This window comes from Nelumbo nucifera, chromosome 1 (assembly GCF_055504915.1).
Source record: "Nelumbo nucifera cultivar China Antique chromosome 1, China Antique-T2T, whole genome shotgun sequence".
NCBI classification, from domain to species: domain Eukaryota; kingdom Viridiplantae; phylum Streptophyta; class Magnoliopsida; order Proteales; family Nelumbonaceae; genus Nelumbo; species Nelumbo nucifera.
This window is the reverse complement of record NC_142649.1, coordinates 102,065,485-102,137,573: the sequence shown is the minus strand read 5'-3', so window position 1 is coordinate 102,137,573 and position 72,089 is coordinate 102,065,485. Positions and strand designations below refer to the sequence as shown.

Here is a 72,089-nt window from a genome sequence, read left to right as displayed (position 1 = left end):
AATATGTTCACATACACTAGTATCCATTAAATGGGTAGTGAAACCATACCTTTTAAGGTAATGTCCTTAATAAAAAATGTGATTATGACCTTGGGAAGGCTTAATTAAGTGTTGATCATGTCCTAAACAAAGAAATAGGCTCATAAATTAAGGTCTCATCAAAGAATGTTCATAAAAGATCATATAGAAGAAAACTATTTAAAAAAAGTTTTAGAAATAAATTTATCAAAAATAAAGTTTTAGAAATAATTAATAACTAGTTAATGACTAGACTAAGAAAAGCAATAACTAGTTAATAACTAGAAGAAGATTCAATGGTGCAGCCATTGGATGTTGATGTTGATGTTTAGTTACTATTTTGAACTTATAGTTTGATGTAGTTGGGTTGTATATGTGCTTAGCATGTATTCAAATGTTAAGCCTTTGTTGTGATATAAAAAAGAAAAAAAAAAGGCATATCTATACTTCAAATGTTGAGCATCTTCTTTTCACCACTAGGTTAGGATTTGTCATTGGGGCTTGCAACTAGCTAGAAAGAGAGAGAATGGTAAGGCTTCAGGTAAAGAATTTAATTAGAGAATACTGGAACCAAATGATCATCAATCTATAACTTAGAATAAAATTGAGAGGAAGTTGGATAGTGTGCAACTTATGTGTAATGTTGGTGGTGATATTGATGATTTGAGTGAGAATATGGATGGTTTAAAACATTTTAATTATATATAATAATGGTAAATAAAAAGTGTATCTTCACATAAGTTGTTTGTTTGTTATTAATTCTTTTGGGTTTCATGATGTGAATGATCTTGCTCGTGAACCTAATTACCGTCACAGTCATAAGTCACTTTCCAGGAAAAGAGAGAGAAAGAGAGAGAGAGAGAGAGGGAGAGAGAGAGAATTCACCAAATAAACAAGAAGCAGGAAGTTCAGAACAAGATGGATCTAGCGATCCCAGTGCCTCCTCTTCTGTAGTGAGTCAAATGGATATTCAAAGAAATATGGGAAGCATTCTGCAAAGGAGTAGTCACAGAAAAGAAAGAATAGAAAAAAGTCTACAAGAATGGTTATTATCTGCAACATTAATTACATCACTTCCAGAAAAACGAGAAGGACAAAGGATGATACATCTAATGAGTCATCTTCAACTGAAGATGAATTCATTGATGGAGATTCCCTTAAACAGAAAGTAGAGGATGCAGTTGGGTCTTTGGAGAAAAATATCACAAATCAAATTCACATCATCATAAAAAGAGAGGTGAGGACAAGCATTCCACCATTACAAATGGATCAAACAGTGTGGTTAGTCATGATCTTGAGGGTGATGATGATGCATTATGTTTCACAGGGATCACAAGTTGACAACAGAGGGTGACTCTTTTGGCACTGAGAAACATAAGAAGAATGTATTTGTTGATGATTCTTTTATGGTACAGGCTCAATCAATAGTTGATGATAAATATGATTCTCAATGGAGAACAAATTTAAGCATGGATGTTGACTTTAGTGTAGCTACTCACCATGAAAGTAGCACTCCAGATCCCCCAGGGGATCAGCTTAGAATGTCAGGAACCTATGAGCCAGATGATCTCTACATGGTGCTTGATCGAGGTTCAGGAGTGGGATCTGTTGAGGCTTCTTGGACTCCTAAAATAGATTATGGAAGTGATATTTCATTTTCTAAAAATGAAAAGAGACACTCTGGTATTGAAATAAATGGTTATAACAAGGATGACCCTGTTAGACAGTTTTGTATGCCCTTAGCTTCAATCAGAATGATGTACATTATGAGTTTATTGTAAATGAATAAAAGTACATATTTGATTCATGTTCCCTTGGTATGTTTCTGTGTAATACCCTTAAACTGGACACTTAATGAGACTCGTGTTAGTTTAGAATGTTCACAGCTAGTGGGTCGGTCTGGGGAGACCTATCATGATAAGGCTGACACTGTTGTGCCACCAAGTCGGTTAGGGTGGCCTGTCTCAGCTGCCAAGGTGAGACCCTAGGCGCATACAGTGTAGGATTAATTGAATCTTTGAACTGGACCAGATTTCCAGTATTGCCCTGGACCTTGGAGATTGATGGGCAAAACTGGAAAGTTACATCCGACCCCTAGACTCGATTATGATACTGCACTAGGTGTCGGATTGGGCTGTCTTTGATGTACCAATCAGTGAGATCCTTAGCGGGGGTCAAAACCTAGGTATTTTGGGACAGTCTGAGAATTCATCTAAGTGGGTGATCATAGTGACAGGATCAGCCCCTTTGTCGGACAAAGGTAATGATCGGGGATGCACTCTCACTGATGGAAACCAAGACTGCCGGCAGCCGATTTCAATCGCTGAAATTTGCTTTGCAAAGTATATTTTATATGAGATATAAAAGTATACATATTATGGTTTCTAAAAGGTTTGCAAAAAGGTTTAATTCCCGGGATCCATATAAGTAGAGAGTGCAACACTGTTCCTTGCAGCTGAGGGAGAGGTCCTCTCTTGTCGGGCAGTGTATAATCATTATGGGCTGAGAGGTTAAGTGTAAGACCATTGAAGATAATACCTGATGGGCTAATCTTGCATCTACCCACAGTCCCTGGGTGTTACAAGGTGGTTTGGCCTAGGGACCACTTAGGGTAAGTGTTGGGCCCATAGAGCCCATTTGATGGGTTTCAGGGGGTGCACTGTCCATAACGGTGTATTCGGCCAGGCCTTGTAACAAAGGCTGGGCCGAACCCATGTGGCTGATGTGTAGATCAATGCTTGGGTCCCACGCCATACAAGGAAGCTCAACTGGGCAGCAGTTAGGAAGGTTAAGTGAGCACATAAGCTTAATGGGCCTAAAGCCCATTTCGAACTAGGCTATTTAATTAGTTAAATATGGGGCGAATTCTGAGATGGATTAGCAGATAGGATAGGGTCTTGACCCTATCCACTCAGAGAGTCCAAATAAGATGAATTAGCAGATATTTTGATCCAAATAAGATTTGGATCAGCAACTCCTAATTGGATTAGGAGCTGATCCTTTGGGGTTAAAACAAATAAGGAGGGGGCAGCAGCTTTAAGAAAAGAGATATACTCGCATTCTCTTGAGTGCTGAAAAACACAGAAGAAAGAATTAAGCAACCCTGCAGAATTCTTTCTTGCCGCCTCCTTGTTCCTGCCGCCCTATTTGCCAGTTTGATCTCCAGTTGTGGGAGAAGTCAAGATTTGATCTTGACACCAATTCTTTGAGAAAGAATAGATAGGAAGTTGTGCTCACGTGCCATCTTGCTGTTTCTTGCAAAGGACATAATTCTTGGAGAAGAATACTGTTGATTCTGCTCCATCCTGCACTGTGCCATCTTCAGTGGGAGCAGTCTTTGGATCCATCCTTGGGCGTGAACACCTTCGTTGGGAGATATTACTTCTCCGTATCAGGTATAATCTTCTCCTACTACTTTTGGTTCAGATCTGGTTCAGTTTATGGTTCAAGATTGATCCTTGAAAATATGATTTTCTAAATAGGGAATGTGATTCCTAGTTGAAAGGGAGAGAAAAATTTTTGAAATTCTCCCCTTTATTCCGCAAGATTTGGGCGTCCATACGATGGATCTCTCATCCCTTCAGACCCCTATAATGAAAGCACCAATAATGGAAGTCCTAAAACAAAAGGCCTAGTGAAAGAAGTGAAGTCTAAAAACTTGTGTGGATCTCTTACAAAGACCAGACCTGAAAGTATATCAAGAACCAAGAAATCGTCCATTATAAGCAAAGCTGCAATTCAAAAGAGTAAACAAGAGAAGGTATTAAATGGTTACTTCTTTTTAGGAGAACATGGAAATAATTACTAACTAAATTCATCTTTTTTTGTTCCTCCTCACTTACTTTTTTTACCTTGCTTCAATCTCAAAAATCAATTTATCTTAAATACAGGAGGAAGAAAACAGGAAGAGAATGGAGGAATTGCTACTTCAACGTCAAAAGAGAATTGTTGAAAGAAGTGCAACTAATGGTTTTCCTTCAAAAACATCTGAAAATTTCTAGAATTGGGTTAGAGGTAATGATTCATAGAGACAAATCAAGCTTGGTGAATCAGGTTGTCAGAACCATATATAGTATGGCTCATCAAATTAAGGGGAATGGAGAAATAACAACCACACTAAGAAAGATTGTCATGGCCCAACCTGATGAACTCCTAGTTACAATTGTAATTGATCTATTTGATGCCAAAAGTTGAAGTTCTTGTCATAGGTTATTGACTTGCAAAAGTGTGCAGTATATCATTATCTCTACTCTAGTATGTCATTTCCAACTATTTGCAGTTGGAGAGGAAGGTGATCAAGCTTCAATCCAAGTGATATTCATACTTTCAAAGCAAGGGTACAATGCATAACTATCAGTTTGATCCACCAAGTATGTTTTAGCAAAATATGTAAATGATTTTAAAGATAATTTTCATTATCCTATACCCCAAACTACTCATGTTCCTTTGAGAGATTTGATTCTTATTATCAAGGGAGGAAAATATTTCAAGTTAGAAGGTAGACAATAGACCTCATTTGGCTTGTTTGAGAGAGAAGGTACTTTGTCGATTTCAACATTTTTCAAAACCTAATTCAATTCTTGATATCCTTTCAATGAATACCTAATATTCATACAATCTCAATGGGTAGAATGGTTTAGGAAACTTTTTCAAGAATCATCCAAGTCTATGACATAAATGACCCAATCTTAGAACTGCATTTTCCAGAATGTCCCTAGACAGATACCCAAACCAAATTAAAAATCATTTACAACTATAGTAAAATACTTCAAATTATTCAAGTATGAGGTAGATAAGTCTGGCCATGGTTCTATAGTTAAAAAAAAAATGCATATTTAAGCCATATTGAAGAAAATTTAGAAGTAGAATGTCAACCTATGCAAGAAGTGAATCATTTTGCAGCTTTGCCTTTAATAAAGGAGATTCATCTCACTGAAGTTGCTTCCAAACAATCTGGCTAAAAATGCCAATCATAGAACTACAGCATTTAGAATGATTTACCACTGAGTAGTTTAAAAATAAAAAGAGAAAGTAGTTGGAGAGCAAAGTTCTAGTACATTATTAGTTTCATATAATAGAAATTTGTGATCATAAATAATGTGAAATGAAGAGTCTTGAGAGAACATAAGAGATTGTGCATGACAATATCTATTATAAATTGAACGGTTATGAATTCCCTTTTCATTTTGATAGTCAAAACATGAACTGCCTTTGCCATGGAGGGCAGAATACTATTCTTTACCTTTCTTCTCTTAATGAAATTATTAATTAACAGAAGAAAGGGGTACAATTCCTTCTCAGCCACTCACATTTAATTCCTTGAATGTGAATTCAACCAAACCTATTTGAAGTGAAGCCTTATTAGGAAACAGATTGATTGTTTACATGTAGATTCCTACTCCCTAAAAAAACACAGAAGCTACTTCCTAAAAAGAACCTATTTCAAGGTGCAGAGATCCAGAAGTTAGTGTGAACCAAGACCAGTTTGATTCTGTAGAAGCTTCATTACTAGAGATTAAAGATCATGGAGAACAGCAAAAGAGGATAAGAAAGCCAGAGATCAGAAATGAAAACATGACAACAATAGGCCAACATTAATGATTTTACAGGGACCGATTCTGTAAAAGCTTCATCACCAGTTCAATAAACCACTAAAGCATCGATTATCCCATAGCAACACAAATATCAAAATAGTGAATCCAAGCGCTACTACAATGTAGAGAGACTATGACGATGAAGGGATTTACCATAATCAATGTGGATGATGGATGGAAACGAGAAGGATCTTTAAAAGACAGTGAAAAACTACCGAAAACCCGAGTGAAAATGTGGTGAATATCACCGTTGTGATGGTTGGAGAACAGGGGTGACAAATCTTTAGAAAACGGACGCCAACGAAAAAAAAGGAGGGGAGGATTTAAATAGACAGAGGAGGAGGAGGTGGAGAATGTACCAGTCTCGATGCTTCTCAGTTCAATTGTTGGGGCAGAGAGTTCGAACTCTTAGTTAATTTTTTGTCAAAATGTCGGGAAACTGAGAAGCCCAAATTAACAAGCTTGGCTCGGAGCTTCTCAGATCTTAGACCATTTTGGTCTTTTTAAGGTCTTTTTTGGCATCTTCTTTTAGTCTAATAGGCTTTCAATAGCCAAACAAAAAAAGACCATTTTTGGTCTATTAGGCTTCTAAAAGCCCAAAAGATCTTTTAAGAAGACTTGCCAAACAAGGCCTTGTATGACAATGTTCCCACCTGTTCATATTCTTTTAGAAATTATTGTTCCAGAACAAAAAATTTATTTCTTTCTCTTTAGGAGTAACAGATACATTTAGCAAATTATTATTCGAGAACAAATTTTTGTTTTATAGGAACAAAAATAGCATTTCAATAATGAAACTATTTCTTAACATCAGTTTTGCAAATCCACACACATTAAGCCTAAAATTAACCATAAAAAACACGTGTCATTGTCATAGCGATGTCTTCATATTGTCACCACCTAATCCTTTATCACTTGAGGATTAAAACAAAACATACAAGCAATAAAACAAAAGCCCAACATACCATGATGCAATAGCACCCACAAGCAGTAATGGCTTCAAATTGATCCCTATTTCATGCAATTGGTTCTTTTTGCACTTCAACATTTGGCATAACATATAACCATTGATGGAATTAGAAAAGAAACCACACCCATTCATAACCAAAGTGCCATTCTACTAGTCAATGTTACACTACCCATGATCAAAATTATATCCTAGGCGATCCTATTGAATCAGGTATTTGATTTGCAATTTCTCAATTTTGTGGTGGAAGCAAAAATGATTTTTGGTGAATTTGGTCGGAAAAAAAGGTGAGTTTAAAATAAAGCACACAATACAAAACCAAGTACAGTGATGAAACAACATGCATGTTGGCGCATTCTTGGCCAAAAATGTCGCCGGTGCTTTCAACTATTCGCTCATTTTCTGGTTGGAGCCAAGGGAGTCCCTCCTTCCTCTGAGATTTGCAACGACAAGTTGGAGGAGTTCACTATTGAATGGAAATGTTTGGTAGGGCTTCTTTCTATCTCTTAGGGTGAAATACCCAAAATACCTATTCTCTCACATGGGAGTCGTTAACATATGTTTGTTAATAGGGGTTAACGTTGTGGGAACCACAAGGAACACGTTCTTTGGGAGCGTCGATTTTTTCACTACGCGTTCTTTGGTGTAGTTCTCACGCAAGAACACCTTTTCTTTTTTGTTTTTCTTATACCAAATGTGTTTGTGCTCCGTGAGAACACTGGGAACGCGCGAAACATTCTCACAGAACATTTCTAAATAGGGCCTTACTATTTCTAACAATTGACATCGTTGTTAGATGCTAATGAAAAAAAATGAAATGTCTAATTTATCCTCCATTATTCCTCAAATTTTCAAAATAAAACCCAAAGGAAGTAGATCATTGTTCCATCTTTGTCTTCATTTCCATCTCCATCTTAATTTCCGTTTTCTGTCTCTATTTCTGATTCCGTCTCTATTTCTGTCTCCATCTCCATTTTTCGTTTCCATTTCCGATTTCATCTCCATTTTCATTTTCCGTCCCCGTCTTCGTAATGTCGGTCCTCATATGGATCCAATGAGGGATGGGCCTATTATGCCTCATCTTCTTGGCGGCTTCTTGATTCTAAACGTTTTGTGTGACATTAGGGTAAACTCTACGGCAAAAGCCTAGAAGAAGCAAGAAAACCCTCATCTTGCCTTCTTATATTTGAAGCCTAATTGCAAAAAAAAAAATCAGTTTTTTTGTTGCTTATAAACATCATTTATTCTTTCTTGAGTAGAATGAGCATCAGAGGCTTGATGCTACCTTACCTTTTTTTTTACACAGTTGTTAATCCATGACACGACATTTTCTTACACAATCGGTGAGTTCACTTCAATCTCTTTAGCCTCACCTTTTCTCACACAGTCGGTGCTTTTGATCCTTACACCCATCATTTATTAATTCATGACATGCTGAATCGAACCAGGGTGACTTTAAAAACTTGTAGCCTCGTTCGCTTTTTGGTAAGTTACTTATCCGGGTAAATGCAGTTACCTGGGTAAGTTTTTCCTGGGAAACACTTACCCGGGTAAGTACATTTACCCATGTTCTTTTATTTCTCATGTAAATAAGGCAATGACCACTTTAGCCATAAAATTCACTATTAAAAAGGGCATTTTTGTCCCATTCAAGTGTTGGCAACTTTCCCCCTAGGTGGGAAAGTTATTTATCCACCTAGGAGAAGGGTACCACTTACCCAGGTAAGTGATACATAGGAAAATAAATTTGCCCTGGTCCCCACATAAATCTGAAAAAAGAACATGAGATTCTTGGTTAATGGGAACCAAAATTCTATTGACCAACTTTCCCCCATCTCAAAATCCAAAAAAATAACACCCTCTTAGAGAGAATAAGTGATACTAAAATGTTATGAGTATTTGATGTTGGTTGGTTTGGTTGTAAGGCTGTGTTTGGTTGTAAGGCAATTTTATTTGCACTAGTACAAATGTACGGGAGTGCAAATTAAAAAAAATGCAAATTCTTGTTGAATTTGTTTTGGGTTTTACTTTATTCTACTTCATGTCTTGATTTACTTTATTTGTACTGCAATCAAAGAAAATAAGCTAAAATTTGAAACAAAAATAAATAAGAATTTACACTCAAATCATTTGCACAGCCATAGTTTTGCATCAGTGCAAAATTGTTTGCATTGCAACCAAATACAACCTAAATAATGAAACCTCCCCTCACTTTTTAAAATACTAATAATTCCCTTGTCTTTGTTATATCCAACAAAATCATTAAAAAGCCTTTTTTGTCCTTTAGGCTGCATTTGGAAACGATGCAAATGGAGTGTAAATCCCGGTTCAGGGTAAATTTGCACTCTGGTTCACTTTTGCCTATGTTTGGCAACATTTACATTTATGCATTGACAAATGACAGACCAATGCATTTACATTGATAATAAGATGTAAAAGTACATCTATAAAAAGTAAGTAAATTTGCATTCAAGTTGGCTTTTGATTAAAAAGAATATATGCTTTATTGAAATTCATGTTTGCATCCATTACAACTAAAAGTCTGTTTGGTAAGAAGGTAAATTTGTTAGTGCAAAACTAACCCAACTTTGCAATTTATATAAATCATTTTTCACTCTACATATTTGTATTCACACTTATTTGCATCGTTTCCAAATGCAGCCTAAAATAAGGAATGTCATTACTTATATAATAATAATACACCAACAAAGCTCAAGATCGAAGTCAATAAGTTTATGTCCTATCAATAGCTGAAGTTGAAGTGGAAAAAATGTAATTGTTATTACTTGTAGATAATGTGTATATCAAAAATAAAATAAAATAAATGAGAGGAAAAAATATTCCAATAGAATTGGAACCGAAAAGGACTTGGGTGAAAGTAATAAAAAGTTGGGAAAATTCCCGATAGGTACCTTGTGCTTTAGGCTAAGTGCCAATTTAGTACACAAACTTTCAAAATGTGACAATTTAGTACCTACCGTTAACCAACCGTTAAGTGTCATGGGAAAAGACACAAATGCCCTTCAAGTATCATCAAATTTTCTTTATCAACCATTAACAACATCCATCACAAGAAAAGGGCGCGACAATCTAGTACCCATCCATGCATTTAATTAAAAAATAATCGCAAAACAAAAAACACTTCTGCTAAACGTCAACGATAGAAATTTTAAGCTTCTGTCAAATTTCTTTCAAATGCAACATCAACGGTTCATTAAGCTTCTCTCTCTTTTATTTATTTATTTATTTAACTAGATTTCATCTTGTATTTCTCGATTCAAAAGTAGAAGTTATTTTTTATTTATTTTGTTGCGTCCGCCATGAAAATGGTTTTCCATCTTCCATTTGATTATCCTCTTGATGAACAAACCAAAGATAAAGAGAAAGAAGATGGAGCTGCTCCCAGAGGGAGCAAACCAGAAGAATAAGTTATGGATGTTAAAATCGCAAACCCTTCCAGTCCTTTTCTTCTTTTTCGTCCTTACTACCATTTGTAGAAGAAGATAAGGAGCTCTCTTTTTGGCTACTATTCTACTTCCCTACCTCCTTATTGTCTCTCGTCCTACTTGTGCCTCTAGCCTACAACGACGCCATCATTTTCTGTCTACACGTCCCTTTTCTGACCAAAATTTCGTCAAAATCTACTAACTTTACACCTGAATATGCAATTGGACAAACAACACGAAAATGGTCATCTTCGTCTTCCTTATCCTCCTCATTCATGTATTCTATCAAGGAGGAAACCCCACCTTCTAAACCGAAGGGACATTTGCCCCCTTTGCAGGAATAGGAGTCTTCAGTTCTTCCATGGAACTCTTCTTCGACTCAAAGATCAAAGTGGCACAAAAAGAATGGGTTGATGTTTAAGATTTTGCAGCCTACCGCCCCGTCAAGGCAATTTTCTATAAGAGTACACGAGTTCTTTCATGGGTCACATTCGAATTCTTCCTGCAAGGTACGGTTTTTCATGACTTGGATTTCTACTTTGGAGTCGTTCGGTTATAGGGAATTGTTTTCAATATAGTCTTTTTAAACCAGTGATTTTGGGTCACAGCAATTTCCCCTGATTTCAACTATATCTTCAAGAATATGTCTACAAATATTTGGTTCAATCTTTTAAAGAAGGGGAGTGTAGATCTTGGGGAAGTTTCCCTTGGTTAGAACCTCTTTAATTTACTTAGGCTGGCACTCCTGTACAAATTTGGTGGAATTTATATAGACAATGATGTTATAGTCTTGAAGAGCTTCTCCAATTTGAGAAATGTCATAGAAACACAGACTATCGATCTAAAAATTGGAAATTGGAGTTGCTTGAACAACGTTGTTATGGTCTTTGACAAAAAGCATCCACTCCTCAACAAGTTCATCGAGGAATTTGCACTCACCTTCAATGGGAACAAATGGGGTCACAATGGACCTTACTTGGTTTCAAGGGTTGTTTCAAGAGTGAGCGGAAGACTTGGCTTTAATTTTATTGTGTTGCCACCGCCAGCATTTTATCCAATTGATTGGAATAGGGTTCAAACCCTCTTTCATGGACCCCGGGATGCTGCCCATTTGAAATGGTTGTCTTCAAAGATCAAGCACATTCATAGGGAAAGTTTTGTTGTTCACTTATGGAATAAGCAGAGTAGGAAGATGAAGGTTGAAGATGATGAACAGTGTGTTTTATTTTCAAGGGTAATTTTGACATTTTCAAAAGTTTTAAATCGCACATGAGGTCACATGATATACATAACTGACGGTCCACTAATGCTAGGTACTATATTGTCGCATTTCGAAAGTTCGGGTATTAGATTGTCGCGTTTTAAAGTTTGGATACTAAATTGGCACTCGGCCTAAAGTACAGGGTACCTATCAGGAATTTTCCCTAGAAAGTATTTCAAGCAACCATAATTTAACAATGGATATGGCATTAAACATAGCAGAAAGGAAAGGTGCCAATTGGCTCAAAAGGTAAGGTCTTTGGCTGATTGTAGCTGAAACTTGAGATCAAATCCCACTTTTACCATGGTTCAAGGATTATGAGTTTGGGGGATGGCGGGCCACCCCCACTTGTGTAGCCTAACGGATAAAAAAAGAAAACACATAACAAAATTGTGAAACAAAATTTATATAATTGATCACATGACTAGGAAAAGGCTTAGATGATAATGAAATTGATTCCAATAGAATTGGGTGGGGTTTCATTTTCATCCTTTCAATTTTCTTATGATCCATTTGATTCATTTATAAACGAACATATTTTTGTCATGTATTCAAAATTAATTATTTATTTTTTTTATAAATTCAAATTTCAATTATTTCTTTGGATCCTTGTAGCTAGACCTCTGCCTTCGGTCCCTTCCATGGAGTTCGAACCCAATGCAAAAAATAGAACCGTACAAATTACAATGTTTGACCTGTTCAATTAGGCCTCTTTTGGTTCATGGGAATAGGGGTCTGAAATCGGAATCTGAATGGGTTATTCCGATTTTAATTGTTTGGTTGGGTGGAATCTGAATCCCATTTCCATTCTTGCTGGAATGACACTCCCCCATTTAAGGGAATGGCCATTCCTTGCCCCTCCCTTGAGAATGAAATTCTATTCTTCCTAATTCCAATTTCCGTTCTCCCATTTTTGGCGATGTGAAGTTCCACCAAGAACACTACATTGGGCACTTCGTTGAATATCTGCAACAGCAAAACAATAATTGAGCTATAATGAACGATTGATCGATGATTCAAACTTCCTTTCTCCATCTATATATATATATATATATAGGTAAACGAGGATGGTCACACAGTATTTGGTCAAAATACTGATTTCACTTTTCCTTTTTCTTTTTCAGCATTTAGACAATAATAGTGGCCTTCCATTTTTACCTTCTAGTTTTTTCTTCGGCTGCATTTGGTTGGAGTAAGAATACAAATTTGTAGAGTGCAAAATAAAAATGTTTGGTTCATGTGAGTGCAAAGTGGTTTATACACACCCACTTTGCACTCAGCTCATTTGTTTTGAAAGATGCAAATAGGAATACACTTTTTGTGCATGTTTGGCATTTTCATCAATGCAAATACAACTATTTCTTGCTACCAAATTGTATTCCAGCTACTTACTCCCACCATTAAACAAATATAGCAAAAATAACAGACCATTAAACAAAAATAACAGCTACTCCCACCAACTACCAAATGCAACAATAATTTCATCAATCTAGGTAGAGAACCTCCTAGATGGGCCATAGCTGAAAAGATAAACAGCTGTGTGATCCTAAACATCCAATTTGACTGACCCTTAGACAATAAAACTATGAATAAGAAGAGTATTGCAGTAGGGTTCAACAAGAGTACCTTGATCTACAGGAATTCTTTCTTTTGTTGCATTGTTGGTGTCCAACACCTGAGACAAATATATACCAAATCCTCATGATCAACAAACAAAAGGATATTTAGAGAAAAAGAATTGTGAGCATAAATTCAACTTTAAAGTGAAAAACATTGATTACCATAAACAGAAAACATTGGTTATATTATTGCAAAAAAAAAATCATGAAATGCTTAACATTGCCTAATCTTTTAAAGTATTCAATGTTTCATCATTTTTATTATGGTCCATTTATAGAATGAACATAAATTGATCCTGTATTCAAAATTTAATTATTTCTTTGGACCCCTTGCATCTATAAATCTGTCCTCTTTCTATTTCATATGGTTGAACCCAATGCGAAAATATTTGTATAAATTATAATGTTTGACCTGTTCCATTGGTAATTTTAGCCAATATGGGCTAAAGAGATGTTGTCTAATGATTCATTTACTTTTTCCTTAGGGTGTGGTGTTACTTTTGTAATCATTGCCCTCTTTATATAGAGCCATGCATCACATGTTCTTATCGTGGAGGTGTTTGGTATTCACTTCAACGCTTTTTCACTACCTTAATGTCATGTAGTTGTTTTGCTTTTTCATTTTCATTCTGCGTTCTTAGTTAAGCATTTTCTAGTTGATTCAAGCAATAATGAATGTTTAAGGTTATGTAAGAACAACTATTTGAGAAAACATCATTTTGACATTTTTTACAATACAATTTTTTCATCTTTTTTTGACTGTGTGGCACCTAATTGTCACCAAATAACAATATAAAAAACCATAATTGCTTTTATCAAATTTTGAGGCATGGATATTGTCTAAGAAAATGACAATGATACCAAACATAACCTATAATTGGGTTGGAATGAGATTTATATTTTGCAAGTGTTTGGGACTTGATTTGACTAAACATTAGTGTTTTAAACCGTCGTTGACTCAACTAGTTGTATTGTTCAAATTATCATCTAGTTATGATTTTAATTCAAATTAATCCACATATGCTCTTATTGAAAAAATGTTGACTTGATCAACAATCCATTTGACTTTGGGGTGGTTGAATCATTGACTCGTTAGACCCGATCAATGGGTTTCAGGTTACAAATTACAATATATGTTTTTCTTTTATTTTCAAGTTTTTTAATAACACCTATATCAATGCATGTGTATCTATGTATATGGGACATCCACAAAATTATGTACTAGGGGTGCATATGGCATGACCCGATCCAAGATCTGATCCCATTTGGTCGGATTCAGATATCCCCTTTTTGGGGTTTCAGATCGGACTATATGATTAGATGAAAAACGGATTGAATTCGGATCACCCCTATATATATATACCTATCTATCTATCTATATAACATGTGCATATACATGACAAAAATAGTTAAAAAAATACTTGTATTTTTTGTTTTTATTTATATAAATTGTTATACTTTATTTCCCTTTTAATAATTTATTTTTTTAAATTAAATCGGATTGGATCATATTCTAATATCTGACATCCTTAATGGATTTGGATTCAGTTTTGAATCAATGTTTGTGAGATTCGATCAAATATTCGGATTGGATTAGATCAGACCTACACTTAGATATACCCTTATTCAAATCCATTCCAATCCATTTGTATCCCTATTATGTATCTATGGATGTTATGGATGTATTATTTTTTTATATATTATATACATATAGCTAAACCTGTTCACAAGTGTGGCTTTCTTTACCACTTATCAATAGAAAAAATGTCCACGCCCAGCCCTTTGCTCTTATATAAAGCTGAGGTCTAGTCTGAATAGAAAGTAAAAGTAAATTTGAGACCAAACCCAACTTGAATAGGCTATGTAAGCATTGACCAATGCCTTTTTTTTTGGATACTTAAAGCATTGACAAAGTCTTGAGGTGCCTTATCATTTTCTAGATGGTGAAAATGAAAAAAGTGTTAAACAGTTTTGTATGCCCTTAGCTTCAATTCGATTTGATGTACTTTTGTTATTTAGTGAAAATAAATAAAGTGCATGTTTGATTCATGTTGTTTGGTACAATTCTGTGTAAGACCCTAAAACTGGACACTTATAGAGACTCGTGTTAGTTTTAAATGTTCACAGCCATTGGGTAAGTCTGGGGAGATTTATCCTGCCAAGGCTGATACTGGTGTGCCACCAAGTGTTGGGATGGCCTGTCTTGGCCACTAGGGTAAGACCCAAGGCACATGCAGTATGGGATTACTCGAATCCTTGAACCGGACCAGATTTCCAGTATTGCCCTGGACCTTGGAGATAGATGGGCAAAACTGGAAAGTTACACCTGACCCCTAGACTCGATTATGACACTTCACTAGGTGTCAGATTGGGCTGTCTTTGATATGCCAATCAGTGAGATCCTTAGATGGGGATCAAAACCTAGGTATGTTGGGACAGTCTGAGAATTTATCTGAGTGGGTGATCATAGTGACAGGATGAGCCCCTTTGTCGGACAAAGGGTAATGATCGGGAATTCACTCTCTCTAATGGAAACCAAACTGCCGGCAGTTGATTTCAATCGTTGGAATTTTGTTTTGCAAAATTAATATATATATATATGTGTGTACGGTTTCGAAATGTTTGCAAATGGTTTTAATTCCCGGGATCCATGTGAGTGGAGAGTGCGGCACTGTTCCTTGCAGCCGAGGGAGAGGTCCTCTCTTGTCGGGCAGTGCTTGGTCATTAAGGGCTGAGAGGTTAAGTGTAAGACCATTTAGGATAGTACCTGATGTGCTAATCTTGCACCTGCCCACAATCCCTAGGTTTTTATAAGATGGCTTGGCACATGGACCACTTAATGTAAGTGTTGGGCCCATAGGGTCCATGTGATGGGCTCAGGGGTTCACTGAGCTTTTCAGTGAATTCGGCTGGGCCGAACCCATGTAGCTGGTGTGTAGATCAATGCTTGGGTCCCACGCCATACAAAGAAGCCCAACTGGGCAGCAGATTGGAGACTAGTTAAACACTGAACACTTAATGGGCTAAAAGCCCATTTCGAGTTGGGCTGATATGATCACCCATCTATGGGGCGAATATGAGATTAATGTTAGTAAAAGGATAGGGCCTTTAACCTTATCCACTATGGGAGACCAAATTCAAAACAGATTTGAATCTGGTAACCTCCTGATAAGATTAGGAGTAAGCTAACTTAATCTGTAGATAGGATTAAGATAATCCCATATCCAAATACTGATTTGGATTGGGATAACTCCAAAATATGAGGTTTCTTAATCAATAAGAGAAAAAGAGGAGAAACCCTAAGAAAAAAATATCAGATTTCGAACCAAGGGTTTTTGTGGTGCAAGAAATTATCCTGCAAAAGAGATTATATCTCATACAGACTCCAGAGAGAAGAGAAGTAGTTCAGCCATCTTCGTCCCAAGAGTTCTCCTCCAGCCGCCGCCATTTCCCTCTTGCAAGATCTGATCTTTGTAGCAATAGGGAGTCAAGAAATCAATTCTTGACATCAGTCTTGCGAAAAAGACTGAGAAAGATTCAGTGTTCAGAGTTTCCAGAGGATTCTTGCGAATGATCTAGTGTGTAAGACGCACCCTGCTGGTTCCATTCCATCCACAGTTGTGTCATCTTCAGTAGGAGCGGATATTGGTTTCTTCTTTGGGCGTGAACACCAACTTTGGGAGATACTGTTTCTCCGGATCATGTATATTCCTCCATTTTGCTTTTTGGTTCAGATCTGGTTCGATTATGGTTCAAGTAGGATCCTTGAATATAGTATTCTAAATTTAGGGAATATGATTCCCAGTTGGAAGAAGATAGGAAAATTTTTTGAAATTCGCCTACCCATTCCGCAACCTTATTGGCGTCCATTAAATGTATCCTACCATTCTTTCAAAAAGATGGATTGGCTTAGCCCATCCCCCCTCCCCCCAAAATAAAGGAAAAGGTGCATAAACTTCCAAAAGATAAAAAAAACTTTTTAGCCTCATATCTCATTTTTTTGCTCTCTCAATTTATAAAAAATAAAAATAATATATATTCTATACAAAATATAACATTATGGATTGATACTTGATTTTATGATTTTGAAAATCAGATTGTATCGAATGGCCAAACTGTTAGACCCAAGAATCGGTCATGGGTTTGGGTCCGATTTTGGACACAAAAATCGTTTGATTAGGATTTAGAATGAATTGTCAAATTGCTTGACTTAAAGACTGGTTGTCAAAGTGGTTCCATTTTTAAATTGATTTTTAAAACCATAGTTGATATGTTATAAGGGGATGGTTAAAAAATGGCCAACCTCTAAATCATTTTTTAAAACATGTCATACAATATAAATATCTCCCTATTCTCATGACATACTTACAATATTATCATATTATCATGTCAAAATATGTCAATTTAACAAATGCATAGGTTTACTGACCTGATTAATGATTAGGTCGGTTATGGACCTATTATCAAAATTCACAACCTGTACAGGGTTTGGCTGAGGATTGGTTCTGCTTATTTATTTGTTCGCCGGGGTCTACACTGATTTCGACTGGACCTGACCAATTCACAGTATTACGTGTTCTGTTGTGTACTATGATGATTTGGATTAGACCTGAACCATTTTTTTGGTGAGTTCAGAATAACTAAGACTATTCCCAGCCTAATTATAAGTGGGATAAATAATGCAGACCTATATCCTATGCATTTCGGTCAATTTATTTTAGGTCTGCCCGATTTATTGTTGGACTTAACATCCATACCTAATAAGCTTAAGTGCCCGTTTGGGTATGTTTGTTCAAAAAACTCAATAAGCCCAAATATATTTTCATTCACATGGTCCCCTTGCGAGGGCTTCAGCTTTGTTTGAGCTGCTTTGGTTGAGTCATTTTGTACATAGAAAAGTTGATTTTTTGGTCATGAATGCGTTTTTTGTTGGTTTTATGGGCTTTTCATCAAACATGACTTGAGGGTTTATTGTATGGAACCTACCTTTCAATGCTACAGGTATTCAACCAAAACAAATGACTTTTTAGTAAAGCTCTTGTTCTAGGGAGTTTGGATCTGCTCCTCATAGAGCACGCCTCACAGCACGTTTCAGCTGTGCATCTAAAACATCTCTGTAATTATAAATTTTTATTCATGAAGAGATATTCTCAATGCATTGATGAAAGCCTGAAACATGCTGTGAGGTTGGTGTGAATCACCCTTTGTGATAAATATATTAGAAGTCTTTAGGCCCCATTTGTGAGCACTGTTTTAAAAGGTTTAAGCCTTGAGGCGAGGTGCACAGATTCTGCCTCAAGGCTTAAGCCTCACAAACTTGGTTTGATGCTTAAGCCTTTATCAGAATGAGGTGTAAGCCTCAAGCCTTGAGGCGTAAATTACATAAAGAGGCATAAGCCTTGAGTGCCAATATTATTTAGTCATTTCATGTAATAAATGCATATTTTTATGCATTTTTTATAGTTTAGAATACATAGAAAAAGCACTTCAAAAATTATGGGCCAAATAAAAGGAATAAAAATGAAAAGCCAAAGGGAAAATCACATTCTATTGGTTTTTCTTAGTATTTTAGCCTAAGAGTTGAATGCAGAAAAGGGCCAATCAAGTTACTAGTTTATATTAGATAAATCAATTTGATTTTTTTCCTTAATATTCTAATTTAATATCCCAAGTTTGTTATTTTTCTCATTTTTTCCTAATAGATTTATTTTTTATTGATTTTTTTTTGCATAGTTCAAATCAAGTAAATTGTTTTTTTCTTCCCAACTGTTAGATGACCATAAATGTAATGTCCATACAAGTAATTTTATAAGATTGCATTTTGAAACATAAAATGTAAAATTCTTATAATTCTTAGATGTTACTTTATTTAATGCTTAAAAGTTAAGACTTATTGATTATAAACTCATATTTTATGGATATTTGTACATTTCATCATTTTATCTTGGTATATTATATGTTATTTTTATCATTTATAAATTTTAATTATTTTTTTCCTTAAATTTTAATATTTACGGCTCACAACACCTTGAGACTTACACTTACCTTTTTGGGTCATTACGCCTCAATAATGCCTTTAGCCTTTTAAAACTTTGACTGTAAAGGCTTTTACATTGATTAAGCAGCTGTTCAACAGAAATAATCCAAGATAGCTTCATTTTTTTCAACTTTCCTTTTTTTTTTTTTTTCTATCAAATGTGGCTTAACAACTTTTTGGATTTCATAACAGACTCAACTATGTAATACGAATATTACCAAAAAAAAAAAAAACTATGTAATACGAAAGCCGCTGCACGAAAGGCATCTCAAATAGGTAATCGCTTGTTTAATCAAAACGGTTTGGCGAAAGCAGCTGAATCAAAAGCTGAAGCACTCCCAAACCGGCCTAATTGGGGCGATACAATTATACAAATCATATATTAACATCAGAGACTCAGAGCCAAGTATGCCAAAATCGGAAAAGATTCCTGGGTTAACTCGCTCAGGGTATTACCGTAATTAAACAAAACATATCGGGTTTATATTTTCGCAGTTCAGAACCCCACAATTCTCTTCCGCTCCTTCTGCCTCTCGCATAGTCGCAGATTCCTGCGCATCATCAACAACACGCGACGCGATACTGCAGAGGGTCTCAGTCTCTCAGACTCTCAGTATCTCATTGGCTGTGCGAGTTTTCTTTCGGAAAGTACACGTTTTGTTTTGCCATTCTCCAAAGCTGAACAGTCTAGCGTCCTGTACTCTGTAGTCTGTACTCCTCGGGGGCATATTCCGTAAATTTACCGTTGATTCAGGGTTATTTCTGTTGCCCCGTCGTCCTCTCCTGAGCTGTCTTCACTTTCTCTTTGGAAAGAATTCGGAGACCAATTGCTGCCAGTTTTAGGGTTTCTCTCCATAACACCTTTCGCAGTTCACTAGACGGTAATCCGAACGAGAATAGAGAAAGAACCAGGGTTTCTGTTATCTGAGGTTCGTTTATAGAGCCGCTGTAATGCGGCAAGGATGCCGGAGACGAATAGCCAGTCGCAGATGTATGGACGTGCTAACCGAATGCAATCCATGAATGTTCCGAACCGGATCGAAGCTGAGGACGGCAGTGCGGGTGGGGAATCCATCGACAATCCTCACATCCGCTACGAAGCTCACACGCTCGAAGACGGTGGTGTTGGGAGCACCGTTGAGGTAATGGACGCTGTCGAGGAAGTTCCTACGGATTCCGCCTTTCTCAGTACAGCCAATTTTGTTTTGCCTTCCCGGGGAGAGGGCATGGATCAGTTGACCCTCTCGTTTCAGGGCGAAGTCTATGTGTTTGATGCAGTTTCCCCAGAAAAGGTCTCATTTTTTGTAATGCAATTGGAAATAGTTTTCTTTTCTCGGTGGATCGAGATTTAAGTTGTGCATTCAGGGTTTAATGTTCGTCTACCTCTGCAGGTACAGGCGGTGTTGTTACTTTTGGGAGGGTACGAAGTACCTAGTGCCATGCCTGGTCTTGCAGCATCCCAGCCGCAGAAGGTATCCCTTCAGCCGTGAAATTTCTTCTAAATTGGTACTATTATTTTTATCATCATGCATGATGTTTTTACTTCTTATTTGGGGAATGCTTCCGTTCACTGCCTTACTGGTCTCCTGTTTCAGGGTTTGGTTGATTATCCACGGCGCTCAAGTCTTCCTCAGAGAGTTGCTTCTTTAAATAGGTTCCGTGAAAAGAGAAAGGAGCGATGCTTCGACAAGAAAATTCGTTATAATGTCCGAAAAGAAGTTGCCCTGAGGTGTGTAGATTGATATCTTGTTCTTCATTAAAAATTGTTCTCCATTCCTCCTTTGGTTTAATAAATAAATTTATAAGGATTATGATGAAAATACGCATAATATGAGGAAGATATTTTCCCATTATTTTTATCATCATGCATGGGTTAGCTTGTATTAAGATGATATTTGTCAAGCATTATCTTAAGGCTTTGTTGTGTTGAGTTAACAAAAATTAACTTGAGGAGTCAAGGGTGTTCATCGTGCTCCCTTATGCAAATGATAGTGTCATCTTCTTGCTTGTCCATTGGTTATGCTAGTTCACCAATAAAATCGACTAGGCTTGCCTAGCTGTCTATCGTTTTCTTTTTTCATGTTATTGACATTGTGCTTGCAAGAGAAGCTTTTATGGTGCTAATACACTGTGGTCATCATTCTATCCCTACAAGTGGATTTCCTGGAGCTGGAAGTCATGCATGGGGTTTGGATAAACCCCCTTACCTTTCTAGATTGAAAGAATAATACTTGTTATTTTTTAACTTTTCTTCTTATGTGTGGGAGGATGCTCACAGTTTTTTGTCATGTATATAAAAAGATTGCTCATTATCCTCATAACGATATATGTCAGGATTCAGGAGGAATGGAGTATATTAAGAACACAGTAGACATGCCAATGAGTTCCATGCAATTTTCTAGTGGTAATTAACTAGGGAAAAATGTACTTATGTTCCTTTATGGTTTCATAAAGTTCCTTAATGTTTAATTAGGCTAACAGTTAAATATCTGATTGATTCCTTACCCGGGTCATAAATATCTCGGTCAATTTCTTAACCTCTCCTATGATTTCCTTGGAGTTGAAAACTGAGTTTTTACTGCCCATGGTGCAGAGCTAAATGACACATGCTCTTGTCTCTTTAACATGAAGGAAAGATATCTGAGAATTTTTAACAGAGTTTCTGAACCTGCACATGTTGTGATCTGATAGAATCCATTAATCTGAGGTCCTTAAGTAAGGCCTTCATCATGCACAAACTACTTATGCATCCATGAAAGATACCCTTCCCATTTGCAGAAGGCCATGTGGTTCCACAACTAGCAGCAATCAAAGTTAAGCTTCAATGCTCCTAGAGGAAGGGAGAAAAACTCTGAGGAAATTATGTCTAATAGAATGGACTCTAACCACACGAAACCTTCTAGAAATCCTGTTGTCAGAAGACACAAAACAAAAGTTTCTAAGTTTCTGTTTTGCATGCAATCAATGTGCCTTGCATGTGGTAATGATGTCAACCAAAATTTCAGACGGATGTAACTTATAAAAAAAACAGATGGATGTATCTTGATTGAAAAGGATCTGGTGTTTCCCACTTCACAAATGCAACAAAATGTCTCTGTTCTATACTTCTATGTGACCTGTGATTTAAGGCCTTGTACCATAAAATGATAATAAATATATATTATGCCATAATATGAGGGAGTTAATAAAACCCTGAAAGGTTTGGTTTTGTATGTGATTCTTGATGGGCTAAATGATGAGCTGACCTAGATGTTACAGATCTGCTGAAACATTTTCATTCTTGTTTATTTATATATCTCATCACTACTACGACATGAAAAATTAAGCATGTAGTCAGTTCGCCTTTGAGCCCAGACTTGAAGACTTTAAATGTTATCCATATATGAAATCTGAGTAGTTGGGCACTTCTGACAGAGGGTCAATGCTCAACTATAGCAACAAACTAGGGGGCACTTTTAAGTTCTTAGAAGATAAACTTATATCATCATTAGTTCTTCTTAGAAAATATATATTCATTAGATCTTTAATAGATGATAAACTATGAATAATCTGAACCTCTCAAATGAACAAGATAGCCAGCAATTATTAGTCAAAGAAACAGAACAAAATTTTGTATTTCTTGTTCACTCTTTCTGTTTTATAAACTTAATTTGAATAGGTTAAGATATACAAATAATTTGGGTATAGGAGGGGTGCTGAGTGATAAGGACAGCAATATCTTAGCCTTGTTCCCTGGCCCCTTGGGAATAGGATACTCTAACAGAGCTGAACTGTTAGCAGCCGTACAAGGTATTCAGATAGGTTGCAGGTAAAACTATGTTGCAAGTGTGCATGGCTCTGAACCCTTACATAAAAGGGCCATGAGGGGTGAATATTGCATATACATAACATGTTGAAGCAGGGGTATTAACCCTGTAAAATTTTATCACAAGTTTCACAACACCATTCTTCTTGAGCCTTGCCCCAAAATTAATAGGCCTTTGGTACCTTTACAATTTGAAAAGCTGACATCTTTTATTTGACTGTTACAAATATGGAACCTTTTTTTTCCAAACTGGAATATAGTTTGGTTTCACTAGTCTTAGTTTTTCATCACCCTTTTATGTGTCAATATGTTGTAGTAACATTTAATCCCTTCTGCCATATGCATTTTTTTTTTTTACATTCATAAACCTGCCTAATATTTATTAGGGCAACATGGTGTTAAGACAATCTTAACACTCCATTTACTCATAGCCTACTTCCTGGGTTTTTTGTATCAACATGCATGATTCAATGATGTGCCTTACTAGCAATTATCATCCTAGATAGGTAGTGCCAAAGCTCTTAGGTTTGTAGCAAAAACCTGGATATTTTCAAGGCAAGATGTATGGTCCTTCATTAATGAACTCTATAATTGCTTTGCAGTTTCCACTGGTTGTCTACCCTAGGAGCTGGTCCTTCTTTCTTTTTTCGTTTGATTTTGTGGCTTTGTGCTTTGGTGATTGGATCATTAGAGTGGTGCGACTAAATGCAGAAAACATGGCATAAGAGTGGTAACAAATTTTACTTCTTCAACTTTGATGGAGGTCATTTCTAATCTACATGAAGGGAAGGATCATGTGGAGAACAACGAGGGCGGCTATCTTGTGGGCAGTGTGGGAAGAGAGAAATAGCAGGATTTTCCAAGGGAAAGAAAAATCAGCTCCTGAACTTATAGAAGGGATCACCATCAAGGCAATACATTGGCTGAAAACTCTTGACTTGTTCAAGGTTTTCTACTTCATCACTTACTATACAGGCAGTTTGGTCCCCTCCTTTGCAGTGTAATGTCTAACTAAACTTTGATGGCAGCTCTGTTGGGAACCCTAGCCTTCTGGAATAGGGGGTGTGTTTAGAGATGTGGGAGGAAAAATCCTGGCTATGTATTTTGGTCCAATAGGTTTGGGGACTTGGCGACTCGCTTAGAGCTGAAGTGTTGGCCCTCCTCCAGGGGCTCGGATTGGCTAAGCAATTGGGCTTTCAACAACTAGAAGTGGAGGGAGACTCAAAATTAGTAGTAGGTTGGCTGCACAAATAGTTTGGGAATGTGGTCCCTTAGGCAACCTATAAGGGAATTATTGAGCCTCACAAGGGAGCTGGGTGCACAAGTATTTTGGACTAGGAGGTCAACAAATGCTTTAGCTGACAACCTAGCAAAGCAAGGGGTGAATCGGGAGTTTTTGTTTTGGGCAGTGTTGTAATTTGAATTTTGTTCAGTGGTCACCTTACACTCTAGCAGGTGACAGTTGTATTTCTGGTTTTTTAGCTAATGAAAGCTACCGTTTCCTATAAAAAAATGAAGGCAATGGTTATTGAATGCATATTCTTTTTCAACCGGCTTTTGTAAGCTATAACTCCACAGAGGTTAGGCCTGGGCATCTCTGCTAGGTTTAATGATGCTTTAATTAATTTTGGGAGATAATCGAGTATGACTTGCTAACAATGAAAAAATGTTATTCCTTGGTAAGTGAGGGAATTGGACAATCAAGGCTTAGTAGGTGACTTGTATCCTCCAGTGCCTGCCCACACGGCGTCAAATCTGGTCAGGGATCTGCACTCATCTTCAGAACAGATTTGATTTAGTTAAACATCTATTCAGAGAAGCAGCCCACACCAGAGTATTTACCTTTGATGGGGAAAACGGGATTTGAAATTCTGGAAGCAGGAACTGCACCAATATTAATCTCTGATAGCTTGAGAGCAAATGATTTAACCGAAAAAGTCCATCTGCATTCCACTTTTGTTGTAAGCATTGATAGTTTTGCTTGGATTTTGGTGTTTTGTCATCTTATTGGTTTGGTTCGTTGCAAGCTTTTGTTAGTCCTCTTTTCCTGTGGTTTGGGACATTCTTCTGGAGTTTTTTTTTGGTGGTCATGCTGTTGAGGGTTTGGAGTTGGGTTTTTGGTAGAATGCTGAGTTGTTCTCTCTCTCTCTCTCTCTCCCTCCCTCCCTCCTCCTCTTCCTTTCAGGTGATCTCTTGTCACATTCCCTGTAATTTTCTTTTCTTTTAATATATTTTATTTTCCTTTAAAAAAAGAATTTAATGGTAAGATAAGTTTCTATTTAGGGGCTATTTGATAACAGCTGAAATGACTGAACTAAATGGCTTATTGCTTTGTCTTTTAGTGAATACATTATTTAATAGGTTGTAAGCTCTTTAATGGCTGAAGAAGTGAAGATGAAGGTGGGTTAATTGATATACCACCAAACATTTTATTATTTGATTGCTTCATCCACTAAAAGACAAAAAACACGTCATCCAGTTCAGCCACTTCAGTAGTTATCAGGTGGTGCCTTAGTATGTGAATTGGGATTTAAATTGTGTGTTGTAAAGATGCATCTGAAGTAAGTGCTTTTGTAAAGATATGCACACACAATTTAAATCCCAATGCACAATTTAAGTACTTCAGGTGGTGCCTTAGAGATGGAACATATCTTGCAATGAAGTTGAAATTGCAGAAGAAAGTTTCACGGTGAAATTGTTGGGGCTTTCTTTCAACTTGTGGAATGGAACGATGCTTACAAGGATCGTTGGGAGCATGGGTGGAACTCTTGAAAGTTTTGATGCGAGCGAGTTGCATGCGGTAAAAGTTAGGATCGTCGGTTTGAAACTGGAGGATATTCCAAGATCTTTGGATCTCTATGTCGGTGGATTGTGGAGGAAGATTTGGCTGGTGGTAGACGTAGAGGTGGCTTTGTGGAACCATCATTGCAAGGAGGAAGACGATGTTGTGCTGGCAAGGGGCAGTCTACATGAAGCACCAAAAGTCGAAAGGATACATTGGAAACTAAGGAAAAATTTTCAATTTTTTCTGGAACTAAAAAGAATTTAATTGTTGGTCCCTTGTTTGTTGAGCTAATTAGGAGGGGGCTCGGTTTGATCAGAGGCGAGGTCAAAGTATAGAGGTAAATGGAATACTGAAAGTTTTCTCTGACCCAACCAGGTTAAATGTGGGCCAAAAGGAAGGTTTATTAGCAAGACTTGATTCACGTGACCTTTTAAGTAGTCATGTGAGTTGAGTCTCAAATAGCATGAAGGGAGACGGTGATGGTGGTCTATTATCTTCTCCAAAGGTGCTGCAACATATCGAAGATTGAAAGAGTCGGAGGGAACATAACTTATTGGGAAACTTTATAAGCACAGAGAAGATTGATAGGGAAGAAAAGAGATTAGATGAAGAAAAGGAAAAGATATAAGCGGACATTGTTTTCATGGAATTTCAATAGGAAAAAGAGGGGAACAAAGAGGTTTCTCAAGAAGGTTCTTTTCGATTGGATGAAGTGATGGAAAAAATAGAGGAAGAAGATTTGGGAGAGCAAAAAGAAACAACAGAGGAGAAAAGAGCGAAAAGGTGAATAGGACTATGTCGGGAAGAGAAGAAGCTAGAGTTGGGGAAGAGAAGGAGATCGTTCAAGGAGAAGTGTTGAGTGGGGTTGAAGGGAAGAAGGAAATGAGAGAAGAGGAAGACTTAGGAGCAAAAGGGGATATTAGCATTGTAGAGGAGAAAAGGCGTAGGGAAGGGGGGGGGGAACGAGAGTGAAGGAAGGAAGAGTTGGGGTGGGGTTAGGAAAAGGTATTGAACTTTTTCGTTAGAAGAAAACAGAGAAGGGGGAATGGAGATAGTGGATGTAGGGGAGGGATTTGTGGAGGAAAATGAGAATGATCCGATGATAGATGAAGTCCATAAGATAGAGAAGAGCTGTGACATTGAACAAGTGATAAGGAAGTGGAAATTAGCAGGATTATAGGTTTGTTTTTCTTAGGTGGGGAGGAGTTTGCAAAGGAAGCTTTTAAGTCCGTGGAAGAAAGAAATAGGGAGAATGATAATAAAGAGGAGCTAGTGGTTGACCATAACTCGAGTAATTTAGTCCTTCAACGGATGAAAGAGCTGATCGGAGGATGCAAGAATGGAACCAAGGAAAAGGAAGAAGATTTGGAGGAGGTGGAGGGGTCGGATAGAGGCCAGGAACTTGCTGCAAGGTTGAAAGAAGCTACAGGAACCTTAAACACAGCTAGAAGATGCTGATCTAAGAAGGTTAGGTAAAGTCATCAGCAGATAGCAGTGTCAAAGGTTTTTGCAAGGCTAAAAGGTGCTCTGTTTGGCATTGGGCCTAACAAGGCAGTAAGAAAACATAAAAATGCAGTTAGAAGACAACAGTAAGCTTGCATCTAAGATTCAAACGAGAAGACTGATTGAGTCAAAGTTAATTAGGGGTTCGGTTTTTGTTTTGGTTTTAGCCGGCTGTTGGGGATGGATGATTGGGGACTGTTAAGGGCGTCAGTTTTTGGGATATGAAGATCGGAGTTTTTTCGATCTATTTTGTATCATTTATGTGTAGGTTGCATAGTTGTCAAAGCGACGCCTAGGCGGGCGCCTAAATCCAGCTTCAGTGCTCTTTTTTTTTTTTGAAAAAACAGGGGCTTCTTCTCTTCCAGCCCAGCTTCAGTTCTTTTTTTCTTCGAAAAAATAGGGGCTTCGTCCCTATACTACCCCTCCTTCTTCTTCCTTTTCTTTCAGTCCAGATTCAATGCTTTTTTTTCCCTGAAAAAACAGGGGCTCCGCCCCTATTCTTCTTCTTCTTCTTCTTCTTCTTCTTCCAGCCCAGATTCAATGCTTTTTTTTTTTCGAAAACAGGGGCTCCGCCCCTATTCTCCTCCCTTCGAGCAATCCAACCAAACCCCAAATATGAAGTTATGTTTTTGCCCAAAACAAATGATGTCTATCAACCCCTTGTTTTTCTAGTACATCTGCCATCCCATTCGTGTTTCTACTAATCCAGATGAAGGTGGTATTGAGTTCCCTTGCTAGGTGACCTATCATCCTGAATGCATGTCTGTGATTCCAAGGTGCTGAAATTTCAGCTTTAACTGAGTCACCAAAACCAATTGGTCCTGAATACATGGCCACCACCATACCTAAATGGTTCCTGAACACACCCCCTATGCCTGCCCTCCTCGGATTTCCCATAGAATCACCATCAAAGTTCAGTTTCATTTTGTTTTCAGATGGGGGTTTCCACTCTACTCTCACATTGTCTTTTCTTCTATCTGTTTGTTCCACTTTTAACTGCTTACTTAATATCTCTTTAGCTGAAAAAGCTCAAAAGAGTTCCAACATTTTTACCCAATACGCATCTGTGATTTTTATGGTTTCAATCAGCTGCTCCTTAGACCTGCTATTATCATTAAAGATTCTATGGTTTCTTTCTTCCCAAATGGACCACACCACTGCAGCCCTTGCTGTCCACATAATTCTCCCTTTTCTGTTTGTCTGCCTCAGAAAGTTGGAGTTGAATAGGCTTACAACATCTTGCAGGGGAACCCATCTGCAATCGAAGAGAGAAAATGATCAAATGATGGAAACAATCACATAAAAAAATGCTAATTTAGACCAATAAAAATGCTATGTTAGTCCCAAAGGGTTGTAGAACGGAAACTCACTTGTGGATTGGTGGTAGAGATCTATAAATCCTGTTGTTAACTTGTTGCTACCTTATTTTTTCATAGTTAAAGTATATTTATATTAGTGATTATAATTCAAATGACTACATCTGCATTATAAAAAGTCACCTCTATGAATATTGCAGTGAGCAAAAAGCTAAATAACAAAATTTGCAATCAGACCTTTTTCCACTAAAACCCAAGGAACATTAAAAAACATAAATTCATGCACCAAAACCTCATCCCCTTGATTTTTATATCAATTTCAGTTCTCTTGATATCCTTGAATTTCTTCAATATCCAGTCATATCCAATTTGATATGATCCTCTTGCAATCCTCAAGAAGGAAAAATGTGGTATAGAGTATTGGATAATATTAGGTTAGAATGAAGATAGAGAGCATAATATACACTTTGGAATTTAGGATATTGAGGTACTCTAATGCCCCTTTACACTTAGGCTTCTACATGCATGCACATGTACTGTTGTTTTTTTTTTTCTAAATTTTGATAAGGAACATAAATTTCATTAATTAAAGATAATAGATTGAGTACAAAGACTGGAAAAGTTCAGTCACCCATCAAGAATTCCAAGATAACTTAATTACACATTTTTTTGATCAGTAGAAAATGATTTTATTATAATACTTGGAATGTAGAAGTGATTTATACAACTTGTTTAACCAGAGTTTCAATCCCCTAAGTACATACCCAAATTACATGGATGTCCAAAACAATCGTTGGCTTGTTGCCTCATAACCCCTTGTTTAGCTATGGGAATCAGCTAACCCATTTTCACACCTTCTAACCCACTTAAATTCAACCACTATTTTCTTTTGCAATCTTTTCCACTTCCCTTAGCACATGCTGAAGGGTCCAAGGAATACGTCTGTTGGATTTAGCCCAAGAGATAACTACTTGTCAGTCTCCTTCCACCTCGATCAGCCTAAACCCCAGCTGGTTAGCTAACCCGAGGCCTTGCAGTAAAGCCAACAGTTCAACCTTCAAAGAGTTTCCCAAACCATTTGACCTTGAAAACATTGCCAAGATCCTCCACTTGGAGTTTCTGATAACCCCATTTGGCCTTGCACTATTTGTTTTGAGATAAATACCATGTTTTACCTACACAACGACCCAACAAACTCATCAGAATACAGCTTGCCAATGCCCTTTAATTTCTCATCCCTTTTTTACATTTCCCAACAAAGAGCCTGCACTTTAGGAAGGATTGGTTTGCACCAAATTTCTCTTATTGGGAGATTTACCCCCTTAGGTTTTGAGCTGATGAGAAGGCTAAAGAAGGAGGAACAAGGGAATATGCCATCAGATGAGGGGCACCAAACTCTACTATCCAAAAGATTTTGATACAAAAAACTTTTTCCAGAAGAGAGAGTAGGAGCAAAAGGGAGTTACATCCATTATCCCTTGAATCTCTTCTGAAACCAAAGTCCCAGCTTAAAGCATGTTCTAAGAGCAAAATCTACAAACAGGTTCAACCATAAGGTTTGCTAAAGAAGAGTAGAATATTGGGAATTGTAATTTAAGTGGCGCATCCCCAAGCCAAAGGTCTTCCCAAAATAGAACTATGTTCCCACAACCCACACAAACCAGGTAAAATTAAGAAAGGTAGGCAATACTTCAAATATTGCTTTCCAAGGGGAATGTGAAGCAGTGAGGTACAAATTTTGCATCCCAACCATTGCTTGCTACACCATGAATGCTTTCAATAACCTTGTGCCACAGTCTATTTCCTTCTAAGGGAAATATCCAAAGCCACTTTCCTAGAAGAGTTGTATTCCTTTTGATCAGATTCCCAATACCTAATCCTCCCTGCTCCTTAGGTTTCGCATCTATTCTCACTACACCAAATGATTTTTCTTTTCATCTTCTGTCTCCCATAAGAAGTCCCTCATCATTTTTTCTAGCCTTTTAGCTATAACTGGGATCCTAAAAGTTGATAGGTAGTGGGTAAGTTAGCTAGGGTGGATTTGATCAAGGTTATTCTTCCTCCCAAAGAAATAAAATATTAGCTTCTCTTCCATAAGGCTATCTTTTTAGCAAACCTTTCCACTATTGGTTTTTAGAAGCTATTTGCTCTTGGGTTTCCTCCCAATGGCATACCGATGTACTCTAGAGGCCAATTTCTTTCCTTACATCCTAAGATTTCCGTCAACAAGTGAGTGTGTTCCTCTTCCAAATTAATCCCTGCCACACAGCTTTTTCCCCAATTGACTTTCAGATTTGATATCCTTTGGAAGCGGTCATCTAAGGCTTTCATGTTCCTTACCTTAAGTTTTGTACAATCCTCACGGAAAATGATTATGTCATTTGCAAATTGCAAGTGAGTCAAAACCACCTCCTTTGATCCTTCCTTCCAATTCTCCAACCTCTAAATTGGTTTTCAAAATCAGTCTTACCGATCAATCTACCTGGGACCTTTGCAATATGGGTGAATAAGAAAGGGGGCAGAGGCTTCTAGTTGGGAAAAAAAATCCTTAGTCACTCCATTGATCATAATTGAGAAGTGTTTTGAACTAATACGTCCTTTTATCCACTTTCTCCATCTTCTTCCCACTCCAATTTTTATAAACAAACTTAGGAAGAAATTCCAATCCACCATATTATAGGCTTTTTCCAAACCCAACTTGCATATTAGATCTTCTCCTCCTTGCTTTTTCAATTTAGACACATTCATTTGCCACAAGAATTTGGTCAATTATTTGTTTTCCCTCCACAAAAGCTCCTTGATTTTGGGAGATCATCAAAACAAACTTAAACCTTCCAGCCAAGACCTTTTTTGCAATGATTTTGTAAAATCTACCCACAAGACTTATAGGTCTATAGTCCTTTGGAGTTATTGCTTCTTTCTTCTTAGGCACTAGAGGTAGGAATGTGACATTTGCTCCTGGTGAAACTTCCCCCTTGTGATAGAATTCAGCAAGCGCCTCCATTAAGTTAGCTTTTATAATTGCCCAACAATCATGATAAAATGCCATCGAGAAGCCATCAGGTCATGGGGCTTTAGATCTTTCCATTGAAAAGATTGCTTCATGAACCTTCTCCACATTGAAGTTTCTTACAAGAAGAGCTGCTTGGTTTTCCGGTAATCTAATCCAATCCAACTCCCCTAGTTCTGTATTCCTTTCTCCTTGAGAGGCAAAGTTTGATTTGAATTGCTCCACAAAACTTTTGATTATTTCCTCCTACAAAGTTATCTCCTGACCTTCAACCTCAATGCTAGAGATCGTGTTGTTTCTTCTTCCATTTGCACAGAGTGAAAATATTGTGTTACCATCACCCTCCAAGAGTCATTTACATCTTGGTTTTTGTCTCCAAGAGATTTCCTCCTTTCTCAGGAGCTCCTCTAACTTGACTTTTTGATCTTTCCTCCACACTAATCTCTTTTTGGGCTTCCTTCTTGTTTAGCTCCTCAATCCTTTTAGCAATTCTTTCGTTTGATTCTTCAACTCTCCCAAACTCTTCTTTATTCCACTCCTTGATTTTTTCTTTTGGTCTATTCAATTTCTTTGTAAATCTCATCCCTCTATTGCTCACATTGATTCCACCTTCATCTCACCATTCTTTTATTTTCTCAATAAACTTTGGTACTTCCAACCACATATTTTCTAATTTGAAAGGTGTAGGGGTAGGGCCCCCAAGGTGAGCGTCCTTGTCTAGGCTCAAAGGATAGTGCTTAGAGCACTAGGGTTTGCCCATAAATCTTCCTGCTCAATGGACAAAAGTAACCTATCCAATTTTGAACAAACTTAATTTTCTTGGAAACTGGACCAAGTAAAAGAGGCTTGTAGGAAGTTTTATTTTTATTTTTATATAACTTTAAAGACTCCACCACAGTATTAAATTTCCTCATGCTTGTGGTTATAGTCTGGTTTGGGTTATTAGTTTCACTTGTGTACCTTATAACATTGAGGTCTCCACCCAGGCACCATGGTCCCTCCCATAAACCCCTAATTGAAGCTAATTCCTCATAGAAAACGTCCCTTTGTCTATATGAGTTGGGGCCATACACATTTGTTAATACTTAATACCTACTCTCTTCCATCATTCATCAATTTAGCTTTTATTGACATTGAAAATTGTCCAACCACTTCTTCCTAGCACTCCACCTCATTCTTCCACATCGTAAGAATACCCCCAGAAGCCAGAAGCACCCCAAGAAGGGGCAAAAATCCATCTCAGTCCTCTACTACTACAAATGCTTCTTATCCTTCTTTTGTTCAATTCAAAGAGCTTCGTTTCTTGCAGCATTACAACAGTCGGGCTTATGCATGCTATTGGTTTTACACAATTTAAATTCTCAACACGAGAGTATATCCATCATGTTTCTGTTGACACATAGAGGCAGGTGTATGTGGGTATACTTTTCTTTTCATTTTTCAGAACCTGAAATTAGTATATAAAAGGCATACTTAGGTACCTATCTTCTTCTAGACAATGGATGTAAGGCTAAGAATTTTTCTCCCGATGTCTATATTCCTTGCTAACTAGCAAATTTTGATATATGTTTACCTATTAAAAAATAAAAAAAAACATTTAAACCAACTTTGGAAATTCATTGTTTTGTAGGAATGTTTATCTTGATTGGCTATCATTTTAATCAAATTTGATTTATGTAACCATGTTTTTATCAGGATGCAACGCAAAAAAGGTCAGTTTACATCGTCCAAGGTAAGTTCTGATGAAATGGGTTCATCAAGTTGTACACCAGGTGGACAAGACGAGCCACAACGAGAAACTATGTAAGTTCTGTGCTATATTTGATTTCCTTTGTTTATCTTTTATCTTTTTAAACTTTGTCCTTTTTACCCTTTATTTTAGGGTGGCGTTATATTTGATTTCCTTATGCTGTCACGTTTTTTAATAATCTTTGTATGTTCTATGTAGATGTCAACACTGTGGCACTAGCTCAAAGTCCACTCCAATGATGCGCCGCGGACCAGCTGGGCCGAGGACTTTGTGCAATGCATGCGGACTTATGTGGGCAAACAAGGTTGGTATGAGCATAGACGTTGATCAATACGGTTTTCTTTCTTCATTATGTTTAGTTATATTAATTTTTGTTAGAGGGCCTCTCTCCCTCTGAATTAGACCTGGCAAAAAGTTGACCCAACCTGCGAACCCGACCCAACCCAACCCGAAAAAGAGGGACAGGGTCTCATATGCAGCAACCCGAATGCGGAAATGACCCGACCCGACCCGACCCGAAAAATGGGTTGGGTTGGGTCATGGGTCAACCCGCAGACCCAATTGCCAAGTCTAATTGGGATTATTTATGCATTGTTAGAAGTTTCCACTCTTTAATTTTTTCTATTTAGTCTTTACTTTTTATTGTTTACTCTTTAAATTGTTAAATGTTCAAGTTTTCATTTTATATTTGGAATTTTAAGGTTCTTTTAATTTTGACATTTTTCATGTAAATTTTCCTTGTTTTTTTAAATATCAATTATTTTTTGGGATGACCCGAATTGACCCATGGGTCAACCCTAACCCGAACATTTAGGGTTAGGGTCTAGCATTTGACAACCCAACTCGAACCTGACCCACCCAACCCGATTGCCAGGTCTACTCTTAATGCAATTGACACTTTTAAACTTAAACTTCAATTCTTGCCAATGGCAAAACCATTCAGAGAGGAGGGAGAGGGGCAAAGAGAATTTATTGATACATAGCAGTGTCCCTAAAGGCCCTTCCTTACCAAGCACATCTCTCTATCCCTTGGTATACCTGGTGATTTTGTGTTTCTATCATTAGTGTTGTACCTTGGTGCGTTTCTTATATCATCCTTTTGGCTTCCTAATTGGCATCTCATTATTTGCGTTTCAGTACTACCTTCATCTGATTTCCTAGACAAAGAGAGTTATTTATTTCTTTTGAAAGGTTGAAGTATTGTATTACTGAAAATTGTGAGATTACATCAGGCACCCATGTACACCAAGGGACTGAGCCATGGTGATGTAGGACCAGCTTAGTTCTAGTCCTTAGAGAATGTTGAATGATCTTCTTGATCAGAGTTTTATGGCTGTCAATGGCTGTAATGGCTTCTTAAAGGAATAAGATTGAAAATGGGGAGAGGAAGGAGAGAGAAAATACCTGGAATCACTCACAGGGTGTCTAGAATCACACTAGGGCATGGGAATCACTCACCTCTTTTTTCTAGTCGTTGCTCAAGAGTTCACCATACTTTAGCATGGCCCGTCAGCTTCATGCGTGCAAATCTAATCCTTTGTTTGTCAAACATATCATCCCAATCAAAATATTCTTCTAGCTTAGCAACCCAATCAAAGAATGCTTGTGGATCATCATCTCCTTTGAAATCTGGTATTTCCCTTTCTCTTCTAACATGTTTGAAAACCTTGCTCCCGTAGCCAACATTATTAGATCTGTTTTCTTCCACCTTCTTCTCAAATAAGTCAACCAGAGACCCTTCATATGGTTCAGAAACCCAATCATCAATGATTGGTCACTTTGTGAGAAGATACCCTGGGCCTATAGAATTGGTCACTTTGTGAGAACATAGTGAATAAACTACTAGCTCTGATACCAAACTGATGTAGGACCAGCTCGGTTCTAGTCCTTAGAGAATGTTGAATGGTCTTATTGATTAGAGTTTTATGGCTGTCGATGGCTGTAATGGCTTCTTGAAGGAATAAGAGAGAAAATAGGGAGAGAAATAAGAGAGAAAATACCTGGAATCACTCACCATAGCTAGCATAAGCTGAAGAAAGCTCAATAAACTTTATTGCCTTTGTGTAAAACGTCCATACATATTTATAAACTCTAAATTCATAATAATCCTAGGAGTCAAACTGTTAGACTAGATAATCCTAGTACATAGTAGGACTCAAACTTGTCATATCCTATTTCAATTCAAAGAAGACTCAATAACTCTAATCCTACTTATGCAATGACTCTGAAATTTTAAACATAAACAAACTATAACTAGACAATTTAAACCCAATCATTGGACCCCACAGAAAATTGCAAGATGACAAAAATACCCCTATTGTCAAAAAGATACAGAAATACATAAAATATCATAAAATTCCAATTTCGACTCTTCATCTCTTGCATCACATGGGAATTAGGGGTGCAACTTAGGTGGGATTGGCTTGAGCATTTGTTAATTTTGAAATGGCCCAGCCCAATAGCCCAGGTCTAATGCAGTGTAAATTGTTCAAACTGGATACCTGACTTGTACTGCCTAATGGGAATGTACAAAAAGGTTACTTGAGAGTATGCAAACATATCTGTACTGCTACCTGCTTTTCCTTTGTCATCCTCTTTCTGGTCATGCATGTGTTGGATTCTTCATTGTATTATTCTTGTCCCTTTAAATTAATTCTACCTTGTTCCCTCCCCAATTTCAAATTAGAAAAAAAGTAACACCCTTTGGGAAAAAGGAAATGAGATTTCAAGAGACAATCCAAGTGTACCAGTATGAGTCTCCAGATCTCTTTTCCTTTGCCAATACCCTTCTTGTTATGATCCTAGTCTCTATGAGTGAATATTTTCTTTTTCTAATAGAGTGGCCTTCAGAAATTTATATATATAGTTTATCCATTTTTTGATTTTGGATGCATTTACTATCAGAAATTATTGGGTACATATATGTTTAGCAGTCTAATTGAAAATAAATATTTAAGTGTAGCTTTTCTGTAAGGAATATTTAAGATTTGATTCCCTGTGATGATTGCCATGAAATATATTTTATCTATCACCTGTTAGATAAAATGAAAAGGGAGCTCCTACATGGTAATGTTTGAGGGGATAACTCCATCTAATAGATCAATGATGTGGCTGAGTTTGGTAGATTATAATGCTTAATGTTGCAGGATATAAAGGAGCTGATATTCAAAGTTATTGTTGAATGATTGGGCCTCAAGCTGAAACTGTAGAGGCCCTATCTCAACTATATCATTGTGTCCTAAACTTGAGATGGTGCAACTTCATTTTTTTCTTTATTTGGCATCATTGCAAATTTTATTCAACTACATTTCTGGCAAGCCCAAGATCATTCCACTCATTCATGCGTCAATATGTTGCCATTTGGGTTATTTTAGTTTTTAAGTATGTGGTTTATTTGTTTTAGGATTTATTTTGTGTACGTATCAAGGTTTAAAATGTTGATGTCGATGGAAATGTCGCTTACCAAAATATGGGACATATGTCGGAAATGTCGAGGGAAATATTGTGAAAATTAGAGACATTGTGGAAATATTATGAAATATGTGGAAATATGCGATGATATTTTGTAAAATGATAAAAGAAGCATTAATACATTTCTAGACTATTATCTTATTCCCAACCATCATATAAAGCTAAGAAACTAAGATCAACAACAAATTAGTAAATGATGATTTATTGGTTTATTATGCATTTTGATGTTTTTACAAGGTTATCTGATATTTTCTTTTCTTATTTTTAATTCTGATTTATTATAAATTCTAAAATATTTATTTTACACTAGAAAATAAAAATACATTTATTCTGATTTTTTAAATATTAAAGTTATAATACATTATGTTTTGTTATAAATATAACAAAGTGATTCTCCTTTTCGTAGTATTAAGGTTATGATAAATTCTGATTTCTTATAAAACTTAATGAATTTATTATGATTTTTAATACTAAATTTATAATAAATTATGATTTAGTATAAAATTTAATAAATTTATTCTGATTTTTTATATTAAATGTAGAATATGATTTATTATAAAATTTAATAAACATTTTCTGATTTCAAAAAATATTTTAAAGATACTAACTAGTTAATATTTTATTACTTGAAAAATATTTTACGTTTTATATTATAAAGTAATTAATTTATTCTTTTGTTTTTATATTTTGTTAATTCTTTTTTATAAATATTTTATTTGAAATATTAAATAGATATTATTAATGGAATAATTTATATTAATATACTGTATTATATTAATATAATATACTAATATATTATATTATTAATGTACATTAGTCAACATCTTGTCGACATAATAGGAAAAAGTGTTTTTTTTTGGTTATTTGGACTGATTTGGTCGACATTTTTGAAATATAGGAAGTGTCGACTGAAATAATGTAGTTTTTATATTACCATCCATTTTCATGTCAGTGAGCCTCGACATCGACATATGTCGGACGACATTAGCGACATTTGGCGACATTTGAAACCATGGTAGGTATTGCTTTATAAGTGATACACCTTTTAGGAATTTAGGTAAGAATCAATGAATAAAAAAGTCTTACCTTTATTTTGGTGGGTAACTATTAAGTGAAAATGTCTTGTCTTGATAAGATCGTTTTTAAGCTAGAGCCAAATAGGAGTCATCCAGAGCTTAGAAAGTGATTGGGAATTTCACTCAGTCTTTAAAATTTGATTCCCGAAAATTGGTGCTTGAGTGATGATATGATTGATAGTTGATGGCAGACTGGGCAATGATTTATTTTTCCAATTGGCATTCTATCTCAACTTTAAGACCTGCTCTTCTACTTAAGTTGCTAATTCAAAACAATCCTTGATTACTGCTTCTTTATCATCTGTTGTACGCCACTACTTCAACCTTCTGTTCCTGCACTTTTTACCCTCTTAAGAGTAGTTCTTTTGTATATGCTCTTTGCTCTTCTAGATGAAATTTAAAAGTAATTTGTTTTAGGCTCTGTTGGGCATCAATTCTAGAATTTATCATCCTTACAATCCATCCAAAAAGAACGGATTCTAGATTTTCTTAATTCTAGGAAGCAAATGTAGGTGTTTGGCATTTTAATTATAAAAAAGTAGGTGTTTGGCATAGAACTCTAATTCTTGTTTCAGGAATCAAAGTGGCTTCCTTTAAGGGCGATGTGGTCATTGGCCTGCTTGTGGATCAAGTTGACTCTTGTCCTCGATGGATCTGATTTTAGGGCCAAAAATGTCCGATGAACATAGACCTGCATCGTCGGTCCGGTACTAGGTAGAACTTGTGTCAATCCCAATAACAATTTAAGATGATTTAATTATCTTAATTTAATGGAAAAAGAATGAAATAAATCACAAATCATGACACTGAATCGTGATGGTTAGTAGAAGGGACAGAGAAGAGAAGAAGTTGTGATTTGAGATATGGGGAAAATCACTAAAAGAGTCATCGATTCTGAAATGACTTGCTTTTTCCCATTGGTTTAAAGATCCATTGACATCAGAAGCGGGAAATGACAGCCGAAGAACTGTTGATGAAGACTCCATTGACATCAGAAGCGGAAGAGTGAGAATAAGGAAGAAAAGAGCAAACATGGAAGAAATGGAGATCCGGTAAGAGAAGAAGCTCTAAAGAGGTCCTTTGGTACCAATAGTCCCCCCTCCCCCGTCGGTGCTTAATCTACCACCGCGCAATGGTCCCACCATTTTTATCACTCTAAATATGCTTCTTTGCACCTTCTTTGTAACAGGAGATGAGGTTGGGATCTAAAGTAAAGCCAATACAGTGCAGATCTATCATCAAGGAAGTGAGAAGCATTGTTTTAAAAGCCTATTAAGGCGAGGCTAAGAAAAAAGGCCTGGCCTCAATAGCCTCAAACCCCTGCATAGCTTCTATAAAATCTTAGCCAAAGTCCTTGCTGAGAAAATGAAAGGGGTTCTAGGTAGTGTTATCTCTAACAATCAAAGTGCCTTTGTTCCGGGTAGACAGATGCTTGATTTAGTTCTTATTGCCAATGAGCTGATTCATTCAGGAAGAGGAGAAGGTTCCTCAGGGCTGATCTGTAAACTTGATATTGAAAAGGCCTATGACCATGTCAATTGGAGATGCGTTGACCTTGTGTTGCAGCAGATGAATTTTGGGCAGAAATGGAGGAATTGGAGAAAAGTATGTATCATCTCTCCAAAATTTTCAGTCTTGATTAATGGACAATTTGCAGGCTTCTTTGATAGTTCCAGGGTTCTTAGACAGGGTGATCCCCTATCTCTACTACTATTTATATGTGTAATGGAGATCCTCACTTTGTTTTGTAAAAAGGCTGCTGAATTAGGTGAGTGGGAAGGTTTTGCAATTACTCCGGAGGGGGAGAAGGTTAACATTCTCCAATTTGCAGATGATACTCTATGTTTTGTGGATGCTTCTCCCTCCCAGGTGGACTTAATTCTTGGGATCTTATCTTGGTTTGAGGTGGTCTCTGGTCTTAAAGTCAATTGGAACAAAGTCAAATCATTCAAGTGGGTCAGGTATCCAACTTAGCTGATTGTGTGGAGATTTTGGCATGTAAGGTTGAGTCCCTCCCAGTTAAGTATTTGGGTCTTCTTTTGGGGGCGAGTTGTGGGCTATCTTCAATTTGGGACCCGATTATTGAAAGAATGGAGAGAAAATTGACATCTTGGCCGAGTGTTGCAACTTTTCTGGAGATTTGGTAATTTGGTCCCCTACCTTTAGAAGGAATCTTTTCGACTGGGAGCTGGAAGAGATAATGAACATGTTGACTCAGTTTTTCTGGAGATCCAGTTATTTGGCCCCCTACCTTTAGAAGGAATCTTTTCGACTGGGAGCTGAAAGAGATAATGAACATGTTGACTATTCTTCAGAATCAAGAGGCTGATTTCTGGTTGGAAGATAAGTGGAATTGGAAGTGGACTTTAGATGGTGTTTTCTCTGTCGAGTCTTTGGCTTCCAAACTTTGTAGAATGGGTGCCACTGATTTCCTTTGTCATCAGGTGTGGAATCCCATTAGCCCATCTAAATCCAACTTTCTAGTATGGACTATGGTTTTGAATAAATGTCTGTCTAGAGCTAATCTTGTGAGAAGGGGCATTCAGCTTTTGGACCTTTCGTGCAGTTTGTGTGGGAACAATTTTGAAACTACTGATCATTTGTGCATTCACTGCCCGTTTTCTTCTCAGCTGTGGAATTACTTCTTCAGCTCTATGAACTTAAGATGGGCTATGCCAAGTTCGGTAAAGGAACTTTTGTGTTGCTGGAATATCAATGGGCTTAACAAGAAAAGGAAGATAGTGTGGAAGACTATTCCTAGTGCTGTCTTATGGTCCATCTGGTCTGTGGAAGACTAGGAAGAAGTGGCTCTATCAGCTCCTATGTCTAGTGCTATTAGACTTGTTTGGACTCCACCAGATTTGGGTTTCATCAAATTGAACTTCGATGGTAGCAATGAAGGTAATCCAGGCCCTTCAGGCATAGGTGGTATTTTCAAGGATGAAGAAGGTCGAATTATTGCTATGTTCTCAGGATCTATAGGCTGGGGGGGATTCTCTGAGAGCTGAAATCCTGGCAGTTCTAGAAGGAGTAAAAAGAGCTAAGCGGTTGAATATTAGTAAGCTGTTGGTGGAAGGAGACTCTCAATTGACTGTTAGTTGGTTGTAGAAGGAAGAGTCTAGCCTGTGGAAGTTCTCAAATGAAAGAAAGAAAATCAAGCAGCTAACTCAGAATATGATTGTAAGGGTTCAATGGGCCAAGAGGAGCACTAATTCCATGGTTGACACCTTGGCTAAACAGGGGTGGGAAGATCTAGTTTCTTTTGGGCTATATTATAATAGGTGTTTTCAGTTCCGTAAGTGAGGGTTAAGATTTCTTACCCCTCCAATCTGGTTGTAATTTCCATATATTTTTAATAAAATTACTGTTATTGAATAAAAAAAATGTATAAAAAAATAGCTTGCTTTAGTTCATATTCCGTATTGTTCATGCTTTATTCTTACCCATTTGCCCACTTACCCATATTTGATGATCTATTTTGCATCACATAGGTGGTCACTCTTCACTAATGCATACAAGTGCAAGAAACGAAACATGAATGCTTTATTCTTAAAACACTATTGGTTCATACCCTTGAGCTTAAAGATTTGACTATATTGTTTTGTTCTAGCGTTTAAATTTTAGGGAAAAAACTACCATGTTAAGATTCTAACCATGCAAGGTTCAAAGTATTGATACAATATGTCATTGTATATTGGGGGTACTGATACCCATTTTTAAGGTATTTAAAAAAACTCTTTTTTAATAATTAAATAACATAAAACTAACCATGATTTTAATGCAAAATTTTGAAAAAAGAAATAAAAAAGATGTGCATGGTTCAAACAAGTCATATAAGATCTTAATTTTATGTTTTTCATGTCTTTATTGTTTACGCCTTGAGGCTTACGCCTCGCCCTTATGAGACCCAACCGCCTCGCCCCAGCCTTTATCCTTTTAAAACCTTGTCGAGAAGAGAGTGGAATCAATGTCGTGTCTAAGTTTTAATTACGAAAATAACAAAAAGAAAAACCAGAACTTACCTGAGAGATCGACTGTCGAGATAACACCGTTGATAGCAGAGCTCACCGTTGGAAGGGGGTAGAGGAAAAGGAGAGGTTATCTTTGGTGGGATTAGTTTAGATCGATCATTGTTATGTTCATTTAACAGAATTACCTTTGTGCCCCTGCTTTCACGTGTAAATGGGACATACGTGTCGTATTTTAAAGTTAATGTAGTGAGAATCGAACATACACAATCTCGATTCTTAGAAGTGAATTTTTCACTTCTCAGAATCTTGCTTTTGGAAGGATTTTTCTCATCCAAATTCGAATCAGAAACGATACAGTGCCATGTCCAAACATGGTTCTCATCCGGAGAATCGTAAGAATCGTGAGAATCGATTCTTCGGGTGGATGCCAAATGGGGCCTTAGTAGACTAACCTAAAGGATTAGGAACTGAATCTGAAACTGGCTGATTTTATAGGTACAAATTCCATTGATATAAATGGAATTCAAGCCATTAATGTTCATAAGCATTTTGGAACCCTTCATGGAACAGTATTAGGAACTGAATCTGAAACTGGCTGATTTTATAGGTACAAATTCCATTGATATAAATGGAATTCAAGCCATTAATGTCCATAAGCATTTTGGAACCCTTCATGGAACAGTGCTAGATATAGTCTGAAACTTAATTGAGTGTAAATAGCAGCATACGCATTCTTTTTCATCTTCTTGTTTGTCCTGAAAAAAGATGTGGTCTCATATCATTTTCCGCAAGATTAAAAGAAGCTGGAAGCTAAGATTGTATATAGCTTCATTTATGAAAAGAGTTTATACATAGTCTCACTATGGGTTTTCCAGTATCTCACACAGCTTAAATCTGCTTTTAGTAGTGAGCATGGATACTCAATTCAGCCTTAATCCCAACTATTTTGGGTTGTCTATACAAAACCTTTTCCACCACCATGCTCTATCAGAGCCATGTTTTTTTGTCAAATTATGTTTCCTTAAATCTTTTTACTACTAAATAAAATTTTCGTAAACAGACAAATACGAAAGAACTACAATCTGAGGCATCACCAAGATGAACCCAAGCAGAATTACACTCCACATTTCTCTTCTGCCAACTAAAAATGATTTAAGGACTTGAAATCATTTTTACTACAATCATGCTTTCTTTTGTTTTCCCGTTCTTTTAGAACGTTATACGGATTCATTTCTCACTAGTGCAATCATTGGTTGTTATGTACATGACCAAGCCATCTCAGTCAACTTTTACTCATCTTGTCACCATCTGGAGATACTCCCGAAGTCCTATGTAATTTACCGTGCTCAATTTTTATTCTGTCATTTCTAGTCTTGCTACTCATCCATCTCATCACTCTTGATTACTTAGCACTCTGTCTCATTTGTATATGCTGCTGGTCACACAGCACACTGGATGCAACTCTCTATTTCAAGCACCTTGCTCTAATCCATGGGCAACAAACTCGTTTCTCCCTTGTTATGAATGATTGACCCAAGGCGCCAGAACAGATATTAGTGATAATTTGTTAATTTTTCTTTTATTTCTAAATTGATAGTCCAACCTGAGCTACAAATATACGCATGGGGAAAGCTGTATCATTGACTTCCTCGTATTGTCTTGAAGTTCAGATTAAGATAGTTGATGCTATGTGTTGTTTTATATCAACAAGGGATTACAATATCAATGGTTTGATAATGGAAAAAATGTATTGAGTCAAAGAGGGATACATTACTGAGGGTAAAGGACCCCAAAGAGATTTCCTATAAGAGAAGAGAGAGGAGGGAAGAAAAATCAAAATATTCAAGTCTCAACCTTCCCTGGTTCTGTCAGCAACACCTAATCTTCACTTGTAAATCCTCAGTCACGAGCCAAAGAAATATCCAGTTAATATCACTTTATGTATGCATGGGATCTGAAGCTGTGTCATGAGTTTGTACTAGTTGTCTTATATAGGTGGTTATCATTATTTCCCAGTGTACGGACAGAAAGTTATTTTCTTCCGTGAAGTCTTGTGATTTTCTAAATGACAACCATGCTGTAAAATATCAGAGGGAAAAACAATCACTTTCTTTTCTTTCTGGTTTGCTTGCTGGTTAAATGAAATAGCAATATGAGTGGCATGAAGGAGGTGAATATTGTTTGCTCATAAAAACAGGAGGTGAATATTGTTTTTTTATTCAATAACACATTTCATTAACTAATCACAGAAATAATTACAAAGGGGAAGATAAACTATCTTATCTTCCATCTGAAGCTTGAGCCCCCCCAAGAACAGAAAAAGAATAAAGTTGCACCTGTGCCCAAAACATTGACTCCCTCTCCACCCCTTGTTTAGCTAACCCATCAGCAAAAGAGCTGATCTTTTCACCCAGCTGATCTTGACTTCCATCTCTTGAACCAGCCACCTAAATTTCCTCCTCTCATTGCTGTAATTCCATAACCGACTGTTGTCTTTATTCAGCCACCCTACCACCACCTTCGAGTCCCCTTCAATTATGAGTTTTCTTATATTGTTAAGGCATGCCTTAGGGCTTTCTGTGTTTAATTATCTCAAAAATCTGGTAGTTTTGGGCTAAAAGCATCCAAGAACTTCCTTTTCCAGTTACTTCATCTAGTTCATACTCCAAAAGAAAGTGAACCATATAAAAATTATTAGGTTGCAGTATTGACATCAAAGGATTAACTACTTCCAGATATGATTTCATGAATTGCCATACCTGTTAATGCTGGTGGGGTCTATGCAGGGGACCTTAAGAGATCTTTCGAAGACTTCAGCTATTGTACCGCATGACCCTGCTGTGAACCCAATTGAACAGGCACGTCATAATGGAAAGTGAAATCAAATCTTGGCATTAGCTTTTTCCTTTTCCGGTATTAATAGATTTCTGTTCACAGGTTGAAGCTATTGAATATGTTGGAGCCACTCCAGGTGATGCACCAACAGAGGTTGTCACTTCCTCTAATGGAGATAACTCAGCTGTGACAGCTGAACAGTAACTGCAGTGCTACTCTTGTTTCCCGAGGGGCAAGGCCATTCAGGTTGCCCCTGGCATCAGATCTCAAATGAATGTAAGGTTTTCTATTAATATTCCTTTCAGCTTGCTGTGACAGATTGTACAGATCATTTCACTGCTTTGATCAATACATGAGATCATTTTCCAGCCTCCCTTTGTTAATACAGATTAATAATCCCTTCAAAGTATTAAGGCTCAGTTTAGTAGCTCCCTTCCCTTTTAGTCTAATCGAGTGCTCTCACATTTTGGACCTCGAATCCCATGGGAATGAAAGTTACCAGGTTCATCAATGATAAAGCAACGCCATCCACTACGAATGCTTTAATTTTGGAGCTTGGAAATTTCTCTTTTGGACTGGTTGAATGGGCAGAGATTCCATGGACAAACTACTTCAATCACATGATGTCTATATTTCAATAATATTCACAAGGGACCTGATATTAACGGTGGCCTTGTTGATTGTTAAGCATACGGTCTGCTTATTATAATTTCGCCCATGCATTCAATATGCTGGAACTGGAAGTGGAAACAAATAAAGTCTGCACTCTTCAGTATCTAGGTTATCTACCCAGATTTTGATTGGCAACGCAAGTGATTTTTTACTTTCCACCATCATTGGTTGGCGGATTTTTTGCCGTAAAAGTTACGTTTATGCGTTCTTCATTCATCCTTTTATTCATCAAGCACGTTTTAGAAAAATAACCCTTTTCCTATCATGCCCCTATCCATGAAAAGACCTTAAATAAGGAGCTGAGGTGGCTGAATTAACAAGCTTATTTGTTTGTCTTTTTTAGGGAATAATAAAATTTTGAGGTTGTGGGCTCCTTAATAGCTGAATCTGAATTTGGATGGATCACTGTACACTTTAAAGTTCTATTTATTTAATTATTTTATCAATTAGAAGATAAAGCAAACTAAAGTGTAATCGACCTGATTTGATTTGATAAATGTGTTAATTGATTGAATCATTTAAGTATTGGGAAAAAAGAATTAAAACATATCGACTTAAACATACCTTGAGCTTCTCAAAAGGACTTAAAAATATCTTCTAGATTCATCCATTAGACTTTAGTATGCCCTCTATCAATGAAACCTTGTATGTAAATTCATTTAAATCTTATTTTGCCCTTCAGGCTGCATTTGGAAATGATGCAAATGTAGTGTAAATCCCGATTCAAGGTAAATTTGCACTGTAGCTCATTTTTGCCTGTGTGACAACATTACATTGTTGCATTGACAAATGACAGGCCAATGCATATTGACATTGATAATAAGATGTAAAAGTATATCAATAAAAAGAAGTAAATTTGCATTCAAGTGGGCTTTCGATAAAAAAAAACATATGCTTTATTGGAATTCATGTTTGTATCCATTATAGATAGAAGTTTGTTTGATAAGAAGGTAAATTTCTCAATGCAAAACTAACTTAATTTTGCAATTTATATGAACTGTTTTATACTCTACATATTTGCATTCACACCTATTTGCATGGTTACTAAATGCAGTCTTAGGCTAAGTTTTAAAAAAGTACAAATACAAATATGTATAATGCAAATGCATATAAAATAATACAAAATAAATCTACATATTTGCATTTGTACTCCTTCCAAACAGAGCCGTACTAATGCAAATATGTATAGTGCAAATACATATAAATGTTAGGCAGTGTATGCCCTTAGCTCCAATCAGAATGATGTACATTATGACATTTAATGTAAATGAATAAAGCACATATTTGATTCATGTTATTATTGTGTTTCTGTGTAATACCCTTAAATTGGACACATATGAGACTTGTGTTATTTTAGAATCTTCACAGCCGTTGGATAGATCTGAGAGATTTATCCTGCCAAGGCTGACCCTGAACCGAACCAGAATTCCAGTATTGCTTTGGACCTTGGAGATAGATGGGTAAAACTGGAATGTTACACCTAACCCTTAAATTCGATTATGATACTGCATTAGGTATCGGATTGAACTGTCTTTGATATGTCAATCAGTGAGATCGTTAGAGGGAGTCAAAACCTAGGTATGTTGGGACAGTTTGAGAATTCATCTGAGTGGGTGATCATAGTGATAGGATCAGCCCTTTTGTCGGACAAAGTGAATGATCAGGGATGCACTCTCTGATGGAAACCAAAGTTGTTGGCAGCCGGTTTCATCCGTTGAAATTTGTTTTGCAAAATATATTTATATAGAAATATACATATATATATATATATATATATTATGTATATATATATATATATATTATGGTTTCATGTTTGTAAAATGTTTTAATTCCCATGATCCATGTAAGTAGAGAGTGCAGCACTGTACTTTGCAGCTGAGGGAGAAGTTCTCTCTTGTTGGGCAACGTTTGATTATTATGGGTTGAGAGGTTAAGCGTAAAACCATTGAGGGTAATACCTAATGGACTAATCTTGCATCTGCCCATAGTCCTTGGGTTTTTATAAGGTGCTTTGACTTAATGACCATTTATTATAAATGTTGCGCCCATTAAGAGCCCATGGTGATGGATTCAGGGGTTCACTGTCTCCTACAATGAATTCGGCCAGGCCTTCTAATAGAGGTTGTGCTGAACCCATGTGGTTGATGTGTAGATCAATGTTTGGGTCCCACGCCATACAAGGATATCTGACTAAGCAACAGTTTGGAGGATAATTGAGCACATGGACTTAATAGGTCTAAAGCCCAATTCAAACTGACTTACTTAGATTAATTAAAGAGGGGTGGTTCTGGGATTTAGATCAGCAGATAGGATAAGAGATTGTCCTTATCCACTCAGAGAGTCCAGATCCAAATAAAGATTTGGATCAGGAAACTCCTAATTAGATTAGGAGGGCTGATATTTATTTACAGATAAGATAAAAGATTATCCTTATCTCTTAAAGAGAGTTCAGATCCAAATACAAGATTTGGATTAGGAAACTCTTAATGGGATTAGGAGAACCTCTCTTTAAGGCTATAAATAGAGGAGAAGAGGGAACCCATATTATCCTTCAGTCTTATTGATTCAAGAGAGAAAACATACAGTTGGACTGACGCCATCTTCTGCTCTTGCCTTCTCCTACTATTGCCGCCATTAGCAGTTCGATCTCCACCTATAAGAGTGATCAAGAAAGGGTTATTGATATCACGTTTTGGCAGAAAAGGTGATTTGAGGTCGTGCTCACTCGCCCTCCATCATATTCTTGGTGAAGAATCAGGTTCTTACTGAAGAGACATTCTGATGATTTTGCTCTACCCTATGCTATGTCATCTTCAGTGCGAGTAGTCTTTGGTATTCTCCTTGGGCGTGAACACCTTCGTTGGGGGTACTTAATACTCCCTATCAGGTATACCCCTCTCATACCTTTTGGTTTCAGATCTGATTCAGTTTGGGTTCAAGATTGATCATTGAAAATGCAGTTTTCTAAAATAGGGAATGTGATTCCCACATGGGAGAGAGAAATTTTTGAAATTTCGCCCAATCTATCTCTAGGGTTCGGCCATCCATATGATGGATCTCTCATCCCTTCAGTGGTATTAGAGTCAGGTTCAAATCTTGAACCGAAATTGGCCAGATCTGAAACTGCGCAAATGGGCAGAAGGTGTTTTACCCGATTTGCGCTGATTGTTGATTTTCTGGGAAATCGGTTCCCAGATTAAGGGCGATTGATCTAAAATTAAATATTTTTAAATCTAATTTATATTTAAAATTGTTCTTTATATTTATCTTGATTTATGGGTTGTTCGTACGGTGGAGGTCGAAGTCTTGATTGGCGCAAGAAAATTGCGCACCTGCTATTCTATTCGTTCTTGTCTGTAATTATTATTTTTTTTAATTTTTAGACAAAATGTATAGAAATTCTTTTTTATGTAATATTAATAGAAAATTAGGGTTTTCTATTTTATTTCTTTCAAATTCGAAGCAGATCGCATAGAAGAAAGGAGTTTCATAGATTAGGGTTCGACTATCTACGATTTGTAGTTTGAGAAACTACAAACTGTGAACTAACCTCTGTTTTGTAGGGTAGCAGATCTACGAACAACCCTTGTTCTGATTCTTGAAAGTCTTTTATCAGTAATTTAATTTTAGATCAAAATCTTGAATTAAATCTTGAATTAAAAATTAAACCCTAGACCCATTCAAACTAGATTGAACCAAACTGGTTGGACCGAATCTGTGGTTTGATGGAGCTGTTCTCAACCCTAATTTTTCACTCTTGGGTCCAGGAGTTGATGGTTAATTGCAAGATGTAATTCGGCCCACACCTGTAAAACCCAGTTTTAGTGTGTTAAAACTGCTTTAGCCCATTAACTGCATAAAAGCTATATGGGCCAAACTGCTCTTTGCAATTCAACCCATATATCTAGATAATATTAATCAGTAATATTATGGATAATTATGGGCTTTAATTATGGGTTTTCCAGATATTAATTGATTGGATCAATTTTGTTCCTGCATGTGATGTATGGATGTGTGATGTGCAACGTTCATGGGCCATAAGTTCTTGGCCTGTACAGAATTGATAGTGGCTCTTGCATACACCATGGCTGAATGCACATCATTGCCATGGTGCCCTAAAGATCATTGGATGATCTCCCTTCGTGGTGGGCCCCACACCCCCCAAGAGGAACCGTGCAGAACCCTAGCTTTTTAGGGCCCACCTAAATCTGGCTTTATGAAAGTTAGTGGGAGCCACTTTGGTTTGACCTAAACTAAACTAGGGCGTAATATTTTTGTTCCCTCCGCTGAAATATGAGTGCATGTGATATGGAAATTCATATGATGAACTCTCTAAAGACCTTTTATCATTAGCATGAAGATGAGTCATTCAGTAATGAGGAAACACATCATAAAATTGGGTTATCAATTTGCTGCTGGATTTGTTGAAATGTTTCATAAGATGATAGGGGCGTCATAGACCGATGTGGGAGGGGCCTATCCTAAAATGGAAGACTCTCACAGTACTTTGGCGTTCACGAATATGATGGGTAAGCACTCACTGGACAGAAATATTTAACCTAAAATGGCAATGAACCTTGTTTGACAGAGGCCAAAGGGAAAGCTCATAAGATGAGTGGATATGATCATTCACAGAAAGGCGGTGGGGTTATGTAGCTGAAACAGTTGGCTCCATCCACCCTATGTGATTTCCCACATTTTCTGAGACATAATTCGCAATCTCCGTCACTGAGATAGGAGGGAAATCTTAGAGATGAACAAATGGAAATTGAACATAGATTAAAAGTCATATCTATGTAGATAACATGAATCAAATAAGGTTGTGGACTAATATTTGCTTTTTATCAAAAATGGAAAACAGAAAATTCGCAAAATTGTTGGATGACAACAAACTTAAAGGCCCAAACTACGCTGACTGGTACCGAAACCTTATGCTGGTCCTGACATCTGAAAAGTTGAACAAAGTAGCTAAAAACTCTGCTCCGGAACGTCCAGGAGATAGGGCTTCTAAGGCCCGTAGAAGGGACTACCAAGAATGGGAAGAGAAAAGTTCCCTTGCCCGCTGCTACATCATTGCATCCTTAGACAATCCGATACAGCGACAGTTCGATCAGATCGAATTGTCCAAAGATATCCTAGATAGTCTGAGGACGATGTATGAAGAGCATAATCGTTCTACTTGTCAAAAGGTCTTGAAACAGTTAATGACCGTGCAAATGTCCAAGAACCAGCAGGTTCATGACCATTGTCTTAAGATGATGGGGTATATCAATGAACTAGAGGCTCTTGGATCCGGGGCTTGACCATGTCACTAAGGTGGATGTCATCCTAAATTCTTTGCCTCATTCCTTCAATCAGTTCATCATGAACTATAACATGAACAAGCTAAATGTTAGCATCCAGGAACTCGACAATATGTTGTAGAGGGCTGATAAACTGATCCAGAAGGATGAGCTCATTGCCATGCTTATTGAATCTGGCAAATCGGGCAAGAAGAAGAGGAAGGCAAAGAGAAAGATTCAGAAGAAAGCTGCTAAGACCAAAAGGTAGAGAAAAGACAAAGCATCACATGTTTGTTACTTCTGCAAGCAGGCCGACCACTGAAAGAGGAACTGTCCTCAGTACCTGGAATCCAAGAAACAAGGTAATTTCGAATCCTTTGTCATATAAACCAATTTGTTGGTAACTTCTGCTTCCTGGTGTAATGACTCCGGGGCTTCGACTCATGTGTGTAACTCACTGCAGGGGTTCAAGACAAGCAGAAGACTGAGTGATGGAGATGTGACTCTTTACTTGGTGACTTCTGCAAGTGTTGCAGCTATAGCCATAGGATCTGTAGAGTTAATTTTCAGAGAAGGAATTATTGTACTTAAAGATTGTCTTTATGTAACTAATTTGAGAAGAAATCTGATTTCTGTTTCAAAACTGTGTGCGGATGGATATTCTTTTCTCTTTAATAATATGATTACTATTAAAAGAAATAACAAATTCCTCGCATACGGAGAAGTTGAGAATGGTCTCTATGTTCTCCATCATTCTCTGGAAATTAACATAACCGAAATTACGTCGGATGATATCCCCAAGAAAAGAACCCGTGATACAGCTAATCTCACGTGTCTGTGGCATTACCGACTTGGCTATATCAACATAGATCGTATCACAAGGTTGGTAAATGATGGTCCTTTGGATTTTCTAACTATAGAAGATTTTCCAACCTGTGAACCTTGCCTTCAGGGTAAGATGACGAAACGACCATTTAACGGTAAGCCTGAAAGATGTACAAGCACACTTGACCTTATACATACTGATGTATGTGGTTCCATGAGTGTTAGAACACGTAACCAACATGCTTATTTTATAACATTTACCGATGATTACTCACGGTATGGTTACGTGTACTTAATGAGACACAAGTCTGAATCATTTGAAAAGTTCAAAGATTTCAGACAAGAGGTCGAGAAGCGGTTAGAGAGAGAAATTAAGACCCTTCGATCGGATCGAGGTGGCGAGTATCTCTCTGACGAATTCAGGGACTACTTAAAGGTCAATGGGATAATATCACAGCTAGCTCCTCCTACTACACCACAACTAAACGGTGTGTCAGAGAGGAGGAATTGAACTTTATTGGATATGGTCCGATCACTTCTCGTACACTCAGAGCTACCCACATCCATTTGGGGTTACGCATTAGAGACTGTGATATACGTGCTGAACCGGGTAGCAACCAAATAAGTTCCGAAGACTTCTTATGAGCTTTGGACCGGTAAGAAAACCAAGTGTGAGACACTTGAAGATTTGGGGTTGTCCGACACATGTTAAAAGAACGAGTGCGGACAAATTGAAATCCAAGACCAGCCGTTGCCTATTCGTAGGCTACCCTAAAGGTTCTGTGGGTTACCTATTCTATGACCCAGGAGAACAGAAGGTGTTCTGTAGTCGAAATGCCCATTTCTTGGAAGATGATTACATCCTGAACAATCATCGTCAAGAAGTTGTTTTTTATGAGGAGAGCTCAGGGGTAGTGGGAGATGTCCCACAAGCTCCAGGTAATGACCAACCTAGAAGATCTACCTGAGTTTCCAGACATCCAGTTCGTTTTGGCTGTGACCAGGATAGTTACTTGGTGGAAGACACGACAAGTGAGGAGGATCCCGTGACTTATACGAAAGCTATGTTGGACATAGATTCCTTGAAGTGGGTAGATGCCATGAGAGTTGAGATGGACTCAATGGAGACCAATGAAGTCTGGACTCTGGTAGATCCGCCCCCTGGGGTAAAAGTAATTGGTTGCAAATGGATATATAAGAGGAAGAAGGGTCCCGGTGGTAAAGTTGAGACCTACAAGGCTCGTCTTGTGGCAAAAGGGTACACTCAGAAAGAAGGAATCGATTATGAGGAAACCGTTTTACCGGTGGCCATGCTTAAATCCATTAGGATCCTACTATTTGTAGCAACGTACCATGATTACAAGATTTGGCAAATAGATGTCAAAACTGCATTCCTGAATGAAAATCTTAGTGAAGATATCTATATGCAGCAACCGCAAGGTTTTATAGCTGCAGGTCAGGAACACATAGTATGTAAACTAAATCGATCCATATATGGACTTAAGCAAGCTTCTAGGAGTTGGAACATCCGGTTTAACTCTATCGTCAAAAGGTTTGAATTTGAGCAAAATTCAGATGAGCCCTGTGTTTACAGGAAATTCAGTGGGGATAAGGTTACGTTCCTGATTCTGTATGTAGATGACCTTCTACTAATTGGGAATGATGTAGGAATGTTGACTACGATGAAAGTATGGCTTTCATAGCAATTCTCCATGATAGATCTTGGAGAAGCCTCCTACATACTGGGTCTTCGGCTCTATAGAGATAGATCGAAGAGGATAATAGGATTATCCCAATTTGCTTACATTGACAAGATAGTCAAGAGATACAGCATGGAGAACTCCAAGAAAGGAAATGTTCCTTTCAGGCATGGAGTCACTCTCTCCAAGGGTATATCTCCCAAGACTCTCGAGGAGATTGAGGGCATGAAGGACGTTCCCTATGCCTCAGCCGTAGGGAGCATCATGTATGCCATGTTGTGCACTCGTCCTGATAGTGAGTGTGGTAAGAAGATTCTAATCAAACCCAATGCAGGAGCATTGGATTGCTATGAAAAACATACTCAAGTACCTTCGAAGGACAAAAGAGTTTTGTTTGGTATTCGATGGTAGTTCACTACAGATCCAGGGGTATACTGATGCCGACTTCCAGTCAGATCCAGATGATAGAAAGTCTACACCTGGATACGTTTTCACGATAGGATCGTGTGTTGTTTGCTGGAAAAGCAGCAAACAGGGGTCCACGGCGGATTCCACAACCGAAGCCGAATGCATTGTCGCAAGTGAAGCTGCCAAAGAAGCCGTTTGGATGAAGAAGTTCATTCATGAATTGGGAGTAGTTCCATCCAGCACATCACCCATTCCATTGTTGTGTGACAACATTGGAGCTATCGCTCAGGCTAAGGAGCCACGAGCCCTCTCGAAGTCGAAGCACATCGAGAGGAAGTACCACGTACTACGGGAGATAGTTGGAAGAGGGGACATTCTAATTCAGAAGGTAGCATCAACAAAAAATGTAGCAGACCCATTGATTAAGCCACTGACACAGAAAGTGTTTGAGAAACACGTTGAAAGCATGAGACTCCGGTTTATACTAGATTGGACCTAAGTGCAAGTGGGAGCTGTTAGACAGTGTATGCCCTTAGCTCCAATCAGAATTATGTACAGAATGACATTTAATGTAAATGAATAAAGCACATATTTGATTCATGTTATTATGGTGTGTTTCTGTGTAATATCCTTAAACTGGACACATATGAGACTCGTGTTAGTTTAGAATCTTCATAGTCGTTGGATAGATCTGGGGAGAGTTATCTTGCCAAGGTTAACACTAATGGGCCGCCAAATTGGTTGGGGTGGTTTGTCTCAACTGCTAGGGTGAGACCTGAGGTGCATGCAATGTGGGTTTTCTTGAAACCTTGAACCGGACCAGAATTCCAGTATTGCCCTGGACCTTGAAGATTGATGGGCAAAACTGGAATGTTACACTTGACCCCTAGACTCAATTATGATACTGCACTAGGTGTCGGATTGGGTTGTCTACTCCACCCTACGCTGTGTCATCTTCAGTGGGAGTAGTCTTTGGTATTCTTCTTGGGCGTGAACACCTTCATTGGGGGTTACTACTACTCCGTATCAGGTACACCCCTCTCCTACCTTTTGGTTTCAGATCTGGTTCGGTTTGGATTCAAGATTGATCATCGAAAATACAGTTTTTTAAAATAAGGAACGTGATTCCCACATGGGAGATAGAGAAATTTTTAAAATTTCGCCCAACCTACATACAAGGTTCGGCCATCCATATGATGGATCTCTCATCCATTCAATAAAATAATACAAAATAAAAGATTTTGCACTATACATATTTGCATTTGTACTCATTCCAAACTGAGCCTTTAACATATGAAGAATTTTGTTATTTGAATTATAATAAGGATGAGCTTTATTATTTTATTTGAAAAATTACTGGTCAACAATTATCCTATAAAATAAGTGTTACACATTAGTGCAAACCGATGCATATTCATTGTATTTTGCGGTATTAGTTGGAGGAACAGGTCATGAAGTCTCTCTGCTCTTTAAACAATTCTTTTAACTTTTAAAGATGATTTAAACTCGGATAAGAATATTATATATATTTGCAAAACCTTAAACCTTTTCTTAATTTTTTTAATATATTTTTTCGTTATCTGGATATGTTAGTGTGTGCAATGTGCATATTTCCATTTTACTGAATAATGTAAAGTAAACTACAGTTTTTTTGAAGACAAACTAAACGACAGTTACATTTATTAAATACTATAATTACATGTTTTCATTTATTATAAGTTTAAACCAAACTCAAAAGTCAAAACAATTAATTTATTATTAAAACTTTTGCATATAGTGCTGGCAGTCAAGGGTTATTGATTTGGTTGCGTAGTATTTATAGTTCCTACCGAAAGACAAAGCTACAAGTCACTCAGTTCAACCACTTCAGCTAAGCTCAATGTTTTAAAAAATTATCCGGAAGGATTTGATTGTCTAGTTCGAATGGATAGTTTTAATAAAAAAAATTAAAAATATAATTAAAATAAAAATGGCCAAAAACTGTTGATCAGGTCGATGGTTCAATCACCTAAATCAACAGGTTACCAATTAAAGGGTTTTTGGCCAGAGATTAGGTTTGAGATAAAATGGAACTGATTGTTTAGATGATTCTCGGGTTGAATGGTCTAATCGTCTAAATCAATGATGATTTAAAAACATTGACTAAATTGGTTGAATTGCTTTGAAGCGCTCTAAATAAGCTATTTAAAGAGGCTGAAGCGCTCTAAATACCCCTTCAAATGATTGACTGACATCGTATTTGGATTTTTAGATTTTTCCACATGTAGTTCGTAGACTGTTTGTGTCGGGCCCATTTTGGAAATTCAAAAGCCTATGTGCTTCAGCCCTCCCAAATGGGTACTTAGGTCTCCTTTTGCTGGGAACAAAAGGGAGACCCACTTCTCTATGTTCTTTTGTAGAGGACTGTAGGGCCCAGGGAGAGTGCATTTTTCCTCAGATAATCTTTTGGGACACTTTACTGGATAAATATTATCCTTCTACCATATGGGTAAATCAATTCTTTATGAAGGGGGAAACTATAAAAGTTTTGTAGAACTAAAATGCCCCTACTAACACACAAAACATAAGGGTAAAAGTGATAACAAAAAAGAGAAACACCTTCTGACAAAAGAATACTGATAAATGTATTTATCGGATTTATATACAAATTGGATTTGCTACTATTTGGATTTTAATTGGAGCTTATATATTGGACTCGGACTTGATCGATTTCTGGTATTGAATACCATTGATAAATTAAACTAAAAATTAGAAGATTTAATTGGAGCTAGTTCTTTTCTTCTTTTTGGCTTTGGTTAGGTTGACACCGACCTGACTGGTATTGATCAGGACTTATGTAGGACATGTACCTATTAATGGATTTTGCAGGGTGCACTTAAAAAAAAAAAATTGGAAAAACTCGAAGATTTGAATTATCCGGAGGAAAAAGATATACAATCAAACCTACGAATATGGTACCCAAATAATGAAAGATACTTAAAAAGCAGGTATGAGTGACCCCACTCAAATAAAGAATACAATACTGATGACTCAGTAGTTGAAATGGTCAAATCTGCAGAACTGCAGCACTTCGTGGTATAAAAATAAGCAAGGAATGAAATCAACAACGTTTTGACTCATTGAGTGTTATATCTACGATTAGAAGAATGCCGACTCCTGATGCTAATTTCTCTTTTCTATAACACAATGCTGTGTGATGTCTATGAATTGGATAGTTATGTCTGTAATGTGTTAACAGTAAGAACTTGGGTTAGTAACATTGTTAGTTGGCGTTTATGGGTAAACAATATGATCAAAGAATCACCAAACAAAGATATTCCCTTTGTATTATTAAGATATGCCCTTTCATTGCAAATTGGAAAAGGATTTGAGGTTCTAAATAATAAATATATTTGTTCTAGTTGATTTTCAGCTCACATCCCTTTGTTTTGTAGCCAAATTGATTAAACTACATGTGAATCCATAATTCTGAGAAAAAAAGTGAATACATAATGTCATCATATTGAATCTAAATCTAAAATGCCAAATTGGCCTTTTGTTATGAAAGTAAAAAATTATGCAGTAAATAAATAAATAAATACTAATTACAACAACCGTGATTGTTGAGTTCTTTGAAGCTTGGTACCTTATCTAATGTAAAATTTGGTACATGAATTATACCACTAGTTGAGACCATAAATAGATGAGGACCATCTACCTCTACTAGGTCGTGCCTCATTGTAGGGATGCAAGTTAGATTGCCCCACTTGAAGAATTTTAACTACATCGTGTTTGGATTAGGGTTTATGATTATTGAAAATTTAACAAATTCCCAACCCAACCCCAGCCAAATGCATCTTATTTGTAGAATTTATCTAATTCTATTGTACAAGAATCTAGTATTTCATGCTGAAAATTATACTTCTTTTGGTTGACTAGAAAAGATGGCATAATTCCAGTATTTGCTAGAGGTTTGAGTGTCATGCATCTTTGGGAGGTGTTCTTTTTTCGGATTTTGAGAGGGGGGAAAGTTGGTCAATGGGATTTTGGTTCCCGTTGACTAAGAATCCCACGTTCTTTTTTCATATTTATGTGGGGACCAGGGAAAATTTATTTTCCTAGGTACTCCTAGATGAGTAAATAACTTTTCTACCTAGGGGAAAAGTTGCCAACACTTGAATGAGACAAAAATGCCCTTTTTAATAATGAATTTTTATGTCTAAAATGGTCATTGCCTTATTTACATGAGAAACAAAAGAACACAGGTAAATGTACTTACCTAAGTAAGTGTTTCCCAGGAAAAACTTTCCCAAGTAACTCTATTTACTTGGGTAAGTAACTTATCGAAGAGCGAACGGGGCCTTTGTGTGGTTGTAGTCAATTTGATCAAACATAGTCTTTGAACAAAAGACAAAACTTGTCTAAAAATTCTAAATGTTAATTGCTGCTTGGTTATCACAGTATAACATCATAGGTTCTTCTGCCTGTACACCAATTTCTTCTAATAGGGAACAGACCTAGAGAAGTTCTGAAACTCCATGTGCCATGGCCCTGTATTCAGATTCAGCACTTGATCTTGCCACCACTGTTTGTTTCTTACTCTTCTGCGAGATAATGTTACCCCCAACAAGGGTGCACACTCCTGAAGTTGATCTCCTGTCATCAAGGCATTCTGCCCAATCTGCATTTGTATAAGCTTTTAGTTTCAACTGTTTATGATCAATAAACAATATGTCTCTACCCGGGTGTCCCTTTAGATAAGCAATAATCTTGTCAACTGCCTCCCAATGCTGGACTCGTGGAGCATGCATGTACTGACTTACCACACTTACTGCATAGGAAATGTCTGGTCTTGTCATACACAAGTATAGTAGCTGACCCACAAGTCTCTGATATCTCCCAATGTCCTTTACTGGTTCACCTTCTGATGCATTGATTCTATGGTTATGATCAATAGAGGTACTGATTGCTTTCGTTCCAAGCTTCCCTGTCTCTTGAAGAAGATCCAAGACATACTTCCTTTGAGAGATAAAAATTCCATATTTTGATCTTGCAACTTCAATGCCTAGGAAGTATCTCAATTCTCCAAGATCCTTAATTTCAAATTCTTTATGTAGATTCATTTTCAAACAATCAATCACACTTAGGTCATTCCCCGTGACAACAATATCATCCACATAAACAATTAGGACTGACACCAAAGATCCCCTTCGCTTCACAAACAAGGTATGATCGGATTGAGTCTGAGTGTATCCAAAAGCAATCAAGGCCTTTCTGAATCTGTCAAACCATGCTCTAGGAGATTGTTTCAAGCTATAAAGTGACTTCTTAAGCCTGCATACCTTTCCCTTTTCAGTATCACTATAAAAGCCACTAGGAAGATTCATATACACTTCCTCTTGCAGATCCCAATTTAGGAAAACATTCTTTACATCAAGTTGAAACAAGGGCCAAGAGTATGAGGCAGCAAGAGAAAGAAGTATCCGAACAGAGGTCATCTTTGCAACCGGTGCAAAGGTCTCTAAGTAATCAACACCGTAGGTCTGTGTGTACCCTTTTGCAACAAATCTTGCCTTGTACCTTTCTATACTTCCATCTGCCTTATATTTTACTGTGTAAACCCATCTGCATCCAACTGTCTCCTTGCCTTCTGGTAGATCCACAATGTCCCATGTCTGATTCTTAATCAAAGCTGCCATCTCTTCCTGCATAGCTATCTTCCACTCAAGTTTGGAGAGAACCTCACTAACACCCTTGGGTATAGACACTAAGTCAAGGGAGGAAAGAAAAACACGGTAGGAAGGAGAAAGTCCACTGTAAGATAAGTACTATGAAATACAATGAGTAGTGGATTCAAAAAAAGTGACATCCATGGTAACATACCGGTTCCTAGAGACTGGATCATAGCAGCAATACCCTTTCTGATTTTCTGCATATCCAAGGAAGACACACTTCTTTGCCTTGGGATCAAGCTTTGAACGGTAAGGACCAAGGACATGCGCAAAGCAGACACACCCAAACACCCTGAGAGGAATATGAAACATCTCCCCCTCGGGAAAAAGGAGACTGAATGGGGAGTTGAATCCAAGTATACGAGAGGGCACCTTGTTAATCAGATATATTGCTATGAGAACTGCATCACCCCAAAACCGAACTAGAACTGTAGATATGCTCATCATGCTTCTTGCAATCTCAACAATGTGTCTGTTCTTCCTTTCTGCAACACCTTCTGTTGTGGACTGTAGGGACAATTGCTCTGATGAACAACACCATATTCTAACAAATATGAAGCAATGTGTTTTTCAAAATATTCCCTGGCATTGTCTGATCTGAACACTTATTCTTGTTCCAAACTGTGTTAGCACCATCTGATGAAACTGCTTCACCAAGGATGGCACTTCATCACAGGATCTCATCAGGTAAATCCAAGAGTATTGTGAGAAATCATCCACAAATAAGAGAAAATATCGATAGCCTCCCATAGAAGGAACATGGTAAGGTCCCCACACATCCGAATGGATAACATCAAAAGAAGAAGAACACCTTTTATTACTAGGTTTAAATGAATGTATACAATGATTTCCAAGTTGACAACCTTCACACTCCAGACTTGACAAACTAACATACTCAAAATGTTTTGGAAACAAAAGACTCAAAGAAGAAAAAGGTAAATGGCCCAAACAATTATGCCAAAGCATAATTTGACCCACAGACCTTGACTCACTATTCCTGCTGACATGATGACTCTGATGAGGAGGAAGAACATCCAGGAGGTAGATCCCATTCACTTCACGACCACTCCCAATCGTCCTCTTTGAATCCAGATCATGCAAAATACAATGACCAGGAGAAAAAATTACTGAGCAGTTCAGGTTCTTAATCAAACTACTAACAGATAACAAATTAGTGCTCAATCTAGAAACATGAAAGACTGAGGGTAGAGAAATAGAACCACTAATCTTGACAGACCCCTTCCCAGCAATAGGAACATGGGATTCATCAGTTGTGGAGATCCAATCTCTGCCAGAATAGATCTGGTAAGAAGAAAAAATAGTAGAGTTATGGGTCATGTGCTCTGAGGCTCCAGAATCTATAATCCAAGGAGGTCCCTCCTTACCTGAAGTAGAAACATAATTTGCAGTGACGTGTGAACTACCTGTGTGAGCAAAGGCAGTAAAGTGGACTCCACCAGTGCCACCTGTACCTTGTTGTTCGCTTGTTGCTGAACTGGAACTGGTTGTATCCCGTTGGTTCAAAAGTTGCCCATACCTCTCAAGTTCGGCCCTTACTACAGCAGCTGCAACAGATTCCAGAGTAGTTGTAGTAGGAGGGGTCGAAATGTCACCAGTAACTGCCATGTGTGCATTTCTCTTCTTATTTTTCAGTCTAGTCGGCACAAGCTGTGGGTGAAGCTTCCAGCAAGTATCTCTTGTGTGTTTAGGCTTCTTACAGTAGTCACAGATCAAATCTCTTTTATCTTCCTTCTTGATTTCACTACCACCCCGATCTCCACTTTGTTTAGTTTACAGTACTCACCATGGCAGACTGATCAGAAACAGGATTTTTCATCATCACATATCTCCTATTCTCCTCTCCTGACACAAAGGCATATGCCTGGGAGAGGGTAACATTGTCCCTGGAAAGAAGATGTTGTCTTGCAATATCATACTCAGGATTAAGGCCAACAAGAAATTCAAACACCCTATATTTCTTTAGATGTTTCTGATAGGTAGTTGCATCCTTAGTGGTTTCCCAAGCAAATGTCTCTAAATGGTCAATCTCCTGCCACAGGGTTATAATGACTGAAAAATAGGCTGCAACAGGTCTATCTCCCTGCCTTGTAGAAATAATCTAATTTCTCAACTAATAAGCCTTGGCAACATTCTCCCTCTATGAATATGTTTCTACAACCCCATCCCATATTTCCTTAACTGTATTTGCCCATAAGAAATTTTTACCTATATGGGGCAACATGGAATTACACAACCAAGTCATTACCATATAATTCTCCTGTACCCACCGAAAGTTGCTAGTTTCGGGTTTTACTTCCTCACCAGTGATATACCCTAATTTCCTACAAGCACCAATGACCATTTTTGCAGATTGTGACCATTCTAAGTAATTTGCACCATCCAACCTAACTGTAGTAATGGTCCTAGTCCCGAAAAGGTCTCCAACACCTCCTCCCACTGGTCCCATTTCATTCCCAGGCTTATTTTTAACTCCGTGACCCTCCATGCTTCTAAAAAAATGTAAAGAAAATAACTGAAATATGTAACAAGATCAAACGAAACACTTCTGGAACCAACAACCCCTTTTCGGTGTCCTAGATTGTCTTCTCACAAAAGATTCATTTTTTGTGGGATAGGAGAAGGGAGAGAAGAGGCAGCCGCTTTCTCTAAAAGCCTCCAAATCAGGTAGGAGTTGAACCACCCCTTACAGAAAACTCCAAGGAACTGTAAAAAATTAGGGCGCCACTTCCTAGGTCAAAATTGAAGAGTCCAACAGAAACAAGACTCTTCCCCTTTATCCAGTTTTTCCTGATTTTGATGAAAAATCCTAGACCAGCTACAGGCACACAGATTCACCAAAAAATAAAAAAACTGGGCTTACCTAAGAACTTCGATCAGCCTCTTAAATCACCATGCAGTTGACCGATCTAGGGCTGCATGAGGAAACAACTCAAGGAACCTTTGCCTGCTCTGATACCAAATAGAAATCACTGATTGTAGATTTAGTTGAATTTCTTGTGAAAAGAAAATGGGAGGAAGATAAAGATTTCAGTAGTAGAGAAGAAAAAAGAGGGAGAAAAGAGTAGGAAGTCAATTAGGATTCTTGAATTAACCCTAGCCGCCAACCCCTCATTATATTTATACTTAACTTAAAGGATGAGATATTACAAGAATGCCCTTAGTAGGGCGGCTACTAATATAATTGAACAATCACAACTTAAAAACATAAACTAATGGGCCTAAAGCCCAACAACTTCCTAACTAAATAACTTAAAATAAGAATAAAAAACAACTAGGCCCAACTCAGTATATATATGCATTTCATGTATTTTTCCTACAATTATTATTTTTTTGGTTGAAATACATTTATGAAAACTACATATTTCCATATGTGGGTGGGGGGTGGGGGGAGATCGACTGCAGTCAGTGTAAAGGCCCGTTCGAACAGCTTTTACAGCCTTATATCGGAAATATCTCCATACTTCTGTGGAGAGATATTCCAATACAAGGCTATGATCGGCTGTTCGAACTTGCGCCGACTGAATCCAGTTTCCGGGGGTTTGCTGCTCCTGTTGAAGCAAAAATGAAACTAGCTTGACTTGGGGCTCTCTGCGTCTAATTCAGATCCCATAATAAAATTCAATACTTAGACTAATGTAGGATCTCTCTTATATCATCAATGATCAATGATCAATGATCAATGATCAATGATCAATGATGGTTTTGGGACATGGATGCCAATTGTTGTCATGTTGCTGTGTTAAATTGATGCTGATGGGCATACTATGATCAAAATTCTAAAAGAAATGATTATTCAAATAACAAAAAATATTAATTTTCTTTGGTAACTAGTTATATAACTATAGATAATATTAGTTGGACCCAACATGATTCAACCCCAAATAAAAGACATGTTTAAACTTTAAACTGTAGTTGAAATTGAAAGAGAACAAGGCTTGTACTTGGTATATTTTCCAACATATTTTGTCATCTTGATGCGACCCTTCAATGACAAACCTAGTTGTTGTTGTTTTTTTTTTAGTCCTTCACAAGAAGAAGAAGAATAATTAATGGGTCTTTGCTTATTATAAGCAATAAGAGAGTGACCAAGCCTTGGGTTACATCTACATGTCCACATGCCTTTCCTATGGAAATTAGTAACTAGACTAAGGTCCCCTTCTCATGTACAAACATATGTGGAAATTGCAGAGTCTAAGGGGCACCAGAATTTACAAACACATCCTTCTAAAGTGGTGGAGCTGTAGTCATCACCAAATCAGGACATCCCAGAAACAGCAAGTACTCTCCCTTCCTTACTTTGAGTACAACAAAACAAAACCTTGGTACCATGTGATTTCCATCTAGAAACTGTACTGAGAATGGACTCTTGTTGGAAACCCTAGAGACCACAAATGACAAACCCCCCTTTGATTTTGATGCTTTCAACTGTAACCCATGTCTTCTGTTGCCCTATAAGAACCAACAGGTTGAATCCTTTATCAACATCAATTTCTTGTTCATTTTTATCCAACAAAATCTTTTGATGGGTCCCACAAAGAGAGAGAGAGAGGGGTTTGTAGTTTAGTTTGTACTGTTTCTCTCTCCACACTCCTCAGTTCTAAAAAGGTGATGATATATCTATTTGTTCCAAGGAACTATGTCCATGCACGCTCCAATTTTCTAACTACCTACCAACGTGACTGTTTTCCTATTTTCGTAATTTCACAGTATTCCACCACCACTTAGGAATCCAGGTTGGGTGTGGTTATGATGGGTTGCCTACGCTATATAGCCCCGCATGACCGTCGGATCAATGTGTAATGATGGTGTCGCTAGTGATCAACATCTATTCGATCATCTGACACTGTCACGTGACCGGGTCCTACAAGCTACCGAGGGATCTTATCCGAAACGGACGGTTGACAGACGTTGCCCAGCGACTAATTGGGTGACTTCTGTATCTCTAAGTTATCTCTTTTATAGTTTTTTTTATAAATAGTAATTCCTGCAGAAGAGGATGTACATCTCCTTTCTCCCTGGATTCTCTCTCCTCGCCGGTAACGAGAAAAAGAAAGAATAAGAAAAGCAGAAATTTTGGGCGACTCTTCAGAGCTAAAACGGAGTTCTCTCCAGGGAACAGAGTGGTGTAATCGGCAAATTTTGGCTATTTGGGGTGCTTTCCGAGCTATGGTAATCTTGTTGTTAGGTCTGGAGCCTGCGATTTTGGTTCCAATTAGGGTTAGGGTTTTCGACAATTCTAACAGGTGATGTTTCTGCGACGGAGCAGGTGATGATCTCAGGTCTAGGGTTTGGTTTTTGGACTTCTGCGTAGGAGGGTTGTTTGGTCTTTGGTGTGTCTCTGTTTTGTGTTTGTCGCCGTGACTGTAATGCTCTGACTGATGGCCTCGGTGAATCCACAACCACTGCAAAGTATTCCTCCGTACGAAGGTCACGAAGATCGGTTTCAGATTCCCATCCAGATCGACGACGACGGAGGTGGATACGAAGCTGATGGAATTGATGCCGTGGGCGATGAGGCGATGGATGATGTTGACGACGTTCACGTGAATTCTGGAAACCGTGTTGATCAAACTTATGGTTTGGCGTCTCGGACAAGTGAGCTGACGCTCTCCTTTGAAGGCGAGGTTTACGTTTTCCATGCCGTGACGCCAGAAAAGGCAAGTCTATACTCGTTATCTCTTCGTTTTGATTACAACGTTTTTACTGGAGTTGGAAATCCACGGTTTGGTTTTCTTAGTTATTAGAAAGTAATATTTTTGTTCGCCTTTTGCCAGAGTGTATACTACTACATGGGAGTCTTGCATGTCGGTCTTAATTGTCTTTCTTCATGGTTGTTTCCTGTTTGTTCTTTCTGGTTCTAGCACCTAAGTGCAGTTTATTACTTTATTACATAATTTCAGTGCATTTTCAGAGTTGGACATGTTTTTTGCTTTCATAAGTTACTTCAAGTACAGATTTTCCTATGTTAATAACCCTGTAATTAGATAAAGAACGTTAATTATAACTTATTTATCTATATTTAAAAGAATTTTCTTGGGCTGCTTTTATTAAGTGGGCTGGGGGGGGAGGGGCGATATTTAGTGTTGTGTTTCACCTGGGAAATATGATGTATGCTGTTTCTATAAATATTACAACATTGGACAGGGTTTCTATGTATTTAATCCTATGAAGTATTGATAATTAGTTTTACTTATTAGAAATCTGATGTGTGTATGTGTGTGGGCCTCTGGGGTATTTGATGTTCGTAAGCAGTGTGACAAATGCCGTATAATCAAGACCTGGTGGCAATTTGCTGAAAAAAGCCCTTAGTCCCCATCCCCAGTCAAAAGTACCATCTAACACAACAAATGAAATTATCCTACTAGAGTGGTCCCCCTAATACTAAGTATTACTTCCAATACCCATCCAGTTAGGCTATCAAGAGCGAGTTTGCCGGGCTTCCATGCATTTGAGCAAGCTGTTCATCCTGGGAACCAAGGTTCTAGACTATGTACCATTAAAGGAGCCTCAGAGATTGGATAAGATGAATGAGGATAAATATATATTTGGTGCTCCTTGGAGATTACAAATAGCACACTATAGAGGCGAGGGTTTTGGCATCAGAGTGAACAGAGCAGAAAATGCCACCCTAAAAACAGCCACATTATTCAAAAAATGCCAAAAGTTGGGTCCATATCCAGTCTATCCCTCCTAAGACACTAGATTGCCAGGACCAACATTGAGTAATGGCCCTTCAATGAAAACCTCTTTCTATTGGGTTCTCAAATCAATGAAATCTCTCTCTCTCTCTCTCTCTCTCTCTCTCTCTCTCTCTGCATCTTTTTCATTCTTTAGTTTTCTTTTTAACTAGCTTTTGGGCATTTAATATCTTGATGCTTTGTACTAATGTCTTTTTACATGTTTGTGTACTGGAGTATATCCAGACTTCAATTGTGCTGTTGCTGCACTGGATCTGCTGTTTGCACTTTTTAAATATAATCTTAAGCAGTGCTGTATCTTTTCTGGCTTGTGCAACTAACAGGTTCAAGCAGTATTATTGCTTCTGGGAGGGTGCGATATACCTGCTGGTGTTTCTAGTATTGAAGTACCTTACCAGAACAATAGGGTATTTATTAATATGCACATTTTCATAAATTTATTGTTTATTTTGCAATTTATATATACCTTAACTGATTTACCTATAAATTTGTTAGGGTGTGGTTGAGGGTCCAAGACGCTCAAATCTTTCACGAAGAATTGCGTCCTTGGTTAGATTTCGCGAGAAGCGCAAGGAGCGAAATTTCGACAAGAAAATCCGATACACTGTCCGGAAGGAGGTTGCACAGAGGTCAGTTTTATCAACCTTCTATGTTTCATTGGTGCAATTATACAAATTTATTGAATGTCAGGAATTTGTGTTGTTGTAACATAAGCTAATGGATGGCCCCTATTTTTGCAAGTTCATACATGCATAATGATACATTAATAACATTTTCTCATAAAAAATAAAAGATATATAAACAGAACTTATAAAATATAAAGTACATAAAAGCAGACAAGCTGTGTATGCTGAGTGCTTGTTTGTGAAGGTTTTGATGCTGTGGCTCTTGGCTTTGTAAGGTAGGGCCCACCCAGAAAGTCTATAAGTGATGTTTGGTAAAAAATCTGGAGAGCCATATATGGTCATTTTACATCCATTTACATGGCACTCTGCACAAGCCTCTTCTAGTAGCTTATTGAATTCAGCAGCTGATCAAAGCAGCTAGATGTGAAGCTAAGCCCTCCCAAATGGGCCCTGAAAGCTATGATACCCAGATACCTGTACAAGGGTGGGAGGGCTGTGTATGCTGAGTGCCTGTTTGTGAAGGTTTTGATGCTGTGGCTCTTGGCTTTGTAAGGTAGGGCCCACCCAGAAAGTCTATAAGTGATGTTTGGTAAAAAATCTGGAGAGCCATATATGGTCATTTTACATCCATTTACATGACACTCTGCACAAGCCTCTTCTAGTAGCTTATTGAATTCAGCAGCTGATCAAAGCAGCTAGATGTGAAGCTAAGCCCTCCCAAATGGGCCCTGAAAGCTATGATACCCAGATACCTGTACAAGGGTGGGAGGGCTGCTTTTTCTCCCTTATTCAAATGGACCCAAGGTTAGCTAATTTGATCATAGATGGTATTGTAAAATGCTGAGTTGGGAGGGCTAATTTGTATTGGGGATCTGAGCTTCTTGTCTGTCTGGATGTGTTTTTTCTTTCCTAGTCATTGAAAGCTTTCTGTTACTTGGGTGTTGCTGTTTTTCTTTTGTCTTTTGGCAGCCCTTTGTCTTTGAGATCTGTACTCCTTTTTTCATATTTTATTAATGTAACCTTTGTTGGCAGATGACATCATTTTAATGTACTTTTCATTTGTTTATTTGGTCAGGATGCATCGCAAGAATGGCCAATTTGCATCTTTGAAGGAGAATTATAAAGAAGGGCTACCTGCCTCTGGCAGTTGGGATCCTGCACAGGGTTGCCCTCAGGATGATGGTACTCCTCGTCCAGAAATTGTGTGAGTTTTCAAGAAAATTTAGTGTTGACCAATTTGTGGATTTAAATATAATTCTCATGAATTTTCTTGACAGATTCCTTTGTCAAAAGGGAAAAAGAAAAAAAAAAGGAAAGGGATGTTGTGCCTAAACTACTATCTTTTGTTTTGTTTGTAGTCTCCGGAAATGTCAGCACTGTGGCATTAGTGAGAAGTCCACTCCAGCAATGCGTCGTGGGCCAGCTGGTCCAAGGTCTCTTTGCAATGCGTGTGGCCTTATGTGGGCAAATAAGGTTGGTATAGCTTTTATTGCTTTATCCACATTTGTAATCTTTTATGGTGCATGACTGGATGTGGCTTAGCATGGATGTTAAATTATGTGTCTGTTCTGTTCTTATTTTAAGAATACTTTAGCATGTATTTTATCTTGATCAATTGTTTGGGAAGCTGATCCATTTTAATGCAGGAGATACAGAATTTTCCAAACAATTGAAACAATATCGGAAATGTTCATATTTATCAAAAGAGTTATGATCTTTGACATGGACAAGAATGCCAAAATATATGGTGTGTGATCAGCAAGCTCCCATTACCATTAGGGTGTGGATATATAAATGTTTTATTATTCTGTATGGATTCATTTGGTGGTTGTCCATAAGCTCCAAAAACCACTCTAGGTTCTTAAGCTTCTGTCCATAAGCTCCAAAAACCACTCTAGGTTCTTAAGCTTCTGTCCATAAGCTCCAAAAACCACTCTAGGTTCTTAAGCTTCTGTCCATAAGCTCCAAAAACCACTCTAGGTTCTTAAGCTTCTGTGATTGGGCAAACACAAAATTCCCAGAATTTCTTTTTCTTTTTTAAATATAAAAGTCAAGGCATCTATTTTGCTTGCTTCTACATGGGTCTGAGAGTATCCATGCCTTTTCTTTTTCCAGAAGGTCATATAATTCTATTTCTTAGTGCTATGAGATCTGGACTTCCATTCTTGATGGTGCTAAGGCTACATTAACTTGGTTGTTGAAGCTCTAATTAGAGTATAGAATTGGATAGTGGGGAATTGTTTAAATATCTCTAAGTTGTAGGTGGGTCTTATTTTTGTTGTTACTCTATAAACTAAATTGATGGTGGTCATTGTTAACCATGTCTTGTCTTGATATTCAAATTTCTTTCTTGATTATAGCATTTGGCAGTAATGTTACTATCTTCTTTTTCTGATGTGACTTTCTAGATGTGCTCACCAGTTTATTGGATCTTCAGGGAACTTTGAGAGATCTGTCCAAGGGAGGAAGGAGTGTTTCCTTTGACCAGAATGAGCCTGTGAGTATGCTCTCTTTGGAAGCCAACATGGTTTATATCTAGTTTGAGTAGCCTTGAAGGTCACCAAACTATATTCACATGACTAGCTAAGTTGTGGGTCTTGGAGTTGATATTGCCCTTAGTTTTTATTTTCTTAGCTATAAGTTTTTTAGTAGCATTGAGCTCTTTTTCAGTAGTGATCTTATATTCTTGAATTTACAGGGAACTCCATGTGAAACAAAAGTTTCAACTATGGAAGCTTCAAATCCTTCTGCCAACCGGGATGGACAGCAGGTATGTTTTCTTGGTGAATTATGGACACTCTTCACTAGGCAAATAAGTTTTTGAAGGTCTGGCATGAGAGAGATGCAGCCATCTGGAATTAAACTGAAAAGAAATTCCTTCCATGTTTCTAACTTATCCATATGACATGTGGGATCTGCAGGGAACTCTAGAAGATTTTCCAAAGACTATTGTAGGAAGTGAGAATTCTTTGGTCAACCAAAATGTGCAGGTAGATTTGGAGCCTGTCATTAGAATATGTTTAGTTTGACTAGTCAAATTTCTAGCAACAGTTTTTCATCAGACAAATTTTGTTAAAGTTTTGACTTATACTATTGGGTTTCTAGCACAGCGATATTGGATTTAAATGATTGATTATGTTACAGGTTATATTTTTCATGTTTTTCCATATACTGTATGATAAATAATGTTTATCTCTGGAGTTAATTATTGCCTTGCCATGGAATCAGCAGGGAAGTCCAGAAGAATCAAAGCCTTTACCCTTGGAATTTGGGAATCCTTCTATTAATCAGGTTGAGCAGGTACTGTACTTTGGAACCATGATCGTTATATGTGCTTATGGTTGGATTTCAGTTAGGGTTAATCTATAGTAGGATATTCTTTTTTTTTTTTTTTGATTGGTCGCAGGATATTCTTAAATCTTAATTATTTTCTGCTGTTTTGATTTCTTTAATTTCCATAGAACTTAGTATATTTCTTTCTGTGTTAGCTAATTTATTTAGGGCATCTTCACCCTTGTTGGGACCCTTTTTGTTTATTAGGGGTTTGCTTGAGCTTTAACTTACTGCAGCAATTGGTCATATTCATCTGGCTAACTATCAGTTAGCTAATTTATTCTTATAACTAGCACAAGTAAAACTTGGCGTTATTGCAAAATACACAAAAAGCTGAGGGAAGTATGTTACTCGTGTGAAATGTATGGGAGACATCCCTCTCTTTATGCTTTCTCCTATCATGGTATTGAGAAGCTAAAATCCACTATGGGATACTTTTATTATGGCCGTACTTTGCTTGTGGAAACGTGGATGACACACCACTGGTTAAGTCAAAAAGATGGTCTAAGACAGGTCTTTGTAACTGCAAAGCTGCAATGCAAGCAAAAGTATCAAATGGTTCTTGGTCTGAATTACAGGGTTTGCATGAAAGTGTAGTAGTTCTAGTTAGATTTGAACATGAGAATTTAAAAGGTCTGCCTACCTAATGTTCTTATGAAACAATTCCGGATGGCTTGGGCTTAAGATGCATCTATGATTCACCTGGCAGCCTAATGAGCACCCATGACCTTTCTGCCAAGTTTTCCACCCTGACCACATTCGTTTTGCTTTTAGATAATTAAGATGATCTTATGACAAATGACCTTATCATACTTGTTAATTCTTTTTTTTTTTTGTTCCTAGATTCTGGTAGGATCTTCTATTGAGTTCCAAGAATATTGTCAACTCACAAAGTCTGTTGGCAAGACTTGCTAAGAACCTTCTTGTGATCATCTACAGGAAAACTTGGATGATCTTGCTAATACTTCAGAAATAGATATTCCTTCCAACTTGGATGAAACAGGTAAATAACCTTTACTTTCATATGTTCTCGGGTGTTGCAGTAATGAATTTCAACTAGACTTCGAATGTTAGTACCAAATTTTGTGCTCTTTTAACAGCCTGAAATGGGGAGTGATGGCCAGCCGCCAGCGAATTACATTGAACCCCAAGTGTATGTTTGCTACCTGACTTGGACGAGAGGATAAGAAAGGGGCAGTGCTGGTTGCTACTGACATTAGATTTCTGCAGATGATTCATGTTCATAAAATACCTAGGATGTGATTTGTGTATGGGAAAACCAGCCGAGTGTTCAATCTATAATATGATCAATCTAGTTTTGTTTTTTATCCTTGCATTGGATTTTATATAAAATGTGATGGCTTCTGATTTTACATATGCTTTCTGATGTGTGGATGATTGCTTTAGTCTTTGCTACGGGATTCTTTCCTATGCCTGTATTTATGTATTTGGTGGAAACGACACTCTGTAACCATGCCAATGCTTACCTGTGTAAGATGCCAAAGCTTACTTGTGTAAGATGCGGGACTCTCACTGTGATTGTTTGATGACTGATTTTGATCCATTGGTTGGCGGAACTTGACCTAGTGATGAAAATCTTGATGAGGTAAAGCGTGGTTGATATGGCATGAGAACAAGGCAAATCGCAAATCTGAATTTGAATTCAAATAAATAAATAAAAGGTAAATCATCACTTTTTATGAATTTTCTTAAACTCACCATAACTTTTCAAAACGTCCAAAACTCATCATGTCAGTGAGACAACGGTAATTTGACTAACGGGCATCGTTAATTTACTATTTTATCCTTCATTATCTCTTGCTTTGCTTTCTTCCTCTTCGATGGCTTCTCCTTTCACTCTGCCGCCTTCTGTGCCCTATTTTCATGAATTGCTGATACAAAGGTCACTAGGGATCCTTCCAGTCAAGAAATTATCTGATAAAACTGGTGACTCCAGATTCCTTGGCCGACTATTCAGGATGTTGATTGCTCCAGAGAGCTTGTTGTTTGATAAGTCTAGGCTCTCCATCATACTTAACTGATTTAGTTCTACAGGAATTTCGCCATTCAATCTATATTCCCAAACAAACTTAAGTACTTCAGGTTAGAAAGGCTACCTAACTCAATGGGAATGGATCCAAAGAGGGTGTTTCCCAAGAAAATTTCTTTCGATTGGCATTTCAGTTCGATGGAGGTGAAGAAGAGAGAGGGAGAGAGAAATTTAGAGAAAAAATGATGGAAGAGGAGAAGGGAAAGGGGAAGATCGCTGATTACCATCACTGTTCGGGACGATGAACAGTAGATTACCCATAAAAATTATGTTTAATAAGGCTGATTTTCCATTTAGGG

General features: G+C 37.5%; 2 protein-coding genes across 10 annotated transcripts; both read left to right on the top strand.

Moving 5' to 3' along the window:
• The first annotated feature begins 19,450 nt into the window (after positions 1-19,450).
• On the top strand, positions 19,451-44,832 carry LOC104611943 (GATA transcription factor 24-like). 2 transcript variants are annotated; one of them, XM_010279238.3, is made up of 7 exons: positions 19,451-20,234; positions 20,334-20,414; positions 20,538-20,671; positions 33,057-33,164; positions 33,310-33,415; positions 44,416-44,487; positions 44,567-44,832. In XM_010279238.3, the coding sequence occupies exons 1-7, from the start codon at positions 19,905-19,907 to the stop codon at positions 44,666-44,668; spliced, it is 933 nt and encodes a 310-aa protein (XP_010277540.1). In that variant the 5' UTR covers positions 19,451-19,904; the 3' UTR covers positions 44,669-44,832. The 2 variants fall into 2 exon arrangements, with proteins under 2 accessions (XP_010277540.1, XP_088746578.1); XM_088890452.1 differs by lacking the exon at positions 44,416-44,487 and having other exon boundaries at positions 19,452-20,234.
• A 19,202-nt stretch (positions 44,833-64,034) lies between these two features.
• LOC104611945 (GATA transcription factor 28-like) lies at positions 64,035-71,115 on the top strand. 8 transcript variants are annotated; one of them, XR_016077706.1, is made up of 12 exons: positions 64,086-64,252; positions 64,350-64,740; positions 66,105-66,188; positions 66,277-66,410; positions 67,483-67,611; positions 67,766-67,880; positions 68,845-68,904; positions 69,106-69,177; positions 69,329-69,397; positions 69,636-69,707; positions 70,584-70,743; positions 70,841-71,115. XR_016077706.1 is itself a non-coding variant. In XM_088890445.1 (12 exons), the coding sequence occupies exons 2-12, from the start codon at positions 64,462-64,464 to the stop codon at positions 70,843-70,845; spliced, it is 1,080 nt and encodes a 359-aa protein (XP_088746571.1). In that variant the 5' UTR covers positions 64,086-64,252; positions 64,350-64,461; the 3' UTR covers positions 70,846-71,115. The 8 variants fall into 8 exon arrangements, 5 of the variants coding, with proteins under 5 accessions (XP_019055728.1, XP_088746554.1, XP_088746569.1 ...); XM_088890445.1 differs by having other exon boundaries at positions 69,639-69,707; positions 70,680-70,743; XM_010279240.2 differs by having other exon boundaries at positions 70,680-70,743.
• The last annotated feature ends 974 nt before the right edge of the window (positions 71,116-72,089 follow it).

Bases quoted from the DNA above. Each gene is read 5' to 3' on its own strand.
- LOC104611945 (XM_088890428.1), top strand. From the start codon at position 64,462: ATGGCCTCGGTGAATCCACAACCACTGCAAAGTATTCCTCCGTACGAA. The intron at 67,612-67,765 runs GTGAGTTTTCAA...TTTTGTTTGTAG, and splicing joins ACTCCTCGTCCAGAAATTGT to TCTCCGGAAATGTCAGCACT. The intron at 69,178-69,328 runs GTATGTTTTCTT...TGGGATCTGCAG, and splicing joins CCAACCGGGATGGACAGCAG to GGAACTCTAGAAGATTTTCC.
- LOC104611943 (XM_010279238.3), top strand. From the start codon at position 19,905: ATGCCGGAGACGAATAGCCAGTCGCAGATGTATGGACGTGCTAACCGA. The intron at 20,672-33,056 runs GTGTGTAGATTG...TGTTTTTATCAG, and splicing joins CGAAAAGAAGTTGCCCTGAG to GATGCAACGCAAAAAAGGTC. The intron at 44,488-44,566 runs GCACGTCATAAT...TTCTGTTCACAG, and splicing joins CTGTGAACCCAATTGAACAG to GTTGAAGCTATTGAATATGT.